The 58678-nt window shown below is 35.0% G+C and overlaps 1 protein-coding gene across 1 annotated transcript; it reads left to right on the forward strand.

Annotated features, from left to right (window-relative positions):
* Positions 1-3535: 3535 nt before the first annotated feature.
* On the forward strand, positions 3536-38080 carry LOC117344230 (prolactin-releasing peptide receptor-like). Its single transcript, XM_033906943.1, has 3 exons — positions 3536-4309; positions 33083-33304; positions 34476-38080. The coding sequence occupies exons 1-3, from the start codon at positions 3560-3562 to the stop codon at positions 34809-34811; spliced, it is 1308 nt and encodes a 435-aa protein (XP_033762834.1). The 5' UTR covers positions 3536-3559; the 3' UTR covers positions 34812-38080.
* Positions 38081-58678: the final 20598 nt, after the last annotated feature.

Genomic DNA, 58678 nt, shown 5'->3' on the forward strand with positions numbered 1-58678 from the left:
AAGATGCGGTCTCAAACGTTTTCTACGGTGTTCATTATTTACAGCTACTCTTTAAAACGTTCCTTGTGTACAAACTTTCGTTATTTTCGTGGTTGCTATGTAATCACAAATATCATAATAACGAATACCGCTGGATATATATTTTTATATTGTTGAAAGGGCTAGTAACGAAATAATTTTAAAGCCCCAAACCACGAAAGAAAGTGCACACGAATATTTGCTCTTAACGTAACTCTTCCGAAATATTTATCTGAACTTCCATTGTATTGTTCCCTTCCAGAGTGTGCTGTGTGGCACTCCGTAGTGCTGATGTTTGTCCGTATTGACGCTGTTTACATTAACGGTTTGTGGTAATAACTGTTATTCCAGTTAGACAAAAGTTATTGACAAATCTGTATCACGTTGAATCCTTATCCCAATGTACTCTATCGTAGTATCGACGTACGTTGCTGTTTTAAATAATCACTTAAGTTTTAGATAAAACTGACTGTAAATGATACAACGTTTCTCTTCAAATTTTGTATATAGATATGGAAAAACTCGATAGTAGCTTACACGATTTTGAAGTAAACATTTTCCACATCCGGATATTGGTTTAACTGCGTAACGCTCACCTCCCACTAAGTAGCAATTCGTTTTGAGCAAAATGACAATGATTCATAATAAGTGTCTACATAAATTGTTATCAGAATTTAGATTCCAATTTACAGCCTCGGTTGAGTGTGTGCAAGTGAGAGATTGTATTAAACAGAAGCGCTGAAAATAGATGTTGGCAATCAAAACTGCAACGTGTGTTAGGCTATCTCTCCAATTAAATCTTGTCTTATAGATATAATCTATATAATAGGAACGGTATTGGCGTGACAGGTTTAATTCAATCAGAGGCGGCTGATTGTGTAACTCTCTGATTCTGTTAGCCTCAGGTGTTAGCTGTCACTATATTTTAAATCTAATAATCTCGTTTCAACCGGTACTGCACAATTTGCATGAAAGGTAGCACATGCTGAGTTTTAAGCCTCCAGCTTTAGGTGAAATGTTCAGATATCTTTATGGATTAACGTTAATAAACCTGGTGTATAAGTGTATAAGCAAATATATACATTAATTGCATTTTTGCATTTCACGAGTGCGACAGAATATCGATATTTTCACATATGAGTGAAATGTATGATATATTCAACGGGTAACCATTCATTTTCATTTTTATTGCATTTCTATGCTAAAAAATAAAGCATCGAAAAATCAATAGTGTCAGTAAGTGCAGTAACATAATTAATGACGTCATCTCTCTGTTACGTTACTCCACGTATACACGACGGCCCCATTTTGAAAGTATTCTGCTGTTATCGGAGAATCAGTGCATGAAAAGCTAACGTCAAGTGAGTATTTTGTCAAAAACTAGTCTTAATATTTCAGAAGTATAGCAAAATATAAACGATGTGAATACAAAGGTTCGCAAAAAATCGCATATTAATAATAAAACAAATCTACCAGCAACATGATGATCAGTTCTTCCAGATAATGAATTTGTATTAATAGAAAAGGCTATGGCCATCTTGCAATGACTCATTTGGTAGCTTTTCATAGCAAATTCATCCGTCATATTTTTGACTATTTAATGTTATATTTGCATATAATTGTCAGCTAATGTTATCTTTTTTGGCATTCAGAGTTGAAATGTATTTGTTATGATTTCGGGGTTTGAAGAACATTAGTCCGCGGTGGCCGAGTGGTTAAGGTGTCCCGACACTTTAACACTAGCCCTTCACCTCTGGGTGCGAGCTCGAAACCTACGTGGGGCAGTTGCCAGGTACTGACCGTAGGCCGGTGGTTTTTCTCCGGGTACTCCGGCTTTCCTCCACCTCCAAAACATGGCACGTCCTTAAATGACCCTGGCTGTTAATAGGACGTTAAACAAAAACAAACCAAAATCAACGTCGTAACCGTCCGATCTTGTCTCTTTTTACAATTAAATTTTGTTTAAGTGGGATTGTTTATTTCAACGGTACAGAAAATCCTGTTTTTTCTTGTAAATACTATAATCAAACTCTGTCGCTTTCTTGATTGATTATTCATTGACATCATAATCGCGATATGTACGTGCGTGTCACTGACTAATATTACATGATTGTTGGCATTTGTGTGCTTAACAAACATGTTCTAGTCCAACGTATTCCAAGGAATTTTTTAGTGCTTTAAGTTAAAAAAAAAGTCTCTGAGGTCGATCATTGTCTGGTTCCTACTGACATTTTTCGACCTTCATCATTACATAGCGAAACCTATTTTGAATAGGTTTGTAGCCGACCTTTCTGTAATGCAGATCGTTAGAAATTGTATACAAACAGTTCTAGAAAAAAGGTGTTGGAACTGCCAAATTTTACAGGAACCTGCTCTTTATTGCCCTCATGTAAATATATTGTGTGGTGTTGCTGCTTTACAGATAGTGCCGAATTATCAGATGTAAGAAAAAGGAACAGGTCTACACAGAGGGGATATACCTAAGGCTAACAGGTCTGGACATGGGGGTTAAGATCTGATCGCTGTTTGACTCTATGATAAGGTAATTACAACGTTGGCCCTTTGGTAGCGCTTTCCTACGGCGTCAAGACTTGAATGCATCGCACCTCACTCAGTAGTACGCTCCACCAGGCGTCGGGACATTTATCTATTGCATCGGATCAATTCTATCGACGTGTCATTGCTAAAATGCCACATCTGATAGCTTTCTTCTGCGTCCGAATGTCACCATTTAGTCCAGTCTTAATAACACATTCACTTTCATTCGGAAATTGCCGACTCTGTAAAAGATAGAATTTCGTGAACAGCTTTGCGCATTGCAGCAATGTAGGAAATAGGGATGTTGCGTAGAAAACCATTTGTCAATGGATTTCGTAACTGGACACTTTTATCGAAGGGGTAATAACTTTCTGGAAACCTAAATATATAAAATAAGCGGACTGTGAATATTCGTTTGCATTGGTTATTGGACTGTCGCAGGCGGGAGGTGATATTAGCCCTGTTTCTATCAATTGTGCTGCTTTGCCGGGAAGTGATCGATAAGTAATGTTTATAACTATCAAAGCAATACAGCATTGCTATCTATCTCCATTTAGGGACGTTAACAATTAATGACTCTATGTTCAGCATGTATCATTCAACTTTTCAAACATTCCGGTGAGTAAAGGACATCAAACCAGGCCATATTAGTGGTAGTTGGCATCGCGACACCGTGCACTGCTAGGAATAGACGTTTTACGACAGGTGTTGGATTCACATAGTCACGATAAGGTTCCCTGTCGGTCTACTGACAGTAGCCTGATTTGACGAAGCGGATTGTTTTACATTGCGTTTGATCTTGGGATTAAGTAAGAGTACACCAGAAAATGTACCACCTGGCAGATTTCTGTGAAGTCGAGCCTATTGTTCGGGGAAGTTACCAAATATATATGTATGTAAACTCATAGATTGATAAATTCAACGAAACACATTAAACATTGAACGCGCCTTTACACAAACATTTCATTATTTTGATAAAATCAGCAGATATTTCGTATCAACTATGGATGAAGATATTTTGACACCTGATGCCTTCGGAAATGCTACACATTTTAATGAGAGTGACAATGGAACTGAGCTTATTCATTCTGAAATGGTGTCTACGGAGTGGGTGGTCTTTCTTTCTCTATTATATTCTCTTACTACACTACTATCAATTGTTGGTAACGTCCTAGTAGTAATCGTTTTTGCACGTGGAAGGAGATCACGGACAGACTTACGTCCGTTTCTCATAAATCTAGCGATGGCAGACTTAATTATGGCGGTTTTCTGTATGCCCTTTACATTTGGAGATACCATATATAAAAGCTGGTTGTTCTCGGAACCAATGTGTCCAATTGTGTTGTTCATGCAAACGCTATCTGTGTCTGCTAGCGTGTTCATCAATGTAGCGGTCGGAGTTGACAGGTTTATTGTTGTCACCTTTCCTCTCTATTCCAAGGCGTCCCAGGCTCGTTCCAAGCAAGTCATTGTAGCCACCTGGATATTATCTATATGTATAGCATCAGCTGTTGTGCCATTCGCTCACACACAACGAATCAGAAATACCACAAGAATAAAATGTTCCGAGATTTGGCCATCGGTTCAAGTTCAAAGGTCGTATTCTGTGGCTCTCTTTGTCATCATATACCTGTTACCTTTATTGGTTCTCTGTGTAGCTTACAGCATCGTGGGACTCGTGTTATGGAAAAGAACAACGCCTGGAAATCGGGATCAAATGAGAGACATGTTACAACTGCGGTCCAAAATAAAGGTAAGACAATGGATTGTATATCAGTAATTATGGCACATACTATCTTCAAGACAACTGTAATACATTTTCATCAATATTGATCTAAGCTTAACATATTGATAAAATCCTCACAGGAGGAAGGATCAAATGAACTTTGCCTGTGTTTTAGTGCAGAAATGTTTTTAACTATTGTTATTGCAATTTTAAGGCGTAATGCGATTGAATAAGCAGAAATTGTATCTACCTGTAGCATATACGTGTCAATAATGCAATACACGTTTTGCTGGTAAACCCTATATCATTCGTTGATGGCATTTAAATTCTGTCTCGGACACTTAACGATATAATTAAGCGCAAAGTATTGCGGCTGTACTTGAATGTCTTCGACAGTATTACAGTATAAAGAATGTACGGTTTCCTATTCATCCAGTAAGGTTTCATTGGAAGTGGTAAGTTTCTGGCAAAGCGATCGGATTCCTCTATTTGAACGAAAAAGAAAACATTCAAAGGATTGAGTGTTTTGAAATTTGATTTATTTTCAAGATTTTGTTCACTAAAAGCTTATCGGGAATCAGTATTTGATAAGCTGTTGAAAATATGCAATACCTCACAGTTAAACAAAATATGTCCAACATGTAACCATATCGGACATGATTACGCATACTTCAATCGCTCGATTAAAATTCATTTTGATTATAACAAGAGTCAAGAGATAATTTAGATACCACAACAAACCATAAACATCAACATGAGTTTATGGATAACAATCAGATTCCGTTTGAAAATGTATTTTCTATTCCAGCCGGAACCATGTCCTTATAAATCCTACTTTAATGTTCCCACGTGTACAGTGCGAGGAAGCACGGTCCGCCACGTAGTTATTGCTAGTTGAATGTGATAAAATACTTAAATGTAGCACCGACCATTACGAAGCGTGTATGCTATTTATCAGGGCTGAGTCGGGATATAGCTACGCTTCAAAATATGGAAATAAAATACATACTTACTTTTTTATAATATTAAAAGCATTTGCTTTATCTTAGATAGATGATTAATAATAACTTTCAGAAAATGTGATGACGATTCAAAGATAACGTCATATGCTCTAGGGGTTAATTTAACTTATCATTTTTGTCCGTAAACTCTTTTGATCAATCCATAAATATTTTCAGAACAATACATTCTTTGGATTTTGCATCCCAATATCTCACATAGTACAAGCGTTTCGGAGACGGGGGACCAATTTCAGACTAATTCAAACATTCTAAGATGATATGAAGACCAACTGAGGCCTCTCTTCCGATTTCGCATTGTGATGTGGTTTTAACGCGTGTAGAAGAGGTGTCGGTAGCGACCATTATAATATTTATGAGCTAAAGATATTCGTGTTACATGTAATGTCAATGTCTTGTTATGTCTTGTAAACGAAGAATACATTAGTCGTCACGAGAAAGACAAACAACCCCGGCGCCATAAAGAATTTAAATTAATTCCCGTTTATTTTGTCTTCCCAAAAGCGAACTCACCGTGAACACACCTGATACCTCAAATAAGGAGACGTCGAATCGATCAGGAAATCTACTACTTCTATTTAAAATTATGGGAGTACATTATGTTCATATTATGTTCATATTATGTTCGTATTTATTTAAATAAATTAATGACTGCCGTATTTTAGAGTTAATGTGAGATACAAAAATAAGAAGATTAACTTACAATATATAATAAAAATAATAGACTTTATTTTTCTAGGATAAAAAAAGATGTTTAGCCAGAGGCTAATCTTCAACATGGTCCTCAGGTTATTGGGTTAGATATGACATATTAATACATGCACTATAGATATATATCATAAACATTCTTACCAATCAAATAGAAGCTTTGCACCAAAGTTACATAAATATCGTTATGCTATCGACATATTTTAAAGTAATATCGCAGCTTTACTGATGGAGATTTATCACAGAATGCATAAAAAAGTTTCATACAAAATTGTTTTCGTCAGGTAAATGACTTGAGCACAATATACATACATGCTAACATAAGCATAAGCATTTACATAGTTATACGCTAATATAGCATAATCTAAAAATATGTTGTTTTCTATCACAAGTTAATCAAAACATAAAAAAATGGTTTCTTGTGAGTGTACTACATACATGACCCTGGGAACAGTTGTCAAGTGAAATTCTAAGAAATTAATGTACAAATATGTTTTCGTTTAAATGTGGTGAAATTGTCTATTTTATTTAGGTCACTGGGCAAAACATTCCATTCATTTATGCTGTTTACAAGGAAATGTCTGGAATAAAAAAAACAGTTCTATGTTTTAGCACTTGGACATTTTCTTCAGTAGCATATATTGTAGTCCTAGCATATCTTGTAGTTATATGCAAGTATGTTACTACAAAGGAAATGAAAATTGGTTTCGGAATCATGGATAAATTAGTATGCTGAAATACTGTTTCCAAATATAGACGTTGCTAACGGTTCTTGAAGGAATATGATCCGAGGCAGCTCCAAACCTACGCGAATGCAATGAATTCTTCTCAACCGAATATGTATCATTGATTCATTTTTATTGCAACCGCCACTGAAGCTATAGTACAAACGCCGATACTTGTACGAAAGTATGGATAGAAATCATACCACACCTACAGGATAATGAAATATCGAGATTTGACATTTTGACAAAATGGACCAAACAGGTAGTGATTTAATTGAAGTTTCTACTGTAACTGATATTCTTGTATTCGCTAAGATGGTGTGGCAAAGCAGTGTACGATCGATACATTGAAAATATGCACAACCGAATGATATTACATCAACAAGTGTTCACAGGCTGGGAACTCTCACCAACATAAATGATTTAAAAGTAAAAAAAAGATTTTTTTTTCAAAAAGACTCTTTGATTTAATTTCGTGAATGATAGAACATGTTCGTAAATAATAAAAAGCAAACGTATACGAATTCTAACGCGTAGAAAAACCAAACAATATTGGAGTATTAAGATGTTATTAAAAAGAGGACTCACTAAAGCCAAACGACATACATTGTATGTACAAGTCAAAGTAGAGGTGACGTCCTACAAAGACAGAATACCAAGGAGGAGATGGCAGTTCAAAAAGGACAAAAAGAAAAGAAAAGACATCAAACCAAACAGACATATAAACAGACATATAAAACGTTGGAACAAACATTAACTATGAAAGAAATTCAGTGCAGACGGCTTTTGTCTCAAAATTGTTGAAAAGCAGTTTTTTATGAGCCATAATGTCTTTCCGCAGGGATATTTGTTTCCAGCGACTAGACTAAAGTTATCGAAATGAAAAACTTGCCAAGAATAAGGTGTCATTTATCTTAAGATCAACTGGTTTCAATCACACTCCATGTCTGGGCTGCGAGATTAATGTTTATTTAGTAGGCGACGTTGGTGCTAATATTGATATTGTGAAATATTGAATTTTGGACAATATTTGTAATGTCATATTTTATAGCTTCTTAAAGTTGCTTGAATTTCTAATACTAAAGGTTAACACTCAGTATATGGTATGAGATATACGTTTACAATGTGATATCGGATGTGTTTTCAGAGTACCACATGTGTTTGCAATGTAATACCTTATTCGAATACGTGTTATAAGCAATAGCATTGATAACTCGATAGTTATTTTAAACGTTAGCATGGCTTACTAATATATAATGGTGAAATGATAATTATTTAGTTGTTTTAGGTAGGATTGAATATCATCCACTGAAGCAATGTAATATAAGATAATCATAATTTTGGAAAACTAAGGTACAATATAAGGTATAAGATAAGCATTATCTATTGGCATTTCGGTGTAGCCATTAATAAATATAACCTTTTTGAATATTCAATGAGCTGAATTTGAGTTAATGAAAGAAGCCTTACCAAGTTATATTTAAATACAAGTGAGCATTACCTGAAATAATTAACCAATAAAGTAAGCAATTAGCAATTTAGACAGATAGATTGATGCAGGTTAAACGTTGATGTATGGGACTGTATTGTGTACAAGTCCTAACAACAGTCCTGTTTGTTTCATTTGCATTGTATTTTATTTGATATTGGTTCGGTTGGAAGGCCTGTTTAATATAATTACAAGTTGTTATAATTGATAATCGTTCAGCAGAACTCTCTTGGGAGAGATACATTTTATTGTCCGGACACATCGACACCATAGAGGAACTAGAATCATCATTAATGCATGTCTCTGGATGACTACCACAAAAACTGGACATAGACCAGTGTAACGTCAATGTTATAGTAGTCGATTTGGTATTCTTACCACAAATTTAGAGTGAAAACAAAAACACACTCTATTGCAGATCCAATGTCCATGGAACTGTACGTTTGGTATAATGATCAAACGTAAAATGATTTTGTTTGCTTGTCGTGATTGATATGTTAGGACTATATTCCCAATCACTCAGACACTTTAATTCATTTACCAGCGTCATTGACCTTACACAGCAGCAATAGGTTTACTCTTTTATTGACAAAACTATACCTCTGACGCCATGTGCAATACACAGCTCCTATCGGGATAATGATTCACGACACTTTACGTATATGTGCAGGGAATGGAATATTGCAGTTTGTGTCATTGTGCTGATCTCCTTTTAAGACAAAATCATGACGTGTTCATTTCATTGAAGACTTAAAGCATTCGTTTCCACTGTAAATGCATGGATGCTGTAAACATTAGCGCATTAACAAATTTCAACAAGTTAGCGCAAGGATGACTGGGCGCATCCATAGTATTTGCCATTTAAATAATATATAAAAAGTGTTATCAGCGCATTCATAACCATGACAATGCTTCTTGCGCCACCCATCTTATCAACAACAATAACTGTTGTCCTCTTCAGTGTACTTTTACCATCGATTCCGTTACACATCTCTCTCCATATACCGCTAGCCATTTTTATAAAGTCGTCATTTTACTGGAGAAAGATAATGCATGTAGGAACAAAAGAAACATTTATTTTTGAATATTGCTCCTAACCGCCCCATTCTTTAATTTTTGTGATTTAATTACTAACTATAAATGTGTTACTTCTTTGTTTTTCCTTGTGTTCCCCGTTTTAGTTGTATGCCTGTCAACGAAGTGAAATTAATCTAGACATTGATGGTGCATTCCTGATGCTTGTAATGCTATATACGCGCCTAAACATGAAGATACCATACCACATAGTTAAAAACATAGAAAGCATGTTAAAGGATACAGGTCGCGGAATACGATCACGTCGTCTGTTTATACATCCCCAAAGAACGTAATCATTATTTAGCATGCCTACTTCTGGTTTACATGCACGTAGTTACAGATGGTAAAAGGCCCAGGAGACTATGTGTTTTATTCCAAATCGATTTGTTTAAACAGTTATTTACTGAAAGAGAAATATCCAAAACGAACTAAATCATATACAATTAACTTTGAGCGACGATAAAATATCCCTCGAGATACGGTAAGAATTCTTCTTTGTTATATTGCTGTAAATTACCGTGTAAGATCATAACCCTAGATCATAACCCTGGTACAATACTCTGGCTAGGTAAAAGAGTAGATACAATTTCCAACATATAAATTTACACAAGGGTGCCTAACGAGCATTTCTCACGACGAGATATACTATCTATATATTATGACATTGTGTAGTTTTTATTTTCACTGCCAATCATTCAGCTTTTGCAAATTCAGCAAGGAGTAAACACATTAAAACGAACCCATAACGTAAAACCGATAAAACCAGGCAAACAGTTAAAATATAGATCTGCATAAAAACTTTGAAAAAGGACAAGAAGAATAGGCAGGGTAACCGGGTCTTTTATTTCATCCGGGTTATGTCATATTCTTAAAAATGAGAACTAGTGTAGTGCCAATGTACTTGTAACAACGTCTGACGTCATTTTATACAAGAATGTACATAAATACTTATCTGAGACCATGATGGCGACCGTATACCTGTTCCCTTGTCTTCATTAGCCTACATCTCTGTTAGTATTCAACATATGTCACGGGAATCGTGATAATAGGAACAGGTCCCCGAATATCGAATCAGTTAGAACATACAAATACCAAAGGTCCAGCAGAGATTTGCTATGTTACTATGTAGAAAAGTAAATTAACGATTGGGATGTTAAATTAACGTGATATATACGTATACGCAAAAATGGCATTTTGTAACGTGAGTTGGTTGTCATTTTACATTTACCTTCCCTTGTTATCTATTGAAAGACTCGTTATTTTTGGTATCTTAACACTGTAAAATTATGAAATTCGAAGATTCATCAGGTTGCTGGTTACCCTCATCAAGGCCTTATTCTCTCAACGGACCATCTGGTATCATCTTTATTTTTCAACCTAATCTTGTAACAGTATGATAAATCGTTCTAGTCAGGGCTCAAAGCCGTACGTCATTGTTATTTCTCATAGTCAAATGTTCAGGGAAATTATTCAGAGGCATTTGATATGGGCTATGGGGAGCAGACCAAGTACCTCTAGTTCTGAACTGTCACCATTGAATTCGAGCCAGTCAACATACATTGTCAGTCGATTTATTCTTATTTTTCATCACTTATATCAAAGGAAGAAACTAGAATAGGTTTATTGTATCTTTGTTGAGGGGAAGGAGAAGGCTAAGTCTACTTTGTCATCTCCTGAGAATTTAAATTATATCGGAAATCTGTCAAACGAAAGTATACAATTTCACGTGTTAATGGATAGTATTGTATATTGCCAATGACAACTGAGAGCTATTTTTGTATACTCTTCCAGTACGAACTGTATACCTACCATGCATTTAATGTTGTTAGCCTAACCATAGCCATGCCTTCATATTTTGGTTCAGGAAGCCATTCATTGTTATCTGAAAATAGATAAAATCAAAATAGTGTTGTGATTATTTGCTTATAGGTTTTAATGTCATTCAGTTTAATTGTCATATGGCAAACATTTAACTATAAACATTAACTGATTGATTTTAAATTGATTTCATTCAATATAATTGTATTTATTTAACAATTTACTCTCATGGCTTGATGGATGATTAGTTCGCTATCAACCTATGGTCTATAAAACACCACACCATTGGCTTTCTGACCCGAGTTCGTGACCTCGCTATATATCTGTACGGAAACCGTGTGAATGATTGGAAGCAAATTCCTGTTTGTCTTTGACACGCGAACATAATGTTTTCTTGCAACAGGGACATTTACAACCTGGATGAATCAATATAGGAATGTTTTTTTGCATCTCATTTCACAAAATAACACAATGTGTAAAAACTGGTCGGATTATCCAGAATGATACAAATTCTCGGGTGGAGATTTCTTGTCATACCCTCATAAAACGCAATAAGAGTTGGCGAAAATACCTGAAAAAGTGTCAAGAAGAATCTTCAATTATTGTCGCCAATTAGGCAGTTAAAGCCACTATTCAAGAACAAACCAAGTTTTCATGTATAGGTTAATAGCGATGCCCAATAATTGATGTCAAAGTTAAGATCGCTACTCTGAATATTAGCCAAGCCTAAAACACCTTGTTAACTTAACAATATCAGAAGCAATCAAGTATAAAATGTACTGTTTATGTAACCAGCTATGTTTACTCGTCAGGGTTCTTGAGTCATTGTCGACAGTAAGTCCAGTTCTTATAGACAAATGTAATAGACCATGGAACAAGCTTGGTTCCCCTTTTAAGATTCGTAGGCAAAGATTGCTAGTTAAGGCTAATATGTACAGAACGTGTCGATCTTACTCAGTCATCTGATCTCTTATTTGATAAATTTTGTTTTGTTAACAAATGACTTTCCATTAGAGTTACGAGGACAGACTTCCAATGAATAGCATGACCTACTGTTGAAGCACGAGGTTGTTTATGTGATTTACATGGATACACGCGAGCATGTACATTTCCTCAATCATTGATGCCATAAAAACTGTACCACTATTGTACATCAGATATGAAACATCATACACAGCGACAAATTAAAACTTTGTCAGAAAACACCCCTTTTTTACAAACAAATATTTCATGTGCGGCGTTCAATAATACATTGGATTCACCAATTCATTGGGATCAGCTGATATCGGTGGCGGACATCAAGTGTATATACGTCTGATTAGCATTACTAACACACATAACAGAAAAAAAAAACCTTCATCAGGGGAACATGCTCCACAGCTCGCGCACCTCGCGTGCTTTGATGTTAAAACAATGTGTCGATAATGGATCGGACTACTTACCAGACCATACTATTCGTTAATATTGAAGGTAATCAAAACGAAAAACAAGAAGTCATGTTGAACATAACAGTTGAATGAGCCATCAGTACGCCGGCGGTGATCACGTTGTTTGGAGGTCAGTACGATGGGTGTTAACAATTCATCAAGTGGATAAAACAAAGCACTGAAAGAAAGACAAGAAATTAAATAGTAACAATGGAAGCAGCAGATCATATTGATCTCTTCAAGTACGCATAAACCAAGGTTAAATCCCTTTGTTTGGCTATAAACACGTTCTCTATGTACTAAGTATCATAATGCAAAGTGAATGACATGTTCATAATGAAGTCACGCTTGACAACAATATGAAAATTACACCGAGGACATATACTTTTTATATTGTTTGATAGACCTAGTTCGTTTTAAGATGTATATCATCGTATACTCAGATGTTGACTTGATATTAGTGTCATGAAAAGCGAAAATATGTAATATTGACAATGTCAAAACCATACCGCCAAATGGAGCGATATCGCCAATGGAGGCAAAAGTGCCTAGTGTAGTGGTATTGTAAAGAGAAGTGGTATTGTATAGATAAGTGGTTTGTACAGAGATGTAGAATTGTAGAGAGAAGTGGTGATGAAATGAAAAGTAATATTTTAAAGAGAAGTGATATTTGAAAGGGAAGGGGTATTGTAAAGAGAAAGTGATACTGTAAAGAGGAGTGATATTGTGAAGAGAACTGGTATTGAAACGAAAAGGGTTTTCTAAAGTGGTATTGTAAAATAAGTGAGAGTGACAAAAAAAATGATATTGTAAAGAGAACTGATACTATAATGAAATCTGATATCGTCAAATAAAGCATTACTGTCAAGAAAAGTAGTTTGTAACGAGAAGCGGTAATGTAAAGAAAAGTGTAATTGTAAAAAATGGTATTGTAAAGGGAAGAGCTGTTGTAAAAATAAGTGGTTTGTAAGGAAAAGTAGTATTATAAAGAATTATTGTACAGATAAGTGGTATTGTAATAGGAAGTGATATTATAAAGAGAAGTTGTATCGTAAAGAGAAGTGGATTTTAAAGAGAGAAGGGGATATTCTTAAGAGAATTGGTTTGTAACAAGAAGCGGTAAAGTAAAGAAAGATAAATGGTATTGTAAAGGGATATGGTATTGAAAATGGAAACGGTATTGTAAAGAGAAGTGGATTTTAAAGAGAATGGGTATTCTAAAGAGAATGTGTTTGTAAACAAGAAGCGGTAATGTCACGAAAATTGATTTGGTCCAGCGAATCTGCATTGAAAAGAAAAGTGATATTGTTTAAACAAGTCATTTCATAAAGAAAATTGATATTGGAAAGAGAAATGGCATTGTAAAGGGAAGAGGCATTGTGAATATAAACGGTAGAGAAGTGGTATTGAACAGAGATGAGATTTTTAGCACGAAAAGGAGATTCAAAGAAAAGTGATATTGTAAAGAGCGGTGGTATTGTAAAGAGAAGATGTGTTGTAAAGATAAGTGATATTGTAAAGAGAGGCGGTTTGTAACGAAAAGTGGTATTTCAAAGAGAAATTTCATTGTGCAGAGAAACAGTATTTTAAAGGGAAGTGATATCATAATGAGAGGTGATACTGTAAAGAGAAGCGGCATTGTATAGAAAAGTGATATTATTTAAACAAGTGATTTCATAAAGAAAACTGATATTGGAAAGAAAAGTGGCATTGTAAAGGGAAGAGGCATTGCAAAGAAAGGTGATGTAAAGATGGTATAAAAAGTCACTGTCATATAGGTAAGGCATCATAAGTATAATCAATCAATGAACGGGAAAATATGGCTCTATCAACCAAGATATATACTACTAGATAAAAACAGCAATACTGCTGAATAAGACAAACATTGCAACACGTTAACAAAAGTGCTAACCTAATTAAATACCGTAGAGCTACAATAATAAAAACTATCTATATATAGTAACAAAATCGAAATTTTTGAATTTAATTTTCAGAGATTGACTGGCTCATTACTCTGTAACAGAAACCTCACGAACCGATTATCTCATGTGTATATTTATAGCCCCAATGGTATAAAATTTTCAAAGACATGACAGTTTTTATAATTTGTTTACCCCAATCTGTAATTACACGTGTATCAATTATATAGTTCTTCCTCGGAGATAAAGATTACATGATTAAATTAAGACATATTTAACACCCTTCATGTGTTGCATTCATACTAGGGCTAGAATGCTTTGTCGAAATCACTTTATCAGAACACTTTAATCTTTTTATCAGTATGAAAATATATATGTTACCTTTTTTTAAAAAAATTGCTGTAGTTTTGCTGATAAGATTAGATATGCACATTTAAAATTCCTTTTTATGTAACTGATTGGTATATGTAATTAATACACAACATTAAAGTACTACAGAACGTGATTTTTCAGTAACTTGCAGTACTCTCAGGTACACAAAATAAATAGACATTTACAGCGTACATACACCTACATGTACGTTGAACCGAAGTCAACATGTATAACTTGGTGAGACTAGGCGGTGAAAAGTGCTGTTTGACTGATCATCTGCCTGATGAAGCTGGCAGAGGGCGCACCATGCCAGTCCCTGGCACAAATCTCAATAGTTATTCTTGTACTTTGGAACTAGAACAGAAAACTAATATACAGAATATCATTGCATGTGGTAGGGTGCACCTTGATGTGGGGCCCTCTGGTAGAATCTGTGATGTGCATGTTCTGTCTAAGAGACACGAGAGAACTCAATAATTCGGCCTGTTTTATCTACGTGCATGTTGATCTCTGAGACGACTAAAGTATAACCCCTTGTTAAGACTTCCTTTACTTCAAGAATATTGAAGAAATCATACATTTTCTTTCACCAAATTTCACCTCTTCTTTTCACCCTACCCTTTATCTGTATGATCTTCTTTTCCGCGATTTGTTTTTTGTCTTCGGTTTCACCGCAATGCCTGCTTGTCTCTATCATAAAAAATCACATGACTGTGTTCTTATTTCGAGATCACACAGGCAATCAGTGAGGTTATAGTAAAATGTGTCAAATGATAATGAGCTCGTGTTAAGCTCAGTTTCTGAATTTCTTATATAGTTCTTCTTAATTTGAATTGTTTCTATTCTATTACTTTTAAATGTAGAACTCTTTATTTTAATTTTAGCAGTTACAAAATTATTATTGTTATAATTTTCCCTTGGGATATGCTCTACATTAATAGATGATCAAGCCTTCGTCACTTGAAAAGGTTCCTAACGCGGACACCCCTTATCTACAAAGAATTACGCAGGCTGATTTCTGAAATTTTAAAAAGAAAACATTTTTTCTTTATTTTTTTTTCAAAACAAACTTCGATTAAGACAAACTATGTAAAGTATACTGGACCCACTTTATCATTCAAGCTTAAGGGGAATCCTGCAGGCGAAATTAAACGGCGAAGGCATATTTATTATACACTTCTTTACATATAGTGTACACTTCCAAGTTAAACCTATAACACATATACGCCCCTCTTTTCCAAACGAATTCACCGCCTAACATCACATCATCTACGGTTCTTACTTCAACTAAGCCTCTCCAATAGCTTTTCATGTGTGGGAGGGATTGGTCAACGTCAACAAATACAGCAGGAAACTGAGTATTGTGTCTCATCATATATATATATGCCTGGAATTAAGATATATACTTTTCCGTTAGACATATTTTGTTCTCATTTAAAAGTCATGGCAGGTATTCCAAGAAGGAATTCCATAACGTAACCCATGAACAATATATAGAAAGACTGTACCCCTTTCGGTATAAGGGAGATGCCTTTGAAATGTTTACATCCTTTGATATCTGTATTCATATCTGAGCTGTTCCATTTCGAATATCAAGACTCTTTGGATATTTTTGGGACGCCAACAACACAGCAGAGGAAATGTGCATATTATATTTGTCAAAAAAACATATATGACCTGAAAAATAACCTTGCACATCAATATAATTTGAAAAAATCAATATTATGCAAATATCGGCCTGTTTTAAGGGGTTGATCTACTATTTGAGCAAAGTGAGAATTTTTACAAATCGGCAAGTAAAGGAAAATATAAAAGACACAGTCATATGATAAAACTGTTTATTAGTAAAATAAGTAATAAATGATGTTGACGTAATCTTAAGCAAATACAAACTACATAATTCAATACTTGCGTTGTTGCGCGGCATGACGCCGCGAATTCGATACTTTATCAAGGAAGCTGACGCTTGCGGGAAATTCCGAGGCAATTTCCGGTTTGTTGCACAATAATTGCAGATGTCTCATTCTGATATACAAAATATTATACAATGTTCTATTTAATAACAAAGAAATATGTGAAACTAAATATGTAAATCGCTTTATGGGTCATTGTACGAAATGGGACTGTACCTGAAAACCCTCTCGTTAACGTTACAGTTATGAGCAAACTGGCTTTTAACAATATTAGTTTCCAGCATCGCCATCTGATTATATTACGAGATGTTACCGATATAACGCTGAAATTGCCAACTAATATAACTTATGCAAACAATTATAACACAGTGTAAACAGAACTGGAAATCTAAGTCAATATTGTACGAGAACCTATGTGAAAGTATCAATTTGATCTTTTCAAGCCGTTGACCTGTCGAAAAACAAGGTAAACTACATCATCTACATGTGTTATTACAATACCAGTATTATAAGTACCAATTATCTCTCTCCACCCAACCGCACGGGACACTAGCCGACGCGGATACGCATCTTTCAAATGAATGCTTGGACCATAATATGAGTTTCGACGAGGTTGTTGTAAGTACATTCCGAGACAAACCCATGTGCTGCAATATCCAAACCATGTCGTTGTAATACCGCGTGTGTCATTAGCCATACATTCGGCGGTACACTTGTTGCATCGATCTGGCAATACAGGAAGCATCCATATAATCTTACGCGATTAAATCCAGATACAATCTACGGTGAAATCTCGAGAACAATTCATTATTCATACGGTAGGAGAGCCAGGAAAACCTATCTACATACATGAACATTGGGTGAAAACACGCTATTCGAAATGGAGAATTTATTCTATGCATTTCTATAAAACAATCATACAAGAGCTTACTTTCTGTCTTTTAACATTCCATGCTGTCATTTGTCTTTACATCGGATGTAATAACAGGATATTGCATATGTCATATATTTATTGAATTACGTTAGTGTCTTTGAGACACGAGAGGAAATTGTGCAGCAAACAGCTTCTGCCTCTCACTAACATTCATGTATGATTCATATATATATTTTTTAAAATTGTTTCTATCTTGATAATTCTATAGATGTACATATAAGAAAACGTGGGGCAGAAAGATAGTTAGGAGTATATCCATTTCCATGCATTGCGAACAAATGGTGAAAAGTATGCCCGAGAGTGAGGAAGTATATTTTTGCGAAATATTTCCACCTGACATATACTGTATGAAGTAAAGTAATAAAACTTTATTAAAACTTTTTGGTTTAGTGTTATTCAAAGGAAATTCTAACATACGCCATATATCCGTGATCAGAATGACGACAATAACGAAAACTGTACCAAATGCATATATCCTCACAAATCTTTTTCGGACAAATACATTTTATCACCTAATCAGCCTGTTATCCAGTGTTATGCAATATTTTTGCGTATATTTCACTATTTTGATATGTCCTGGAGTGTTTTTCATTGGCTGCGCCAGTCAAAAATTGATTGTGACGTCATACAGTGGACAATGACGTTATGTTATGAACATGGCACAAAAAAACAGCTGCTACATTCGATTTTCCCTTCAGAATTTGACTTTAGAACCTGCCAATTTTTTTCCCTGAATATTGGTGTTGAAAGGACCTTACATTTGTCACTATCACAAAGTCTTAAGATCCTATATTTTAAGTTGTTCTAATGTCCACGAAATCTGGAATTTGTCATTAAAGGTGAGTATATAAAGTACAAACGAGATCCAACGTAGTGCATTACAAACCACTTAAAAGTGAATTTGACTTTTAAAAGGTATCGCATTGTAAATGACATAAAATGCTGCTGACAAGTTCACTATGACAGACAACAGCTCCACGCTTGTTATCCGAGGCGCCAGTGCTGCCAATACGAACTTGTAGAAGAGCCCTCTCACTAAGTTGCGATAGACCGATTTCAGGTTTCTATGGAAACTGCTTGTTTAGAGATGAACCTCTTTATATGCTGGAACAAAGTATTTGCAGATCTTAGAGATAAGAATAACATGGTTTGAGAATAATTGACGTTTAAAATTAAGATTTGAGAGTAACTGACGTTCTATCCGTGGATAAGATGTGAATGCAGATTTAATCTTTATCGAAGATGGTAATTAGCTCACAGAGTCGCTTTATATTCATATAAACATATCGTATTGTTCTATCACACTGATGAAGGGTCAGTATGGAAGGTATTCATCATCTTTTGGATCAAAAACATTTTTTTTATATTTGCCTTGTGGAAAAGCATGAAATTCATCAAGCACCAATTAACATAAAGCGACGATTTTTCAGAATATTGACCCATAAATCATTCAACTGACAAAATATTGAGATATCAGTATGGTCTAACACTATGATCCCAGTAACAAAATATCTTCTGTTCATCTTTTAAAAGTAGTTTATTACTAAAATATCAATTAAATATTATCAATCTTATCTTAACCAGAAAATGTAGCGATATTCTAATTCATATATCTGTTATTGAGCTGATAGGTAGTGTCCAAATTGAAAGATATTTTTATTTAAACTACCTGTGAGTATCGGACGATTCCTAATTTTGAGAAGCCGGTCTTGAGTCGCTAGTTATAATGGCCTTACTATGATATAAATACTGAAATGTTTGCTTTCTTGTATGAAGATTTTTCAATATTGAGCGTGATAAAATGTTTTTTATTTTATCTCAAGCTATCGAAAACGCGAACAAAACGTTTGTCTGGCAAAAAAGAAAACAGTATACGAGAGCTGATTGCTAAGTTGTGAGTCTCATATTGAAGGATTTGAATTTTACCGGACATATTGTATTGTTTTCCAATATAATCCCCTTCAGAATATATACACTTTTGCAAGCGGTGTTTAAGGGCCGCAATGCCACTTTCATAGAACTCCTTTTCTTGGCTGTTCAGAAACTCATATACTGCATGTATGGGTAAGAGTTAGTGTTAGGGTGCCTGAAATAGCTGTTTGTAGTTTTGGAAATAGATGAAAGACTGGTGCCGACTTTATAGTGGTACCTCACTGAAGCATACTGCCGAAGTGGACACCTTACAGGACTCCCCACCCGATCACATTTTACTGACAACGGGCGAACCTAGTGATGTCTTTTAATTTGAATATGTACAAACTGTATATAAAAAAGGATAGAAGGTTTATATGCCTTATCTACATGATCTCGCTCCATCAGTTCCCCGCTATCACAAGGAGACAAACATCAATATGCCGCAGCCTCCAAAACACACATATTCACCACGCGCAGATATCCTTAAAATACCTTACGTGTTGACAATGCAAACCCCAAACAAACTAACTGCTTTGGTAGGACAGATTTTACCTGTATTCAATACTCTTTAATGTGTAATGATATAACATACCTATTTGGTGATATACATTATGTTTGATACAGTTTTTTAAATCAAGGAGGACTTAATTGATAGAATGTAACAGACTAAATTGCATTGGTCTTATTGCATTTTAACCAGTCTTTTGGTATCTGTCAATTTAGACGAATTATATGCCATCCTCTACACTAGGAAGTCTAAGACCTTTTAACATTTAAGCATGAAAATAAACTTAATAGTCTTACATATATATTCAGCGAATTCAGTTTCGAAAGCGTCACACAAATCAGATTATTATCTTTTTTAAGGAAAGGGACTAAAACATATCTGAGTGGCTACCATTGAAGGTTATCGCCTATCAATCATATGGTCTTTTTATGGATATTAATTTAACTTCAAGGTGATATTTAATTACAGAGATATGCGTATGATTTATTTTTTCTGGAAAGTGACGGACTGCCGAGAAAATAAGGTCATGGCCTGATTTCTGATTGCCTTGTATACGTGTCTACGATAATCAAGGTTTCCATGACAAATATCACCGATAGCCTCCTGGCGTAGGACTTGAGAACATGTTCCTTTCCCAGACACCTAATTCTAATATCGTATTTTTGTTGGGCTTGGTGTTTTACCAAGTTATTTTCCCTTGGATCTCGTCCTTTTGGAACCAATTTTGTAAGTAAAATTTAATTTCTTTACTTAATTTCATTACTGTAGCTTTTTAGGATAATTCAGTTTCAGACCAGCATGTCGGTTCTGTTTATAATTTTTATACAGGAATAAAACATATAATGGAGTGAAATGATTAATGAACGTAATTTGGCTAAAATTGTAGGGAATGAGATTTACTGGAATGGATATTGATTAAAAGTTTTCAAAATCAGCATTTGGAATTGACACATTTCACATATCCAGATATTGATTTGATGGTGAAAATTCGCCCTGTTAACATTCGCCTGTTTACGTGTAATGAACGTAGGTGTTTCTTAAAAGGCTCTCTTCTTCAAGATTAAGAAACTGACAGTATCTAACAATGCCGAATAAAAAAGGACCCAAGCAATTCAGACTTCATGTAACGTTTATTAAATGAAGTAGAAGCAAGATACATAGATATATGTAGTACAGTGTAGTAACTATGCTATACAACACTGGCAACTGGTTATATATTGGTTAACAGCGAGACAGTACCATCTAACTTTAAACATAGTAACATTACATGGTTTTCTTGATAGCTACCCTGCATATTATGGAAAATGATAAATATTAGGTGATGTGGTCCTCGGACAGTTTTCGGTCAGTTTGGAAGTATTTAGCACATTTCCTTTCGAACTGAAGATAACACACATTAGAAGAGAATTATAACTGTCAAAACATTTAACATAAAGCATATTGCGGTTTTTCCGTATAAGATCATGGTAATCAGTGCTCAATAAATGTAGAGCATAACGACACTGCGCGAGATGAAATTACCCTTGGGTAAAAATCAGTTAGTTCATTAAATACCTTCAAACATGTCCAAAATCTCGTTTTACGTTTGAAAATGTGCTTGTTTTCAAGATATTCATTTTTCAATTAATAGATAAAAATACCAAGAAAGTATAACAGTTTACCCAGTGACACATCAGGCGAGATAACAAGTGCATTACGTCTGAAAAATAGGTCAATGACCTGATTACAAGAACCATCTACCATCGTACGTCCAACCAATTATCATTCTAACAGTGCTGGTGGTATTTTTCTCTAGCGGCGTCGCAGATCTCATACCTAAAATGTACTTTGGGTTGTCTCCCGTTGACCTGTTGCCGTACTCTCTTGGTTGTCACCATTATTCTGGTGCCACATAGGCAGCATCGTGTTGTTTTAACGAGTCCCTACTGAAGGCGATATGACTGGACTGACCCCGATTAAAACCTAACTAAGTTTTCGTGTCTGACTGCAGGAATTAAACTGTTTCTCAGAAGACAAATAATTAGTTAATGTGTCTGGCAAATAGGTTTGTCTTAGGTTTTTTTTTTTTTTTTTAGACATTTTCAAATGAATTGTGAAGTTAATTTTGCCGTACGTTTTGCCGTTCATTAGATCATGCGATGCAACTATAAACAATTATAAGATATTTAAGACAGGATATTTTATATGTCCGTATATGTAAAACTTACGTTGTAGACATTTCATCTTCTATCACGATCAAAATTCTTATTTACGAGGTCCTCCCATTAAATACAGACCCAAATAACCACTGACATTCACACCTTCTTTTTTATCATCTATTTTGTTCTTAAGTATTTATAAATAGTTGGCTTATGGCTAATATTCTTAAATAATAGGTTAATAGGTTAAGATTAATTAACTTAACCTCTCTAGTTACAAAATAAAGCGTCATTCAATTTTCATGATACATATGTATATTCATTGTAAGTATATATTGTAGCGGTAACATATAACTAGTTTTAAGTTTATAGTAATCGTATTTTGTGTGTAACACGTACGCATTTGAAGATCATTTTTGGATAATTTGGTAACATCCTTTTCAGCATTGATTTTTATCTTTGTTTCACAGTAAATTAGATAGATATATACATTTATTTGATCGTTATGTAAGGAAGTGAATTTTGTTTAACTGAATACGTGTATCGTTCGGACGACTACGAATTGATTACAATAATCTAAGTTAGAATTAGATTTTGCATCAGCTCTACAAAATAATAAAAACTGAAAAAGTAACATATAGATATTCAACGGAACTGTGAATCTATACCGAAACCTGCCCTTATTAGGCGGAGAATATGTCCTAAAAGAATGATCCCAGACCTATTGAACACTGCCTGATGAGAACGGAGACAGATGGACTTGTGTAGTGATGTATGATCTCGGTAACCACGGTTCGTATTTGATGTCCAATTAGTAGAGTAAAAGCTAGTGGGTATTGATCTAAATGCCGAATGTCATCACATATCATGATTAAACGCAAGTTAGATAGTGGAAAGTGTTAAAATCACGAACACCAGCACAATATAGCCATTGTAGATCACTTGTGCGAATAGGGCAAGTAATTGTTTTCCGGCTCATTTTGGTATGTCTGTTAATTGTTTTAATACAATATATCAGTTAATGTACGAGTGTTTCTTGCATACATTGCGTGATTATTAAACTTTGGTTTGTTTGTTTGGTTTGTTTTTGTTTAACGTCCTATTAACAGCCAGGGTCATTTAAGGACGTGCCAGGTTTTGGAGGTGGAGGAATGCCGGAGTACCCGGAGAAAAACCACCGGCCTACGGTCAGTACCTGGCAACTGCCCCACGTAGGTTTCGAACTCGCAACCCAGAGGTGGAGGGCTAGTGATAAAGTGTCGGGACACCTTAACCACTCGACCACCGCGGCCCCTTATTAAACACCAATGCAGTCATATTATAACAAAACTATTACTTCGTCCTCGGTTGATATTTGTTCAGGTTAATAAAGCCATTTATCGACCTTATCAGAAGGCTATAATTGTATTTTATCAAAAGTAATACAAAAATTATACTGACCGAATAAGGATAAATTCTTTTCATTCACTTTATCTTGTTCAAGTTAGATAATCATAATTGAACTACCATTGTACGACTCTGAATTGACTTTCGTATGTCACAACTAGTGTTGTATTTCACGTGTGACGTTTCTGTGGCTACGGTCTGTCACCTTCATAAAAAAAATCCCCCTGGACTTAAATATTGTTTGAGATATGCAAAAGTCTATTCGCACATATAATCAAGAACCCAATCAAAAATGTTTCATAATATCAGATATAAGATAATATAAGATAAATTTCGTTAAGCAACTGCTAAAATGGTCGATGGATACATGGAAACCAGCATAAATGGCCAGAAGGAGACAGTAAATCTAAGAAGTGGGTGTACAACTTGTACCGAGATTGAACGTGATTTATTGCGAAGATTGGTTATTATTTTTAAGGAATTTCTCTTTTTGGTATTATTCATGATATTTGATACCCTTCCAGAACACAGTGTGTCGCGGAACAATATTAATTATATACCCTATTAATCTTTCTGTTCTTAATTTGACATCGTACAATCGCGATTTATTTTAAGAATACACTTTTGTTAATATGTCATTATTTACATATTGATGTATAAAGATAATAATATCTGACCCTTCAAATATGCATATGATATGTAAGGGTGACGCTGAATGGTCAATGTTACTCAAATACAGTGTTCAACACGCAATTAACACAATTGACATCGGCATTTCGAGCGTAGAATTAGAACATAGTAATCGTACCGTGTTAATATTTACGTCAGTATACCGTGATGGTAATATCCACGCCGTAGAGTATATCAGTATATTTACAATAGACAAGAATAAGTAACAAAGCTAGGTGATAGCATGTGATCTTCCTGAGGAAAGCACTGAAGTTTATTATTTATTTATATCTATTCAATTTATCAACCACTTAATATAAAAAAAAAGATAAATTCACAGTGTATTAAATTTGTATGAAGGTCAGCTTAACTTAGTATTCTGTAAATCCCCAGGAATCAAGATTCTTTGTTCAACTTCATTACTCAATTCAGTTTGGTAGGATCGGTATAAGTAGTTCCGTGAATGATAAGACCCGCGTAGATAATAAACGGACAGAGGCATTATACACACACACACACACATATATATGTACAAACGACTAGAGCCGACAATTACTGCGCCATTAAAACGTTCGTTTTAGAACGTGATTATTGCGCAGAGGTTAAGGCTGTGGCGTTTCTGGCTAGGCGAGTATGTGCCGTAGATCGTGAGCTTGATGTCTGGACGCTGGTAAAGCATTATCTTCCTTCGTCATAAATATATAATTTACGTCATTTGACGTAAGTTATCTTTGATGATTGAACTAACGTTTTGAAAGCAATACATTAATCTCACAATGTATGAACAGATGATCACAGTGGACTCTGTCATTAAAACTTAGATTTGACTGGCAATGAATCAGAAGACGCGTATTCTTCCGGAGTGCCTGGTCTTGTTCTGTTCGTGCTCTTTAAGAATCTCCATACATATCTTTATCTGAGTAAATATCACGTCCTCGTTTTATCGGTTTTCGATTTTGAGTTGGAATTATGGGTTTGTTATTATGTCGGTGCTCTTTGTCGCTCTCATGATTTATTAAGGGCGAACCCTGATTATTGGTAAAATCAATTAACATTTACTTTGTATAGCGATGAATAAATTCATTTTTAAGGATACTAGATTGCTGTCCTTGACTAGTCAGAGGGTAAGTTTCAACTGGAAGTAAATCCATTTCAACTCGTTTAAACTGATTTGTTTTCTACACATTAATGATCAATAGATGTTGATTAGATACGATGAAGTAGATTGCAATTATTTGACAGATCACCATAACACTTTTATATCTGTTTTGAATAACTGGTATTTTGTATAAAAAAGACGTTCCGATTGTTTCGATATATCACATGGTAGAATATGTAAACAAACCAACGAATATATATGCTGCTGCAATCACATGATTTAACAAAGATACCTTTAAGCATGAAACAAGCAATGGGAAGAGTGCATGCCGAATAACGAGTATAAAATTGCATCATAGCAGTTTTATCCTTCTAGACCATGTCACTGATGTAAGAGGGTTATTACCCAAAAGCCCTTGCCACAACCCAAGATAAGTACATGTATACTTATAAAGATAATTCTCAATTTTGTATTGATAAAACAATTACGTTAAATCTTCAACATAATAGGTCTTGTGTGGGTAGACTTCAAAATGTCAGTCACTATACATACAACATACAGACTCTATACAGAAAGTACAAGAATCCCTCTACAGTTTGGTATACAACAAAATACACTTGGAATGTTTTCGTGTGATAGACGTTATGCTTAATCATCCACAATGATGAAGAACAGAATTTTTACGATAATGTTGTGCAACAAAGATAAGATTATAGTTACGTTAGTTTAATTTAAAAAGTGCAAGGCCGACTTGGTGGGGTTTATTGATTCGACAGCCATAAATCATTCTAATGAGGAACAGACGTACTACAGAAAACATCAGTTCAAGCGTCGCTTTATACCCAATAATATAGCCTTAATCCTACCTCTAGCCAAAGTAGTTTGTTCCGAATTCCTTCTTAAACATTTTCAGTAACACAACAGAACACTATCTTACAAATCTTTCACTTCACATCCAAGCTGATAAGAGGAGTATGTTACAGTACGCCAAATCTCCGTCAGTGTTGTAGTTGCCTCCCTTTACGTCTTTCTTGTGTCTGTACCGATATATATCACCCACAGCACGTGTTTGGTGTATATTAGTTACCGACACAATCTACGTCACGGCTTATGTAATTAACGGCTTGAGACCAGAGGACAAGCAATTTATGCGTGGACTGTACAACGCATGCATCAACAGATTTGTATCAATAGTTTGAATATATGACGTGGTTTACTCAAAAAGACGGACGAACAGACCTACAATTAAAAACAATCATTATGTTTTGCAGTGATATTTTGAATTCTAATAACGTGATGAAACTGTCGTGATATATTTCACATCATGTAAGATAAAAAAAAAAAAAGGTTGTTTCATTTTTGCAATGACCAATCAGATCGACTATTTTTCACTCCATTCAATATAGAAGACTCTCCGTTTCGCCGCAGATGAAACACCGATGGAATAAATGTCAGTTTTGGTACATCCACTAGGAGATATATTTAGCTTAACCATTGATAACATCTTGTAGCAAATCCTCTAGATATCTGTAGAAATCTATTTAAAAATAGGGCGTAGTCTTGTTGCAGTTAGTGACGTCATTATGATATTATACGCAAGAGTACGGTATATATTTCTACACGAGACAGTAACGTGTTATTCTCAAGGTTTTGTTTTTTGTGTTCCGACATATTCGTCAACGACAAACAAGAGAATGCTGACCTTTAAGCGAAACCATAGCCCAGAATTGAAATTGAAAAAAGGCAAAATATGAATAGAAGGTGAATTTCGCCTTCGATTATACAAGGAAAATAAGGTTAGGTGTCCCGGACATCCGTTATGTAAATTGTGGATTTCAGGTATTGTCCATTATCATGATGAAAAATGGTAACAATGGAATAACAAGGTACATGTAGATAAATAAGCACTGAATATATCGTCATATCGTATACGGATGATGATAACTAGTGTCATTCCTTTGGTTATCAACCTGCATCTTACTAGGCCACGTGTTATGATTACTTCCCGTATATCCTACAAAGTTATAGCTACTCAGTTATATCGAAGTCGTTAACGTAGTTGTTCCAATCGAAGCATTGCATCTGAACGGGAGAAAGACCCGGAAACGAATTCATTCGCGGGCGGATATCATCAACATGTCGATTGTTTAGAGGAACAAGGACGTATCTCCAACATGGCGTGCTTAGAAGTAAAAGGCCGTATCTCAAATTTATCAATTGTTATATTTTGATAAATTAGAATTCCGACTGAGCTTTTCTTATAGAATATGTACTTTATATCAATGGAAATTGTCTAACTCTTTTAAATCTGGATACATTTGAGATACGGCCTTTTATTTCTAAGCACTCCATGTTGGAGATACGTCCTTGTTCCTCTAAACAATCGATGTGTGTGTTGAGTTGTCTTTCAGAATGACCCGGTTTCATTTCTTCAGGAAAGTCTCTCTACTTAAATTAACCTTCTTTAATACATTAACTCGTCAATATCATGCACGTATTGATATAAAGAAACTACAAATAGGTGTGGTAAATCAAGTGGGACGTATAACATCAGCTCTATAAGCAGAACTACTATAAGTAATGGGAACAATGCCAACACGTGACAAGGGCGGACAAAACCCTAACCAAAAATCAATTTCGAAAGAAAACAATAGAAATAAAGGAAACAACAAAACTTAATAAAAGACTTATCTTACCCTATTTACGACTCCGTATTATCAATAAGAACAAAGGACACTGATTTAATTTCATCCAATAATCTAATATAGAAAAATAACATGACGATGTTATGATTATAACCAAGGTCATAAAAATTCGAAAAAATATAAATTCATTTTATTTCATATTCAATCAGAAAAAACCTTATAAAATTGTTTAGATATGCTACAGTTTAGCCAAGGTCAAATTCACTCTAGCTGGTAAGATGTTATTCTTAATAGATTAACGTTGGAATATGTAAGCTTAAGTAGATAATAGGGACAGTTTATTTACAGGGGATTCGGAGTGAAATTCTCATAGGGAGTTTCAGAAAATTTGTTAGGAACGTGTTTTTGAGAAAGAGGCTGATTTTTCAAGGTATTCAAAGCGATGTATTTATGTTAGTCTATTAAATGATTAAAAGGGAAGTTTTGTAGACTGTACAGAAATGTGACACAAAATGTTTGTGGGGAATTTGTGATGAATGCTAGAATGGGACATTTACGGGGTATTAATCAATGAGGCTAGAATTGCGTTTTTCAGCTATTGGCGAAGGGGGTTGGTTGAGACGTGGAGTTAGTTAGTAAGGAAGTAAAGGGGGTTAAAGGGAATTAGGGGGAGAAGGTAGGGAGGTAAAGGTAGTTAGCAGGGAAGTAGAGGGAGTTAGTAGGGAAGTGTAGGGAGTTGGTAGAGAAATATAAGGAGTTGGTTGTGAAGTAGTGGGAGTTATAAGGGAAGTAGAGGGGGTTGGTAGGGAAGTGTAGGGAGTTGGTAGGGAAGTAGAGGGGGTTGGTAGGGAAGTGTAGGGAGTTGGTAGGGAAGTAGAGGGGGTTGGTAGGGAAGTGTAGGGAGTTGGTAGGGAAGTGTAGGGAGTTGGTAGGGAAGTAGAGGGGGTTGGTAGGGAAGTAGAGGGGGTTGGTAGGGAAGTAGAGGGGGTTGGTAGAGAAATATCAGGAGTTGGTTGTGAAGTAGAGAGAGCTGGTAGGGAAGAATAAGCATTTGTGGTATGTGGAATTATTGCATGGGGTGTATACGTGAGATTGATGAGGGACTTTGTGGTGGGCGTGTATCGGATATTTTGATTAATTGTAAAGGGTATGTTTCATGTGAAAGCTTACATTTGGTAGAGAGAATATATTAATGAGAGGCTACAGCGGGACTAGAACCAAGTGTTGTATGGAAAGTAAATGCGTGATGGATACAGAGGGTGTTGGAAGTCACATACACATGAGAAACTGTGAAAGGTTTGAATAAAGTTGTTTATAAGATATTGTAACAGGAAAAGAACGACAGAGTTGATTTGAGAGCGAAGAACGATCAGAAGTGTTTTGATGCGCTGTATGGAATGAAAAATGAGATTGTGACAGAAAGTATTTGGATTGGTTAAGAATTCATGCGTTACTGAGAAGCGATACGAAGTGACATATCTATGAGAGAATTCTAAGTGATTGGAAGGGAACTAATGAGAGGTTGCAGGATTGAAATTATTTATTTGTGACTGAGGCGTGATTGAGGAAAGTGTCTAGGGTATATTATGAAGAGATTTGAGGGCACATCCTTCTCTGAAAGAAAGGGCAAGAAAAGCGTCCACGGCTTTATTGAGAGAAGCAAACGTTCCCGAAAATAAAACTGACATTTTTGGTCACGACGTAGTCCAGGATGCTTTAAATAATCACTCGGATAAAAACAAGAGAGACAGATAATATCAGTCAAATGCGTAGTAGTATCTGATCGATGACAGCATATTGTAAGGCGTATGGATCGAGATGGGAAAAGAATATTACAGATTATGCTAGGGAATTCAAAATCTAATCTCAAGTTTTAATTCGTGAATATATTTCTTTTGCCTATTTATAGCCTTTGATGCCCTTCTAGTATCCATTTCTTGATATATATTGTTTGCGCTCGCGCAGTATTCTTGAATAAAATTTTGTTTTCTTTTATTAGTGGAGATATTAAGAACCAAATACTCCGTTTTCCATATTAAACCTTTTAAAATCATCAACACTCATTTCAATTCCAAGTGCACGGATTGTATGAATGACACAGAAGTGGACGTTGACATCACCTAAAAATATAAATTGTGTGAACAAGTCTGGTACCTCTGACTTCTCTTCGGCAATTCTATAGGCACTATCATGTATGGTATTAATGTAATAAACATTATATTTCGCGATTCAAATATTGGTGTTCTGCGGTATTAAGTCAAATGTGTTTGATGTTCGTTGATATTCCCAGTGGTTCCGTTGTCACTGCCCTAATTTTCAGTTGAAATTGTGACTTAACCCGGATTTGACCTAGCTTGTATGATGGATGTCGTCGGATGAAACAGAAGACGCTTACTCCCATGAAGCGCCTAGTCCTATTCTCCTTGTGATTTTCATGCGTATCTTAGATATATTTCTATATAAACTATAGCTATGACGTCAGGTGTATGTTACATTGTACTGGTACAACCGCTATTTTTTTTTTTTTTTTTTGTATAATTCAGTCGTCCTCCTTTAATTATACTCATTGCTACCCATTTTGTATTTTTGATTTTCTACATGTATATATCAACATGAACAACTTTGTCTGGGATCTAGTCTTTATCGTTCGTATAACCCCTTAACGCATACTTAATAGAGTTACGCTAACATCTGTGGAATTCCTTTGTGGTCGCCACGGCATTTACATTGATTCGCTGGAGCGTAAGGATATCTTGAATGGGTTCCCATTATAGGGCACTAAGTTCAAGGCCACTGACACTATCAATAGAAAACAATATATCCACAATCGTTTTCAAAACTCTTAACCTACGTGTAAAACATGTGCATGTGTTAAGGTGTTTGGCTAATAGCAAAGTTCGGTTCCGATATCTAGCTGAACATTTTTATGTAAACTATGTACACCATTGCTTAACTTGATTCAATGTACAACATTCGAATTTGACTGTTTCTTACAACATCAGATATCCAATTAGTCATGTATGGGGAAAGTTGTGTTTATCTGTTATACAGATAAGTACACTTTTGTTGCGGATGTTTACTTCTCTCATCCTGGACAGGGATATCCGCAGTTTTTCCGGGGTGATATTTTCTTATCTCACCCTAACTAAAAGACAAGCTACACGTGCACTTTGAACGTCACCTATGGTACCTATTTTGTATTTTGTTATTTCTAACCTGAGAAACATAAATTCATTTAAGCGCATGCATATTGATTTCGTTAAGGTACAGCGTTTGACATCCCATCTTACATTGCAATTATGATTATTTAAATGTAACTTGTGATAGGATAGTAGAAAAATGCTCACGGGTGCGAGAGTGTTTGAATACCATTATACTATTCTGGTAAATAATAAAATACAGACGAATCTATCAAAATTTATTTTCATTTCAAACGAGCAACGTCATTGGGATTACGTTGTTAAAGGGGAAATAGCACCACAACTCTAGTGGAAATAATCTAACAATACGCTCGAACAATATTTACATACTTGTTTGATCAATCAATGTAAGTCAATAGACTCTCGTCAAGTAATAAATATATACAAGTATATTGGCAGAATTTCGCCAAAGGATTGCTGATATATGTCAAGTAATTCTGGAATCGCAATAACCAATTTCCAAGGCCAAACTTTTAACTTGCATGGGAGGCCCTCATTCCTACCTCTGGGTTTACGCGAAAGGGCTGTCATAACATATACCTAACGTTGATGTTTTGTTCGATTGCGATAAACTAGGTCAGTGAGGAGGTGATTGTTAATGGAATTGAATTGTCGATGTGTGTCAACCGTATTTTACATTGTATCCTTTATTTAATTAATAACAAAAATATAATTAGTAATACTATAATGGCTGATTCTTTTCTTGATGCGGTACACATTTAGCATCTATATACAATCGTACGAGTAAGTTACTTGCGCATCTGTATGAACAGTACAGCCCTTGTGGCACGCATATATCAGTCTTCCAATATATCTCTTAGGAATTGAATGCAAGAAAGGCTATTATTCATTATTCAGTGCTAATGCGGGTCTACAGAAGTTGAGAAGATGAATAATATGGGCGTTTCGTTTCTTACATTATGAATTCAATCTTGCTTGTAACGCAATTTCTTTTGATGGCTGGATATTATGTTATCCTGTTGTGTGAACAAACGCCATCCCAGATGAGGATACCTGACAGTTGGAGGCTGATCCCATGGCTTCTCAACCCTGGCATTTTTCCTTTCTTTTTTTAGGGAAATAAAATTGTTATGCAGAAATATATCAACCAATAACGAAAAAATAAATATATATGTATATATAACTGATGCAGATGATATCAATGATTTCTAAGAGAAAAGAGTCGATCAATACGGAATGTGTACAGTAGATAAGCATATAAGGATTAACTTGAATATATGTTCATGTGATGGCTTCCCGTTTTTTTAACGCCGAAAACTTCTCTCATACTGGAGCATGTATCTCCTGTGTTGTTATTCCGACGCTAGCGTCGAAGACATATTTCGTTTTCGTTAAGATATTCATATAGCTGTTAATATTTATCTATTATCGACCTTTGGTATATTTTTTAAAGGTGCTTATGTAAGGTAAGGACCGTCCCGAATTACTGTTACATATTTTTTCTTCCATTTTTTTTTTCTTTACAAATGTTTTGGACTCGAAAATGCGCTAGTGAAATAATATTATGGTTACTTTGCACTTGTTGAATCAACAAGAAATCGTCAATTTAAGCATTTCCATTCTTTGATTTAGCATGGATGTACTTAGAATTCATCTGAATACGGGGTGACGTGTTAAAATCAATATTGTTATGGCGCTTTTCATGACTGAAAGGCATATTCATAAACTAAATATTGGATACCACAATTGCATTTGACTTGTTTGGCAAAAGAGTTATTTGAATATGATTTAAGTATGTTTTTATAGTGCTAATTTTACAGTGAATACAGTAAAAAAAAAAAAAAAAAAATTCAAAATTAAACTATTTTGTTCATTTCAGGTTTTGAAGATGCTCATCCTGGTGGTACTCATGTTTGGAATTTGTTGGCTTCCGCTGCACGTGTTCATCATAGTCGTGAACTTCAACCCGGACATACTTCGGTATAAATCAGCGGAAGAAGAACACTTTTATCTAGGGATGTATCTGGCGATCCATTGGTTGGCAATGTCTAACAGTTTCGCAAACCCCTTCATATACGGATTCTTCAACGAAAGTTTTAGGGTAAGAACACAAACCATATGACAATGAAATATTATCGACTCGCTTTAGATATATATGATAGAATGATAAAAATAATCCACTTTTTGTGCATATCATGTAGATGTATGTAACCTAATAAACGAAATAAAAAAATGCTTATTCGTAAATAAAGTATGCATTGATTAGCTATAATCACCCTCCAGAGATATTTAGTATGTATCAGCTAAAACAGACAGTGTACAGGTCCGAATACAAACCAGCCATTCATAACAGTGTATGCCATCCTCAAGTGACGAGTACAGATAAGTCAGACCTAGATTATTTTACTATATCTAATGTTATTTATGGAAATGTGCATCTGTTAAAACCAATTTGGCGATTAAAATACATTTCCAGTTCCATCATATAGCACATCACCAAATAATTTATACGATGAATAGCTGAAAGATAAAATCCATTTTATTAAGTTTATGTAAGTGGGGGAACACATTGTCTGTCTCTTTATGTCTGGTATATGACTGAAACTCCTTTTAAACATCATTAAACCAGCATACAGTCTATAGACGATTAAAAAGTCGAACGTCGAATTTATTGCTGAAAATGTCTTGTTGTGCTTGGTGGTGATATTTTCATTATCATCATGATGTTCATTATTGGATCATTCAAAGTTTTACACCTCTCTTGACTTTTATCTTTTCCCATACGAGGCTTCATTCATTAAAGAGCACATTACTACAAGTAACAAAAATTAGTCAATTATGCAATAGCATATTCAAATATGCAATTTATATCAATGGTACGGTCGTTTGTATATTCTCTACGTAATTCTTAATTTGATATCCTTCAGGCTGCAGTACCTTGCGTGACCTTTAATTTCAAATGTTCCCTTTTCCTTTTAATAACAGCCCTGCTTCAATGACCTTCGGTATTAGCAAGTCTCTGTTAGTTCAATGTCAAACCGCTTTGTGAAAAAAGTCAATTGAAAGATCACAGAAAACATTACAAAGTGGCATATATCCAGTCAGCGTAAAAGATAATGCTAGTAGCAATAAACGTGTATTTAAACGAGAAAACGAGAGAAATCCTTCAGCACTGTTAGTCAAACATTTGTGCCGAAAAGCTAGCGGTCTCATTCTAATAAATGTTTAATAATTAATTACTATATTTGATTTGCTATTTTATCCTGTTTCAGGCTGATCTGATTACTTTGGTATACACCTGGTTTCCTTGTTGTGTGTGTTTAAAAAATGCCGTACCAGTATCTTCAAGCGCTCGAGGATCAGATTATCAAACGTTTATACGACATAGAAGCAGTGCTCGGAGTACCTCTTCCAGTTCCTGGTCCTCAAAGCAATCTTCTGTAAGGTCTATGGCAAGTTGTGGTAGTATAACGACTTCCGATGTGAAGGGTACTCCGAGAGACACAAATCTAAGGGACAGTTTACTGAGGAAAAATTCTGGTCTCCTTGACGTCATAAGCATTCAAGCCAAATCAGCCAGGACTAATGGCCCTCGAGATGACGTGTGACCCAACGAGACGTCCATCGTTTATCAATAGGAATGCTATATTGGCCATAGCTGTGGCGGCATCAGAAATGAAACATTAATACTAGTAGGTAGTTTTGTCATTCCTCTGGGTCAAATCTGAGGTCGTGGCCACGATCCAGACCCGTTACCGTAGAGACTAGCAGAGCGATCATAGATGTATGATGTATAGATGGCTGGCGCATAACTATCATGTCGAGAGGTCTTTGACGACACCAGATACTGGGCTGCTATATCAAAACTATTGCATACTCTTATGAAAAAAATATTAGTCTTTTACGTAATGATGATATTAGTTATTTAGTAATTAAAAATACGAATATGTGTACCTCTATTTTAGCAATATTGTTTTGACTGTGTCCTACGAATTGCACTTATAAATGCATGATGAAATACCTGGTGTCGATTCTAGACTACATGTAACCAAACCAATCTGTAACACAGACCCAATTACTATTTCCGTCCCCTAATTATTCATTCAGAGACCGGTCGTTACCAGATAACAAACCTTTAAATCCGAAATAAGGCAGTAAGGGTTTCAGTTAATTCGAGCTAGTTATACGTCTTTTGTTTTGGCTTTTTATTTCATATCTATGGTTACTGTAAATCTCTTAGCTTTCGTGAACACTCTATTTTGCGTTCTCTCCTCTTCAGACATATTGGCGAATATGTTATTCGCGGCCTTTGATCTAGATATAACTTTTATAACTTTATAACTTGCGAATGAGGAGTTATTAGAGTCATAGGCTCCTTTATCGGTATAATCAAAAAATGTTTTATATTCATATAAATAATCGCGATTGACTCTCCTCGCGTATTAAAACGATAACAAGTCAAACGCAAGATATGACTGATTTACAGTAATTAATTACGTATCTGCAGATTTAAATTTTAATGAATACATATCAAAGGCGCCAAACACCCGGTTGTCGTATACCATATATTATTGCTCGGAAATCTCCCTTCACATGTTATATAAATCACCATTAGTCAACATCATCTGGTTGTTCAATACTTCACGGAAGCTACGCAAATACATTTATGCTCCGCATTTCAAAATTTCTTTTACGTAACTCGTGATTTTATTGTTATCGCCATCAATATTGCAAATCCGTTTCCGACTGGTATATTCTCGCAATTGCACAACGCAACAAATGTATCAGTTCTTTGGATAAAAACACAATTTTCTTCAAAATTATTCATGAAATAATCAATTATATAGAAAAAATAGCATAGAGACAACCAAGATATGTCAGTTTTAATGAATCAAAGCGTCACTTTATCCTGAGTAAAATCGAAATTTGGCGACCAGGTTTTGGCAAATTTGACAAATGATAGAAGGCGTATAACGTTATCTTTTATCGTGTTTTAAATAACAACATATGGCAACCGCAATGGTAATGCATCAAGGTATTGTATCCTGATATTATATCCAGGTACTGTAACCAGGAAATGTATCCAGATACTGTACCAAAGTACTGTATCCAGGCACTTATCCAGGTAATGTATCCAGGTACTGTATCAAAGAAATGTATCGAGATACTGATTAAAGTAATGTATCCAGGTACTTTATCAAAGTAGTGTATCCATGTTCTGTATCAAGGAAATGCAAATATGTATAGTATTAAGGTAACTTATCCAGGTACTGTATCAAGTTATGTATCCAGGTACTGATTCAAAATATTTTATCCAGATACTGTATCAAGTTATGTATCCAGGTACTTATCCAGGTAATGTATCCAGGTATTGTATCATGGAAATGTCTCTAGGTATATTATCAATGTAACGTATCCAGGTACTGTGCCAAGGTAATGTATCCAGGTACTGTATCAAGATGATGTAGCAAGCAATGTGTCCAGGTACTGTATAAAACGATTTATCCAGGTACTGTATCAAGGTAATGTATCTAGGTATGGTATCAAGATAATTTATCCATGTACTGTATCAAGGAAGTGTATCCAAGTACTGTATCAAGTTAATGTATCCAGATTATGTATCCAGATAATGTATCAATGTTCTGTATCCGGGTAAAGAATTTTGGCCATGTATCTAGATATTGCATCAAGGTACATGTAATATATCAAGGTACTGTATCCACGTAATGTATCCAGGTAATGAAACAATGTAATCCAGGTAGGGTAATGTATCCCAGTACTTTATCCAGCTATGTATCTTTCATGTAGAATATCAAGGCTATGTATCCAAATACTGTATCCAGAAGCTCATATGTGAAATAATGAATTAAACTGCAGTACATGACCTTTTAGGACTATTTACTGGATATAAGAGCCGAAAGCGTGTAATCAGTTTGGTTTTTATATAAGATGAACTAAGTAGGGCATGTAATCCTGTTCTTATGATACTTTGTAATGCTCGTTTTCTATGTTTAGTGTCCTTGTACTTATTTGAGTTGGCAACAAAAGCTAGGTCATCACTATCAATGTCAACCTGGAACCCTATGTAGACAGCATTCATCGGTTTCACGTTTTTATTACACTACATTTGGTCCCATACTCAAATCAAATTATCAATATTTATTTTTCATGAATACACTATTATAATATATTCGTTCTAGAGAGGTTATTTGGGTAAAATACTCACCAAGATTAGTCATATTGTCATTTATTAAACTTGACAAAACAATGTATTGCCTGTGCGATTTGGTTTTCGAAAGCACTCTCCTTTATTAAAAATATATATCTTTTGCAAACGTTCAGACGCACGTGGTGCTTATGTTTAAGGTTCAATATCATGGATCTTCTTTCATGAATGTCGTGATTTTGTGAAATGTGTTCAGTACAACAAACATCATACGATTTTTATCCTAGAATGAATAGATATACCAGCAGATAAACAGTATTGTTCTAGAGAGAAAATATCAGAATTTGTTGTTTTTCCTCCATTTTAAAATATTTCATGTCATTGTTATTGTCCATAACATTTTTTCAAAATTCAATATTCAAAATGTTGTATAAAACTAATAAAGCTTTTTTGACATGTAGTTATTCGAGCGCATCAAATTCATAACTATGTTTAGATTAAACATACATACCTACAGGTAATGTCCTGACGTTGTCTGTATTACATTCTGTGAGAGATAATCTGTGATTGATGGACACAGTGTCCTTTCCTCTTTGTTTGATTGATACGTTACATGTATATGCATTTTGAAACAAAACAAGCATCCCGTATCTAAAAGACTTATAATAAAATGCGATTGATAAGTAAGTATTCAACATGGTATTAGCGTTAACAATTTATATATGATATTTACGTCATTTACAAATGACTATTACAAATATTGAAATGGACATTTTGTAAAAACATTATGTCTATATATATGTGTGGGTAATAATAATAGGTATATCACCTCTAATGGAAAGAATGTGATTATCATGTCAAAGAGAAGAAAAATGACGTAGCAAGAATTGTCGCTACGTCACTAGAATAGTAGTCATGTGGGTATTCAATAACAGTGACGTAGCAAGAATTGTTACTTCACGAGAATAGTGTTCATATGACGTACATGTACTAACTGTTTAAACTTACTACCGACAAACGTTACCCTTGATTATGCATTTAGAACAAAAATAATTTACTGACCGTGATCTACGCATATATATGGTGATGCCACTGAATCAATACACTTCTCTCCTTCCAGGAACATATTTTCATTTTTGTTATTCGTTTTTAAATTTTACAACACATCGGGAACTTATGGCCTGATTTTACTTCCCTGTATTTTGTGTTTCAGTGTTAATAACTATATTTGTTATATCTTTTGTTATCTCGTTAACAAATATTATCATTTCGATTTACACTTCATGAATCAAACTTTCGATTTAAATAGTAACGAATGCCAATACAGCTAATAAATGAAAGTGACATGTAAATCAAACAACACTGACACAATCTTGGCGTTGAGGTAAGATTAGTACAATTTATATACAAACACTACTCTATGGTGCTGTTTTGGATATCCGTATTATACATTGCTCATGCCTTCATTTATACTTCAGGAATCTCTTTTTAATGTTATATTTATTGATTCCCAATTTCCTGTTGTTATCTCGCCCATATTTATGTTTTATGATGAGTTGTTGTTATCTCCCTTTTTGATGTTTTATGATGAGTTGTTGTTATTATCTCCCCCTTCTTTTAATGTTTTATAATGAATTGTTGTTGTTTTCTCGATTTTGTTTTTTGTTTTATGATGAGTTGTTGTTTGTAATCTCTCCATTATTTTGATTATTTATGATGAGTTGTTGTTTATTATCTCCTCTTTTGTCATTTCATGATAAGTTTCTGCTGTTATTTCCCCCCTTTTTGATGCTTATGAGTTCCTGTTGTTATCTGCCCTTTTTTCCTGTTTTCTAATGAGTTCATGTTGTTATCTGCCCCTTTTGTTCCTGTTTTCTAATAAGTTCATGTTGTTATCTGCCCCTTTTGTTCCTGTTTTCTAATGAGTTCATGTTGTTATCTGCCCCTTTTGTTCCTGTTTTCTAATAAGTTCATGTTGTTATCTGCCCCTTTTTTCCTGTTTTCTAATGAGTTCATGTTGTTATCTGCCCCTTTTTTCCTGTTTTCTGATGAGTTTATGTTGTTATCTGTCCCTTTTTTCCTGTTTTCTGTTCAGTTTCTGTTGTTATCTGCCCTTTTTTTTCCTGTTTTCTGATGAGTTCATGTTGTTATCTGCCCCCTTTTTTCATGTCATATGATGAGGTCTCGTAACTATCTCCAAATTTGTGTTGCTTTATGATTAGTTCCTTTTGTTGCTTCGCCTTTTGATTTCAATGTATCCTATTTTCCTGTGTTTTGTCCTGAGTAGACGTTTAAGCCTCGATCTATGGTGTATCTCCTTTTATGTTGACTTTGTATCCCTTACTATCACAATAAAAATGGTATGGTTATTAATGATATGACGAGTGCCGTCGATGAAGCTGAAAACTTTTTCTCCTCTGAAACACCTGGCATTACTCTCTTTGTAGTTTTTTTCAAAGTCATCGATGTAAATATATATTTTGTTATTAATTTCCATGAGTTATAATAGTTGGAGATCATGGTGATATTTTCTTGTTGATATTAATTATATCAAATGTACGCAAGCGAATCGTAGATAATTTAATAGGCATGCGGCGCAAACAAACGTGGTTAACGCAATGGCAATCATGCAAAAGTGTGTTTGAAATCAACATCGTTATAACCTTACAACATTCCGCATAAGATATTCTTAATGGAACAACAATAATGACCAGTAGTTATGAAATAAAGTAATACATAGTAATGTTATTACTCAGAAATATACAGGTAAAGTATACTTGAGAACAATACCGCCTGGATTCCCCGACCACCCTGCTGGTGTACTTCTGAGGGGAGAAAGACATACAGCGATGTGTATCTCAATTATATCGTTTTACCGGGTTTTTACTTACGTTATTTCCCCTCAGTGTTTCCCGGTAGTTAATTACTAAAGTAATATAACAATGTCAGTATTCCCCTTTCGTCATAACAGGCAATTTAACAAGACATTAACCTTTTATTTCTTCAGAGACTTTAAATTTCTATCTTTAACGTTGTTGTAGCTACCTTTTATCATGTTAGAATTCGAAGGTTGTTTCTTCTACCATGCGGATAAGTCTTTGATGTTGGTATCAAATACATACGCCAGGGGGTTTTGTAGGGGTTGCTGAGTTACATGTAGTCTCTGTCTACTTCATGGTATCTAACATGCCACAGGATGTAAAATAAGTTGGACTTATTGGCTATTTATCTAATATTGGATGCTCAAAAGAGATAAACAGAGAATTACCAAATCTAGGTCAAACATATAATAGGGTAAGTATCGGCAGTCCATCAACTGTCAACTCGGCCTTTCATTAGAGTAGCCAAGTCGACTTCTTTGGAAATAAAGATACTTTGCTTGAACACAATCACTGAAAGCTTGTCGACGAATACAACCTTCTCGTACACACTTATTGTTATTATCTCGTACACACTTATTGTTACCATCTCGTACACACTTATTGTTACCATATATACAGTTATTGTTACCATCTCGTACACACTTACTACCTTAGTGTAATACGCCGCTATAATAGAGGATAACAGATTTGTTATCGAAACGTCACTAGCAATAACTTTATTGGTTGTGTAAGATAGCCTTTTACATTGTTAATCTTTTTTTTTGAAACTGTCTTTCTGCCTTTTACGAACAATAACTTCATTTAAGTTTAAAATAAAACAAATTAATAGAACAAAGGAGCAGGAGATCAAAAAAATATCATTGCACTGTCTCGGTATGACAGTAAAAGTAAACAACTAAACATAATACCTCAAGTGAGTGCCATACATATATAATCCAAATTAGTTAAATACGTATATAATCCAAATGAGTTCCATAGATTTATAATCCAAATGAGTCCAATAAGTATATAATCCAAATGAGTTCAATAGCTATAAAGTCTAAATAAACTCAATGTGTATATAGTTCAATTAGATTGTATATAATCCATTGATTTGACGTGCATCTGCAATAAAACATACATCTGGATAAATACGCTAAATTCAATCGATTACGTAAACGTTTACAGTATAATGGAAACATTAGTTTTAAAGACTCAACGACATGAAACAGTAAATGAGGGGACGTTGTCGTTATACAATTAGAGAAAAGGCTCAGATGATTCTGGGTTGGAAGTACATTTTACAATGAAGTATTCGGCATATTCGTGTTTATACGGCCGCTTTTGTTTCTGAAGATTTTCTTTTTGAAGTTCACGACAATAATGTATATTTGGTTTCAAATATAATATAAGGTGGTACCTATTATTTAGCAGTATTTATATATCCTGAACATCAATGCTAATTTACAGATATAGACGACATAATCTGTAACATAGCATTGTACAAAAGATATAAAAAGACATTTAAGTAGGTCATTTCAATAAAAATGAGAGTTGGATACACTAGAGCAGGCAAATGAACGTACAAAAGGCACCGTGAAAACGTATGTCTGTCCTGATACGATAGCTCAGTTAAAGTGTTTCGTATGTATTTAACCTGTAGCCGTGTACTGATTGATAAGGAAGGAACTAGAGCATAACATAAGTGGAGGGTTGTTTGTGAAATCATTGGCTTTCCAAAATCAGACTTCACTTAATTACATGATAGGAATTCTAACGGATCACCAGAACGAGATGTAATGACGTTTGGCACATTGGTTACGTATCCTAGATTCTCAATAGGTCATTCTGACTGTGTAGTTATACCTTCAAACAACTTCTTTCACAGATCTCGTAAATTATTTACGTAAAACATTTGTTGATGAGTAAAAACAGAACAGTAAATCTTGAAAAAAGAAAATAAGCAATTTGTATTTTCTTCAAGTGCCGTTTAAGAAAAGCACAAAAAAATGTCTGCATCTGTTTCACAATAAATTTTCTTTTCCTTTCTTATATCACAAAAACAACAAAAACAGATATTACACCTGTCAAAAATGTTGAAGGATATGTTACAAGTTGAGTATCTTGTACAGTTTCAAAAAGGATAGAAATGTAATTGGTATCTTTAACTCTGAGTAAAATGAATCGCACACAGACGAATAGAAAATAACGTTGTGGGATTTAGATTATGTTAATAAATATTCAAAATATGCTATCTACTTGTACTTATCAAAGGCACACACACAAGATAGCATAGTCATTAATACATGTCCATCTTCAGGTGAAATAATATACAAGTATGACTTGCACTAAATGCGCCCAAGTTATCATCTGCAAACATAGTATATATCGTTATCATATTGTAGCCTGCTAATGACGTAGATATGTTATTGGTATTGAATTGGTAATAACACAGACACCAATAGTTCATCCATATTATGTTGCATTCAGACCATGGCGGAAGAGATAATGGATTCCAATATTTCTAGGATACCATGTTGCTGCATTAGTACAACATTACTCCAATGTACTAATCCAATATGCGTGTGTACTTTCAATGTGTGAATCTGACACTGAACGGACAGAGCAATTATCCAGAACATTTTCTTGTCAGTAACATGATTGTTATTTATCGCAATACGCAGCGCACAGAGCTGTTAATAACAACGCATTAACCCATCGGTGTATGGCCACGGACATAGTAAGATAATCTACAAACGTGCAACGATATAGCTGCATAAGTAGAGGTACCCGATACAGTAGCAGACATTTCTCTTTCAATACACTGACGCGGGATTCCTGAATTATTCATATTTTACTATGTTACTGGTTGTTCGGACTTTGAATTTAAATAGCGTCTAACCATAACAATTCTGTTTACATTTCCTCACGACTTCTGTTTTGGCAGACATTTGTTGATCGAACGACCGAAACATTTACACAAATTTAAATAAATATCCATACACCGTGTCAAATAAAAGAAAATTGTGTGTTTTTCAAGTTAGGGTGTTATGCTATTTGATTGAATAATTATTATTGACAGATGTTCCGGCTATTGCCGCTCTGATATATAAATATAACATCAAGATGTAATGTTGACGTTACTGAAGCATCATTTCCTTGGTTGTTTAAATAGTAGATTTGTTTAATTACAGATTCAATGTTTGGGACGTTCACTTAGTGATAAATCCTATCTACTGACGTTTGAACCTATCAGGTTGAGTTAAAGAAATATCATACTTGATATACCCCCTGAGCTCATGGTGGTTCTTTATTCGAAACAACTTTGGAGTTAATGTTGTGCCATACTCAAAATCGATAGATCAAGTGACTTAAGGTATAACAATAAAAACACAAGATATTGACACCATTAAAAACGAATAAATTAAGTAGAGCAAAGACGAATTAAAAACTGAAATGAATTATATGTACGTTTTAAGCAGAACCCTTAATCTTTCCCATTGTCGTTTATTGGAGATGTTTTTACACGTACAATGTACCTAGTAAACCAATGTAGACAAAAATGGAATTCTATCTTCTAGTGAAATACAAACAGAAGACATACTGATAAGGATGCCATGTACCACAATACACAGGGAAGAACACTAGATGTCTCGGAAGGGTAAGCGTCTTCTGCGTTTTGAACGATATGGACAATGCTAATCTAGGTTAGACTCGGGTAATGCTACTTTATATAACGATTACTGTGATAGAGACAACAGATCCAACAGGTATACTAACGAGAAATGTTATGTGACAACCAACAGGTATGTTAAGAAGCGATACACACTCCAACTTCCATATTCCATGTAAGATCACTCTGATAGAATGTTGGCATAGTCTTGACCATCGAACATCTCTAGCAGTTGAATGTAAGAGTGTTCCGTTAATAGTCGACTTTCATCACGGGGGTTGTCATATTAGGAACAAACCTTTTTTATTTGTTGGGTTTATCGCCCCTTGGCCAGGCAGGGTCATTTTGAGACGAGGTCTCCTGGTAAAAGTCGGATTTTATCGCACAGAACAATATACGAGATGCAGGTTGTATGCAATCAAGAGCAATTAGAGTAAAGTGTTTTCACTACAGCACAGACAAGCCCGTTTCGCAGCTCCTTCAAAACATGAACCGACAAGGTTAGGGAGCGTCGATCCACGCATGTCCGATACACCTGCCATTACGTGGTTGGCGCTCTAACTGACTGAGCTATCGCAGTCTCTCTTCAATTTTGGAATGCTGCTACCTAGAAATGGAAACTTTATAACAAACTCATACAGCTAAGTGGTGAACTGTCCGTGTTGGTAGTTTGTCGGGGAAAGAGACTAGTGTGGACAATTATTAAGTTATTTAGGGTATATCTAATCGACATCGACAATAATGTTTTGTTCTTCAAACAAAGCACACTATCAATACATCTAAAGGGAAAAAAATGGCAAGTCATTTATGACATATTCTGATGGGCTCTTCGATTCATTCTGTTTTGAATGATAAGACAGCCTGTTTCTATAGATACAAAGAAAGGATCGAATAAATAAATATTATATATATGTTTGTAATTTCTATCCATTATGTAAAGCACGCTCTGGCAATATTTTCACATCACGTTATCGTAAACAAAAATGGAATGTAATAATCCAATCTCTATCTTATGAATATTATCAAACCTAGTAATCTGGTCTGGTTTGCTCTGGAGATCACGCACCATATATGTGGGTATTCTATCTCAGATCCTAACTGGGAGATCTTGCGTGACAAATGTTGTTTTTTTTTTTTTTGCTTTTTTTCGTTTTTCTTTTTCGTTTTTTTTAAACTCTTATAATGATTTATCTTTAGCAAGATTAGAAAAAGGCCAGTTTGTTATAAGGTCTTTGCGCAACCTATTCTGACACACCAACCTGTCTTTGTTAAATTCTACGTACGTATTAACCCTTAAGGGCGTTCCTTGACTTGATAAAAAAAATGAATAACTCTTTGTAGGCGAACAAGATTATAACATACATAGTACATAGTAAGGCTACACAGTAACGGAGTTATCACAACTAACACAAACAATCTCTTTTTCAATTATTATTTTCTACTTGTGGTTTTTGCTGATTCCATAATTTATTTTCCGTGCATTTTAATCCAGTTGTATATTTTTTATGATTGGATGACGCTCGGGTATTTTAAGGTATGTTTTATTTTCGTTTAAATTGTAATTATACGATTTCAATCAACATTTGCTTGTGTGTAGATTTACGATTTTTAAATAATACTGAATATATTACGGTTGTCTTCGTCGATTGTAGTTCGTGGGTATTAAATCTCGCCCAATATTACATAAAATATGTATATATTACGAATTAATGTTCCGTGGTGTGAATATACATCAGGGATATTGATTTATTTTTGCGCTTTAACTTACGACCGCGAACTCAACCCTTCGTAAGTATTACCAAGAATACAGTAATACAATACTTACCTTTTAGACTGGTGAGGTTTGATCAAATACGACAATTAACATCGATCACGGTTTCTCCACTTAGCATGAGTCATCACTTAGATGGAAGAGGAGTGTCAACGTCCTTTTATCCCATACACAAACACACTGTTACTACCATACCTATTCCATATATATCTGGACAGTTCTTGTAAGGTAGTCAAGACCTAGTTTTATAATTTCGTCGATTTGCCATGGCAACAAAATCTGACTTTATCTTGTAACGTTGTTCCATAGAATATTACTACTTAAGGGACGATTACAATCCTCACAACAATGGAGTTTCCATCGTTAGCTGTTTATATGGTTTAGGGCTTGGTTTATCAGTAAAGCTATTTCCTCTCTGGCAGACATATTCCACACGTCTTAAAATGTAAAAATGCCAATTTAGCAATAAACAATTGTGTAAAACATTATCTACGAATGTAACACTGGTGAAAGCGTTAACCAATCTACCGGACATGCTAATGGAAATTCAAAAGTAAACTAAGCATGCATGCCATTTAGTTAGTAGATACCTATGCTAATCAAAAGTTGTGTACGTATTGTCTATCGTAATGATCATCTTTCAGTTGACGAATGCTATTGTTTATTTCAATCATTGGACAAGTATAATTCAGAAAAAATCGAATGGATAGTTTATTTGTGGGTAGTCAATCTTATGTTCCTTATATAGCATCATTTATGAATACACAATTTATTAGCATCTCTCAAAACAGCTTATTTTATATGAATTCTCGTTTTTATTTCTATGTATCTAATGCACTAGAGATAACATATAATGTACTAGAGAGTAAAGGTACTCCAATGCATAGGCCTATATCATACAACAGCGGTAAAACATAATTCAATTGTAGAAAAAGGTAGAGATTAAAATCACAGCAGTAATAAAATAAAATATTACAATATAGATTAACCATACAGTCAGCCTTCATTATCACGAACGATAATTCGAAGGTCATTCTTCACGCAAAGTAAACATTAAGATCCAACAGAATTAAAACGAATTATATACATTTATGTTCATGTAATATACTCTTGGTTTTCTCAAATACTCGAGCTATCTCGACGTTTTTTTTATGATTCCTTTGACTTTGAGATAATGACAGTTCATGTATAGAAACCTTCTCCGTTAACAAAACACAGTAGAATGTTACGTAACAATATAGATAAAGCTATTGATACATTTTAAGTATGCATCATACGTCTATTTGTTTCGAGGACAGACTCGTCGGCTGTGATAGGGATGAAAAGTGTGGAAATCCGTAAGGGAAGTCAGGGCATAAACAGATGTTAACATTCAGATAGGATACGCTTATACCATGATTTTAACAATTCTAGATATTCAATTATCTCAAGATAACAATATTTCATGTTCAGAACAGGTGCTACTGTACTTATCATAATAATTTAGACCGAAACCTGGATGAAGCCAAACAGAACTGAATAGACTTCCATATACACGTATCACAGCTAGTTGAGGATTTTCTATCCATAGCATTTCGTTTGGGTGACTAGCCACTGTCATCTTCATTAGACATTGTCTGATGAATGTGACAGTGCACTCACCGAAACGTCACATATGGAAATTCAATACTAGTTGTGATATACGAAAGTCTATTCACATATAAACTAATCTACCCGAAGAAAATATTACATAATACGAGGAAGTAGCCGATGTGCAGCTAACTAAGACACGGGAACCAGAGCAAAGGGATCTGAGTGAAGTCTACGGAAAAGAACCAAGCGACGTCTAAACAAAAGGAGAATTACGATGTTATCGTTAAGCTGTAAAAACAATACAGAACTAGGCAAAACTCTTTCAGTTTTAAGGTAGAAGATGCCTGGAACAAGCAACCAGATTACGTTGTAAATGCGGTTCTACCAGAAATTTTGATATAATGATCTATAATTACGTTAAGGACAATATTTATAATGATTACTGAAAAATAAATTCCAATAGTATATATTGTATGTACAATTATGCCAGTGACAATAAGTTTATTGTGTATGTCTTGTGATATGGACTTGGAGACTTTTAACATGCGTCCTTCATTTTCCATCAAATCCATTACATCATTGATGTCAGAGGGAAAAAAACAAGCACCGTCTAAACGAAACGATAAGTACGGTGTGTCGGGAAAGAAAAACGACGTCTAAACAAAAGGATAATAACGATGTCTAAGGAAAGGAAAACGACGTCTAAACAAAAGGATAATGACGATGTCTAAAGAAAGGAAAACGACGTCTAAAAAGGAGAATGACGATGTCTAAGGAAAGGAAAACGACGTCTAAACCAAAGGATAATGACGATGTCTAAGGAAAGGAAAACGACGTCTAAACAAAAGGATAATGACGATGTCTAAAAAAAGGAAAACGACGTCTAAAAAGGAGAATGACGATGTCTAAGGAAAGGAAAACGACTTCTAAACCAAAGGAGAATGATGTTGTCTGTGCAAAAGGAAAAAAAAGTATTGTCTAGCAAATGTAGAGGGGTGACGTCTTAACAAAAATATCGCAGATGCATTCTAGAACGTACGAATTTCCCGCAGCACTTGTGGCATCCGAACCGGTGTCTTCCGTCAAACACAGGGGATATGTAAGACACCAGCAATGCGAAAGATTCCATAATTTGGCTTCATCTGGTCATTCATCATTACAGTTTCCCCGTTGAAATTGGCAACAGCGAAGTGTGCCCAAAATTTTGAACTATACTTTCAGTGTACTAGAGGTTGTTTGGCAAGGATTAACTAAGACGGGAGTTTGATGGATTGCGTTTAAAGAACTGGAATGTGCACGCTTACGGGAAATTTGTAACCTCAGCCAAGTACAATGTACAAAGTGTGATAATGGAAACGAAATAATACGGGGTTTTACTACATTCAACACCGCGATAAATATACTTCCAAAGTCTGACTTCTCTGAATGTCAAAAATGAAATCAATTACGGATTTTTTTATGGAAACTCTTAAGCAGTTATTTAGGTAGGAAGGTACACATTTATTGGATATTGATAATAAAACCCAAACTTATTGTAAAAAAAAACAGGGAGACATACATAATGTATTATGACGATATCGTCTGACTACAAACAGGGATGAAGTAACAGTCTAAAGTATTGAGATCCCCGGCACTATATTTTGTACTGTAGACTAATTTCTAAGGATTCAAGAGAACCATGTATCATAATTCAAATTGTCTTACAGAGATGTTTGAAACTATCATCTTATCTGAGACTGGTAATTATTACTGGTATTTTAATGCAGAAAGACATGTCTGTTTTCATGATTTAGGATAGGCTTCCCTCCCAGAACACACTGTGTCCTTCCTATTTTTGCTTTGTAAGGGTTTCCATGTAAACCTAGACTGATTTGAAGTTTGTGCTTGTTTTATCGATTTTAAGCTTAATTTCAATTTTGTTAAACACTTAGGTGTTTGCACAATATTAACCAACTGACAATACCTCGTTAGTCAATTACATTATGCAAATACGTTCATCTTATACCATCTCACCATCACGTACGTCATTTGTGAGGATGTACATCAATCTAGAAGTTACGAAATCGTAATTTTGTGATTCTCGAATAATTTGTAATAACAAGGAAACTACCTGGGTGTGTTCACACGCTGTTCAGTATCAATGTGCCGTAATATGAAGATAACATAATCCTTACATTGGTTTGTATCCAATGGAAAATGCTATGTTTAATTTGTACCTACTGTGTTAGTTTGAGTATGTTCGTAATAGAGGTGATAGGGTAATGGCATTTCACAGCGAGATATCAGATACATGGAGTGGTTGGGAAGGAAGAGGATTTTATATGATTTTGATATATGATCCACCTTACGTAGTCTCCTTTAATACTTGTTTACGTGTTTGTTAATTACCCGCGTGTCCAGATATGCAGCACGTGGAGTTATATCTTTCACATAAAGACACCAACACAGGAAATAGGTCAACAAGATTTGATAAGGAAGTGTCGGTATTTACTCTTGGATTTCAGAGTAATGGCTTATTAAGGAGCGCATTTTATGATTTCCTTTGTTTAATGAAGAATACAATAAAACGAGTCAAAACGTCAGTTATGACTGTAGAAACAGTAGATAAAGGAAAATGTCAAGTTTAGAGGAATAAATATCATCAATGTTTAGACTAGCCATATCAATGACAGAGACATGTCATTGAAGTTTGAAATATCCTGTTTTTGTCACGTAAAAATGACCATTTTTATAGTAAAGATATTGATATATGTGTGTATTTTTCCTGGAAGTCGACAGTTGCAGTGTGCCTTCATCCCAATGAAATGTAGCTATCGAATTCGGTCTCTGTGATAGCACTAGAGAAACCGACTACACTGATCATTTTGGTATATACAACTTTGGTATGCTTCCCCTTCACAAGAATACTTTGGTTTGTTTGTTTTTGTTTAACGTCCTATTAACAGCCAGGGTCATTTAAGGACGTGCCATGTTTTGGAGGTGGAGGAAAGCCGGAGTACCCGGAGAAAAACCACCGGCCTACAGTCAGTACCTTGCAACTGACCCACGTAGGTTTCGAACTCGCAACCCAGAGGTGGAGGGCTAGTGATAAAGTGTCGGGACATCTTAACCACTCGGCCACCGCAGCATGTATTCCCAATAAATATATCTAAAACGTAAACTTTTTTCATCCTACAACCATTGCGAAACAATATATAACAACATATATCAAAGCAGCAGATGCCAAATTAATGTATCTATGTAGACCTATGACGTCATATCTGAATCACAAAATATATTGATCCTTATGAAATTAATTTAAATCTACACACATTTGCAGAACAAATGATTATTTTATGATGTTCTTTCTAGAAATCAAAGCATTTTATAATGAAGTGTGAAGTAATATTTACTAGATATCAAGACAAAATGAATTAAAAATGCAAGCATTTTGTTATACGACAATTCTTCTATCAATCGACCATCTATCTACAGATTTGATGCTATCGTGATTATGTATACTTTAGCATTATTACGTTCTTCGTAAACAATTCCATATTCATGTACACATGTCCTGTTAACAATTAATACCATCTCATTGTGGCTCTGATGAGACGTTTCCTTGGAAACACAATGCTTGCGGTGGAGATATTTCATAACGGCTCGAATCTGAGTTATACATCAATGCACGCGTAAGGCTAATATTTGTTACTTGAAAATATGAGATAAGTATCTTATTCATTGTGACCTTGAATAACATGTATTATATTATAAACTATAACTAAACTTCATGGCTACTTATTTGATTTTCGTTTGTGGTACATGGTTACAGATATCAACAAGGCATATCAACCACCAATGAGCACGTCTGACTCCATATTGCGTAAGGAAATATCATTAAGATAACTTCCAAATGAGATCATGGTATCGACCATAACACTTTCCCATGGTCTTCATCAAACTGCATCTCTGTAAACCTTGTGTTATTATTCCTTCTGATAGTAGTGGACATCTGTTGGGGGAAATATGATGTACATTATTATTATAATAAATACCATGTTAATTCAAATGAAGATAAAGCAATAAATCGTTGATAATAAACATTTGAACTGTTGCGATATGTGTATGAAGACTTCATTCTCTCTGGCAACAATGTTTACAAACATATACCAGTGACAGGGTTTTATAGTGAAGTGGCTGTATTGTAATTACTTGGTTGCTAATCTCAAGACATATTCGTACGTTGTAGCTGCAGTATATTTAAGCATTGAACTGTTACCAAATGGTAGTATACAGTCGATATGAATACAATTTGGGTGACAGATAAATAGAAGGGCGACATGAAATATTTATCTGTCACCCAAATTGTATTCATATCGACTGTATACTACCATTTGGTAACAGTGCAATGCTTATATTTACATTCATAAAGATTTATTATTTACTGTAGGTTATGACGCGTTTAAATTTGCCGCTTACTCTATCACTGACGTCATCAAGTTCAAATACCGGAACAGCCGAAATTTCCAGAAGCAATACTATAGTCCCTGATGACGTTATTAATAGCAAGCACATAAGATCGTTTTTGTACACATTTGGCTTTATTTTTTATTTTATATACGTTTGTATGTATCTTCAAATTGTTCACAATCGCATAATTTCTGATTGATTGAAATCGAAACCGTTTTTTTCTGCGCAATGATATAAGTTAACGTTTAGAAGTGATGCGGCGTTGAACGGGCATTGCCCAGGACAGACTCGATTCCTCGGAAACACTTATGCTTCTATAGACTGGATTTACGTTATTTTAAGAAGAATATCAGCTCTTAAATTCTAAATGAAAGTCGTCTTGACAGTAGGGGAAAACGATTCCAAGGATATTTCGTTCGAAACAGATTCCAGTCTAACCGGTCAACTCAGTGTCGCTAACGAGCAGACGATTTTCAACTTCACAGGGGCTCGATTTTGTAAGGTAGGCCTTTGACATCCGTGAATAACCACAAAACTAAAATCCAGTAGGCCTACACATACACAACCGGAAACCATGTTGATACTCCTGATATTTATACAAGATTTGTTTTATAAATACTTTACTTTTATTGTTGTCGTGTCTTGCTTTTCTGAAAATTCGGAACGAGCCCCTGTGAATGTGACGACATTGACAATTTGATCATATTTCGTATAGATCAAGAATGGCACTTAGTTGTTTCGTGTTGACTACATTTTTCTAATTATAAAATAATACTCTCATAACTTGTGACGTTGCTTTATTTTTCGTTGTGGTTTCTGTAAATAAATGCTAGCATTCCAAAGCTCTCTGGACCGAAAGTAACTGGCGGCCATTGTTTAACCTACAACACCTGGAGCTGTATTCCTACACTGACCGAATCACTATAAATTGTAGTATACAGTCTCATGAATACAATTTGGTTTACTAACGACATATAGACAAATGCAACATAGAATGTAAATATACACGGGTACATGTAATAGAACACGACCGTTAAACAGATTGAATGTCTTACTAGAATTGATAGGTATGGGCAACGGTCATGGAACAGACAGTTTTGAACATTCTTATATTGTGACGGAACAAATCATTATAGGGTTAGAGTAACAAGTTGTCTTAGAGGAATGAACAAGCTGCGTGAATTACCTTGAAATATACAAGAACAGATGCACTTGGTATTACCGGAACTGATTGTCCCTGAAATGATGGCCATGGAAATGGGTTCATATATATTCAAACGAGCATACACTGTCCTAAACTATTGTTTCATGGTTCCCCTGCCCGTCATTGTTCCTGATGTATATGTATTGTGTATAGGTCTTAACTTCGTTACAGTTGCGGAAACATCCGCTACCAGAGTATGGCATGCCTGTTCTCCATGGCAGGTGTCTGACTTATGTGGCATGCAGGGCCTGTAATTGTTATGTAATTAGTTTAATTATCTAGTCTCCAGATGTGAATAGTCTACAACAATGCATATATACCCTGCTGTATAGTGTTCTGATTATTTATTGTAAAAGTACATGTGTGGTTCAAAAGTGGCACAAGACTAATTGTGAAAGAAAGACTAAGAAAAAAAATATAAAAACAATAATAACAAAAGCAGTGTCTTAACAATTGTTATTAATTATGGTCTTTATAAAAGAATGTAGAATGAAAGCTTCGGATTTTTTTCAAGCAGTGCCTTAGATACTTTGTTACCATCTTTGAGTAGCATGTTTCATTAAACAATAAGGCGACATCTACAATAAAAACAAATCTTTGACATGTAAATCCTACCACGGTCATGAATTACACACAAGTATGCATACTAAGTACAATATCTATACAATACGCATATACCAAGTCTGTGTATAATGTAGTAATTTCTTCAACACAAAAGTATTAATTTAAATTATTAAATTAATTGTGTTGCGATATACACATTGCTTGTATTATCATGAGAGTTTAAACAGCAATTCGTTAATAGTTGTATGCATTAATGGATCTGGTAATGTGGATCACTTGTCGACGACGCCATTATGAAATGCTGAAGATTGAGAGTGGGTATTGTACAGTAAGACAAACTGTTTAACTGACCGATTCATTTCACTAACAAAAGTTTAATTTCTCACTGAAAACCATTGCATTTTTATCATCGTATACAATTGGTAAAAATATAAAGATTTATCATTATTATTGTGCTGCATGTTTTCTGTTTTATAATCTTAATTATCTTAATTAATCAGAATTAGTAACATTCCAAACATCTTTTATAGTTTCTGAGATACCAGAATCTGGCATTGAAGGAACGCGACTACAGAAAGCAGTAACGTTATCAATGCCAACAGATTATAAGAGTTTATTCGTCGCAGCGGATTAGCTTATCCTACGATACACGGATATGTCACTAATTGCCCCGACTACAGAGTATGTGTTGGTTTTCCTAAAATATCTCTGTCCTATCTAGAGAGTTATCATACCCTCCTTCTGTATAATTATTCATGCAGTGCCTGTATCTAGATAGTCTGTTCTATGTCGCTATTCATTACTCTGTCAAGTCGATGGTAATGAACTGTCGTAAGAATTGTTATATAACACACGTGCCTCGTGGCGTCCTCTAAGGTTTTCTCTATGATGTTAATTTCTTATATCGTGGCGTCTTCACTGATTTTCTCTATGGTGTTCATAAATGATCTCGTTGCACCTCTATGGTTTCTCTATAGTGTTCATAAGTGATCTCGTAGCGTCCTCTGTGGTTTCTCTATGATGTTAATAAATGATGTCGTGGTTTCCTCTATGGTTTCTCTATGGTTTTGATAAACGATCTCATTTTGTCCTCTATGATTTCTCTATGGTGTTTATAAGTGATCTCGTTTTGTCCTTAATGGTTTATCTATGGTGTTTATAAGTGATCTCGTTTTGTCCTCAATGGTTTCTCTATGGTGTTTATAAGTGATCTCGTAGCGTCCTCTATGTTTTTTTATATGATTTTCGAAAATGATCTTAAGGCGTCTTTTATGGTTCCTCTATGATGTTAATAACTGATCTCGTGGCATCCTCTATGATTTTCTCTGTGGTCTTCATATCTGATCTCATGGCGTCCTCTATCGTTTCTCTGTGGTGTTGATAAGTGATCTTGTGGCGTCCTCAATGGTTCCTCTTTGTTTTTGTAAACGATCTCGTTTTGTCCTCTATGGTTTCTCTGTGGTGTTCAAAAGTGATCTCGTTTTGTCCTCTGTGGTTTCTCTATGGTGTTCAAAAGTGATCTCGTTTTGTCCTCTGTGGTTTCTCTATGATGTTAATAACTGATCTCGAGGCGTCCTTTATAGTTTCTCTTTGATGTTAATGATTGATCTCGTGGCGTTCTCTATGATTTTCTCTATAGTTTTGATAAACGATCTCATAGCGTTCTGTATGGTTTTCCCTATGGTTTTAATAACCGATCTCGTCTCGTCGTACTTTATCATAGTTTTCTTTATGGGGTTAATAACTGATCTCGTGGTGACGTATATTGTGATCTCGATGTTGGCTTCTGGTTATCTCTATTGTGTTAATAACTGATCTCGTGGTGACGTATACTGTGTTCTCGATGTTGGCCTCTGGCTATCTCTATTGTGTTAATAACTGATCTCGTGGTGACGTATATTGTGTTCCCAGTGTTGGCTTCTGGCTATCTCTAGTGTGTTAATAACTGATCTCGTGGTGACGTATACTGTGTTCTCGATGTTGGCCTCTGGTTATCTCTATTGTGTTAATAACTGATCTCGTGGTGACGTATACTGTGTTCTCGATGTTGGCCTCTGGCTATCTCTATTCTGTTAATAACTGATCTCGTGGTGACGTATATTGTGTTCTCGGTGTTGGCCTCTGGCTATCTCTATTGTGTTAATAACTGATCTCGTGGTGACGTATATTGTGTTCCCAGTGTTGGCCTCTGGCTTTCTCTATTGTGTTAATAACTGGTCTCGTGGTGACGTATATTGTGTTCTCGATGTTGGCCTCTGGTTATCTCTATTGTGTTAATAACTGATCTCGTGGTGACGTATACTGTGTTCTCGATGTTGGCCTCTGGCTATCTCTATTGTGTTAATAACAGATCTCGTGGTGACGTATATTGTGTTCTCGGTATTGGCCTTTGGCTATCTCTATTGTGTTAATAACTGATCTCGTGGTGACGTATATTGTGTTCTCGGTGTTGGCCTCTGGCTATCTCTATTGTGTTAATAACTGATCTCGTGGTGACGTATATTGTGTTCTCGGTGTTGGCCTTTGGCTATTTCTATGGTGTTAATAACTGATCTCGTGGTGACGTATATTGTGTTCTCGGTGTTGGCCTTTGGCTATCTCTATGGTGTTAATAACTGGTCTCGTGGTGACGTATATTGTCGGTATTGGCCTTTGTTTATTTCTATTGTTTTGATATCATTGTGTCGAAAATGGAGATATCTTTGGTTCTTTTTGGATACGTGTGCAATGTTTAAGAATTTTTTTTAAAGATTCAAAACTTTAGAAACAAGTAGCAAGAAATGATTAAATAAATGAATAAATTAATGGTATATAAATGATAAAAAATATCAAATGAATTAAATAAATAAAATATAAAACATTGCACAGAAAAACCAACCATTTCTATGGAATATACTGAGAAATGTACGTTGCCCTAGCTAACTGTATATGTTTTTATAACAGATGTCTACACTGTAATTGTCCAGTCTCAAGTGATACACATAGGGAAGTCATTCAGGAATGCCTGCCGTGCAACGTCATCCTTTTATTGTAACTTCCTGTGTAAACTTAAAGCAACGCAGAAATCAATTATGGGTATTGTTGCACAGCAAGGAAATCCTCTAGTGGAAATGACATTTACGCGTATGTGCCTCAAACAATGCCATCTCGCGAGTGAAATCTGCGTCTCCGGAAGGTTTTGTGGCTAGGTGGAAATGCCAACATCCTACTTGTAAAGATTTTCTTTTGAAGAATACAGTGAAACGCTCAAAGGATAAAAGTCCAATATTGTTTGCTTTAAAATGTGCATGACAATGCGTATTGTTTTTTATCTAAAGACCGGAACATATTTAGTACCGTCATATTGTATCCCTGGTAACGAAAAAAAAACAAACAAACATGGCAACCTATTACATGTTTCCAATGATTCACCCCTCCAAGATGACTATTTAACACAAAATTATTTGTCAATTAGATTTCACACGAATGTCTTGTATTCGAAGTAAAGACGTCCTCTGTGAATATGTGATTTTTAAAGAGGCCTGACATAAATCCGTGTGCCTAATGTGAATGTATACAGGATATGGAAAGTTAGTGTTCAGTGTGTATTAGAGGCATTATGTACTATTAATGTATTGCTTCTAAGATATGCATGTACATCATGATTGGGAGTTTTGAGACCCCCTTCTCACCCGATAATGTGACAGAAATAGTTGTTGATTAGAATCATATTGCCTACAATTTATATATTTTATTCAATTTTGAAGTCATTTATAATTATTTAAATAAATAAATAAATAGATATAATCTTTTTACTTTAATTCCTCTTCGATTCTACTATCGTAGAACAATGGCGACGCCAATACTTTTCCGTGACACGATAACATAAAGAAAAGAGCACACTAAAATACATTGACGTAATTTTGTCGATTAATTAAATTTATTGCTCAAAAACCATTATCCAATTCAGTTACATCTAGATGGAAATCATTCATCATCATGTTGATACGATCACAGAACAATACAGACATCTCCCCAATCTCTGAGGGAGAAGACTAATACACATCTGGGTAAACCTGTTAAACATTTCGGCGGCTGTGTTCTGTAGGAAAAGAAACCTGACATTTCATCGAGTTGTCATTAACATAGCATACCTTCAAGCCATGTAAGTAATAATACTTAAAGCCAGTAAGTATGATCCGGGCTATACCTATTCGCAGATGGTGCTGTCGAAAATGAAGCCATTTCAAACCCACAAAATTGTCATTGATTGATCAGAAATGTGAATGTCCGATGTCGTTGGAGATTTCGGGTGTGATCCTAAACCGCAGTACCATCTATCCTTCCCCAGACGTTGAAGACAGCTCAGGGACAGTCATACGTCTTTACCGGCTTTCATTGCACCATTAAAACTTCATGGTAAGACTCAAGATAGGGCCATTTCTTGGAAATTAAGCAAAAAAACTTGCTTGTTAATTTTTGCTATGATAAAGCTACCTTAGACATTTTTTTAGTCCGGTGTCTGGACATATACATCAATGTCAGCTACACAAATGCATCTCAGGCAAACAGACACGTATATTACATCATCGATATTACAAACGTCAAATCAGTCTACTTATTCACTATTTCAGGCGATAATTGCATACGAATATAACCGTCTTTACGTTTGTTTACCGGAAACCGTCAACACGAATCTGCATTATCTCCTGAATTAGAAGAAAGGAATAAATATTCCCAAAGACTATAAGACCACTGTGCTTATTTTCAAACCCGTAGACAATGAGATATATCATTCATAACAAAAACATTTCAGGATTTGACTTAAGATTCTGGACAATCAACTAATATACATTATTGTTATGGTCGGTAAACTGTTTTCGAAGTTTGTTTGTTTCTTGAGTGCATCGCCCCATGAACAACCAAGGTCATTTTGAAGCGGGGTCTCCTTGTAGTAGTTGGTGACTACCTCGCTAAACAGCATACGGGAGACCCGTCGCATGCCATCCAGAGCAATTAGGGCATAGTGTGAACACAACAATGACAGAACAGACCGGGCCGTTTCTCAGCTTCACGAGAAACACAAACCGACATGGTAGGGAGCGTCGAACCACATACCTCGGCTCTTCACCAGAGGTTACGTGGCTGGTGCTCTGAACATTGATTAGACGTTTAGCAATATAAAATCTAAACCAAACAGAAATGCTTTAAAATCCCCCGTTACCCCGTATTATGT

The sequence above is a fragment of the Pecten maximus genome, chromosome 1, assembly GCF_902652985.1.
Source record: "Pecten maximus chromosome 1, xPecMax1.1, whole genome shotgun sequence".
Lineage (NCBI taxonomy): Eukaryota > Metazoa > Mollusca > Bivalvia > Pectinida > Pectinidae > Pecten > Pecten maximus.

Coding starts and splice junctions, on each gene's coding strand:
- LOC117344230 (XM_033906943.1), top strand. CDS start 3,560: ATGGATGAAGATATTTTGACACCTGATGCCTTCGGAAATGCTACACAT. Junction 4,310..33,082: donor AACTGCGGTCCAAAATAAAG/GTAAGACAATGG, acceptor TGTTCATTTCAG/GTTTTGAAGATGCTCATCCT. Junction 33,305..34,475: donor TCTTCAACGAAAGTTTTAGG/GTAAGAACACAA, acceptor ATCCTGTTTCAG/GCTGATCTGATTACTTTGGT.